This window comes from Monodelphis domestica, chromosome 7 (genome assembly GCF_027887165.1).
Source record: "Monodelphis domestica isolate mMonDom1 chromosome 7, mMonDom1.pri, whole genome shotgun sequence".
Classification (NCBI taxonomy): Eukaryota; Metazoa; Chordata; class Mammalia; order Didelphimorphia; family Didelphidae; genus Monodelphis; species Monodelphis domestica.
The window spans coordinates 84,778,633-84,850,721 of NC_077233.1; the positions used below are offsets into that span (position 1 = coordinate 84,778,633).

The 72,089-nt window shown below is 37.8% G+C and overlaps 1 protein-coding gene across 2 annotated transcripts; it reads right to left on the reverse strand.

The window, feature by feature from the left end:
• Positions 1-515: 515 nt before the first annotated feature.
• Positions 516-46,537, reverse strand: RAMP3 (receptor activity modifying protein 3). 2 transcript variants are annotated; one of them, XM_007500449.3, is made up of 3 exons: positions 45,902-46,537; positions 24,009-24,141; positions 516-2,226 (listed from the first exon to the last, which is right to left on the reverse strand). In XM_007500449.3, the coding sequence occupies exons 1-3, from the start codon at positions 45,951-45,953 to the stop codon at positions 1,971-1,973; spliced, it is 441 nt and encodes a 146-aa protein (XP_007500511.1). In that variant the 5' UTR covers positions 45,954-46,537; the 3' UTR covers positions 516-1,970. The 2 variants fall into 2 exon arrangements, with proteins under 2 accessions (XP_007500511.1, XP_056660856.1); XM_056804878.1 differs by lacking the exon at positions 45,902-46,537 and adding an exon at positions 39,894-39,987.
• Between the last annotated feature and the right edge of the window lie 25,552 nt (positions 46,538-72,089).

A 72,089-nucleotide genomic window follows, 5' to 3' on the forward strand; every position in this document is an offset into this window, starting at 1 on the left:
TCTACCTTAGTAGGTAATAGGTTCATTCCAATCACTAAATGTCTTTAGACAGAGGCTAAATAAGCACTTGCTGGGAATGTTGTAGAGTAAATTCCTATTCAATCAGTTCTAGATTATATGTGGAATCTTTTCCAACTCTGAGATTATGTGACCAAGTTTCCAACAAATGTTCAAAACCACATACAGTTACTATGGGCAGATTAATGAGCAATTCTTTAAGTTAATAGGAGTTTTATGAGAAAACAAAAACAATCCCTCCAATTGATTTTACAACGTTGCTTAGCAATCTGTGGCTTTTAAAATATTTCAGTGTAGAAGAATTCATTGGTGTTGTATAATCAAAACACTCAGAGAGAACTTCTCTTTGGTGTCGAAAGATCAAAATCACTGCTTTATCTGAAATCCAATTAACAGGAAGAAAGAACTAATCCTAGCTGAATGACTGACATAGGAAGGAAATCAATAGAAATACAATTATTAGAACAACAGTCAATAAAAAAAACATGGTCTACCTCTTTCAGAATTGGTAAAAGCATTTGCTGTTTACTGGATCCGTGTGAAAGAAGACAAAATAAAACAACAAATAGACACATTTACTTAAAGACTTTTTGAAAACAGAGGACCAGTGAATAGTTCAAACCTATAAACACTTCTTACATGTAGGTATTAGACAGACAGTTATTACAACACAAGTTTATGTTCCCTTACAAAGAAAAAAAACAATTGAAATCCAGGAAATATGCATTTGAAGGCTGAAAAGTTTTGGCTAAATAAGCCAAACTGGACTAGTCACTCCACATGGAATATTTAAAGAACAATTAGAAAGTGACAAGAAAAGGGCTCACAAAAGTATAGGGGGGGATGACTAGCCATCAAACATATAGGCATCCACATTTCTATGGTTAACATGTAGAAATAGTTTTCCCCCACTTAGCCAGAGAAGCTATCTTCTTCCCCATTCTATGTAACCCACAATTACTTCTACAAGCTTCATTGTAGCTTTTTTTTTCCATTTCTGATACCTATCCTTAATCCATCTATCTAAGAGGAAAGTCAGTTTCTGACAGTTAACATTTCAAAGGCATCTCTGCCACCTGGGTATTCTATTATTAACAGAACACTATGTACACACACACAAAATCCCATTGGGAGCAAAGGAAAGACATGGGAAGAAACAATCAGTATTCATATTTTCATAAACATGACAGCAATAATTAAAGAACAAATGAAGGAATTTGATGTATCTATAGCTCCTTCATTACTCCTTGATAAACTAAGGCAGCCCATTTGCTTTCATTATTTCCTCATTGTAAAAAAGAGATGTTTCCTTCTTGAAGCCAGTTCTTTGACCTCCTCAAGTCAAAAAGTTCATCCCTTCTTCTGGCATGGTCCTTTCTCCTTACAGGTATGATGTGGCCATTTAAATTGTTCTCAAAACAGCAGTTCCCATCTTTGGTTATAGTTTCTTCATTTGCTATGAAGAAAAGAATTGAGATAGCCTTCTGTGAAATCCATTAGAGAAGACCTTTGGTGCCATGATCACAACATAAACCATCTACTAACTCGGACACAAGTGTGACTTAAACTTTATCACAGCTATTTGTGCGATGAGTGCTAGATGAGAGCTAGAAGCAATGAACAAACTTAGTTCTCAGTGGCCCATATTGCCTTTCATCTTTCTGTATTCAGTAGCTTCCATAATTACTTAAAATTTTTCTTGACACTTCCATTTTTCCCCTGGTAGTTACAAATCTGATGAAATTCAGTGTCTTTGCGTCACTAAAAATGAGTACTTTTCATTACACAAATCAAATTCCGTATTGGCAGCTTTTCATCAAGACTTTTGAAACCCAGAAAGATTTCTTCTGTTTAGGAGCTATTTAGGCTCAAGCAGCCCAATGGTTCTTGACTCCTGCTGTTTTGCCAAAAAAAATGAAGAACAAAAAAGAGTCAAAAGAGGAAAATGCAGACTACACCAAAACATCGTTGCGTTTACTGCACCATACCACCAAACTTGCCATCCCCACTGTCAAAAGCACAGGGATCAGAATCAGAGGAATGAGAATTTCATCTGGTGGGTCTTCCCAGTGTACTTTATCCGATGTACAGTTTGAAAAGAATTGTCTGTGGACCCCTGTGATGAAGCCTTCTGTTAGGGGGTTGGGCCAAAAACACCCCACAATGTTGGTTTCAAGTTCTGTGCAAGAGGTGAAGTTGTCATAATACCTAAAGGAGAAAAAAGAAGAGGGAAAATTGGAATTAAGATATGGTAAATAAGAAAAGAACATTCCCCTGCTAGAAGTGGATGATAAGTGTAATTCTATATAATAAAAATATAACTCAAATAAAATATAGCCCGAGATGTGGTTTAATTTTAAAGGGATATAAATTTGAATTCTTGCATTTTTGGTGTACCCATCCAACTAGTCAAGTACAGTCTGAGATCTTTCACAAAAAAAGATTTAGAGATTTTATTTTATGATTTGGTACAGATTCACATAATTTCAGAGTTGGAAAAGACTTCAAAACTTATCTAGTTGGGACTTCAGGGTAAGCATAGCGGCAGTCTAGATGCAGGATACTTCCTCTCCCCAGCACACACCGATATAGACTACCTCAAAAGACCAAAAAAACCATTCTCATAAGAATGGAGGGACTCTACAGTAGGGCGCAGAATTGACGGTACATGGGATTTGGGCATTTCCACACTATAAGGGGGTGAAAAAGCTCCCAGCCAAATATGAGACAATCTAACCTCCCCCACCCCACCTACAGAGCCAGTCAGAGCCAGCGCACACCAGAATCAGCAAATGAGTGAGTAGCACCTCTAGAGCGACCAAGGGGCATCTCTATGTCCTTGGGAGTGGACTAAGATCACCAAAGACCTACCCCTGAGGGAAGCTACACCTGAAACCCCAGCAGGCAGGGGAGCATAGACCATGGGTGCTCCCAAGAAGGTAGCGCAGAGAAGAACCCCAAACAGTGGAGGCTGTGAACAGCAAAGGTTGCAGAGATTCCAGAGCTTGCCTTCAGCAAAATCCTTGCTCCTTAACTCCATACACAGAGAACCTTCCCAGCTCACTCAGATTTCTGACTAAAAAGGGAAAGTAAAACCTCCACCATGATGGCAAATTGTGCACAGGACCAACAAACCCTCTCCAAGAAAATTTTTAAAAAGGCAGTGAACCTCGAAAATTTTTATGGAGGAAAAGCCCAGGCCACAGAGGAAATACAGGAGGAAATTTAAACACAGACAACACCTTCTTAAAAAATGGAAATTGGATTTTAATTAAATTTAATTAAATTAAAAAATGGAAGAATTTAAATTGGAGCTTATCAAAAAGATGGAAGCCTTCTGGCAAGAGAAGTGGGAAATGGTTCAAAGAGAAAATCAAAAAATTATCACAGAAAATCAAAAAAATTAAAGCAGAAAACCAGGTCTTAAGGACCAGAATTGGGCATCTGGAAGACAATGATCTTGCAAAACAGCGAGAAATAATAAAGCAAAGTCAAAAGACTGACAAAAAAAGAAGACAGCATAAAATATCTCACTGACAAGGTGACAGATCAGGAAAACAGAGGAAGGAGAGGCAATCTGAGAATCATTGGTCTACATGAAAAGCCAGAAATAAACAGAAATCTTGACATCATTATACAAGAAATCATCCAAGAAAACTGCCCTGATGTTCTTGAACAAGGCGGCAAAATAGACATTGAAAGAGTTCACAGAACACCCTCTACACTAAATTCCCAAAAGACAATTCCCAGGAATGTAACTGCCAAATTCAAGAGCTTTCAAGCTAAGGAGAAAATTCTACAAGAAGCCAAAAAGAGACAATTCAGATACCAAGGAGCACCAATCAGGATCACACAAGACCTTGCAGCTTCCACATTAACGGACTACAAGGCCTGGAACATGATATTCAGAAAGGCAAGAGAACTGGGTCTTCAACCAAGAATCACTTATCCATCAAAACTGACTATATACTTCCAGGGGAAAGCATGGACATTCAACAAAATTGAAGGTTTCCAAGTATTTGTAAAGAAAAGACCAGAACTAAGTGGAAAGTTTGATATCCAAACACAAAGATCAAGACAAACATGAAAAGGCAAATAAGAAAGAGAGGGAAAAGGGGAAAAAATTTTTTTATTCAAACTCTCTTCTTTAAGGGCTATAATTTATATATATATATATATATATATATATATATATATATATATATATGGGCAAAATGTTATTTGTAACTCAAAAATTGTATTCATAATTGTATTCATAGTAATTAGAAGAACCACTCATAGGAAAAGATTGGGGCATTAAGGGCTATAAGATGATATGCAAAAAAAAAAAAAAACTTATCTAGTTCACTTTTACCTGGAAAGGAATTCCTCCTATTAATACCTGGACAAATGGTCCTGATAAAGGTGACACCTAAAGCTTAAAAGAAGAAACAGATTTCAAAAAGCACAAATGAATTTATTTGCTATTGGCCATTTTTGTTGTCTTTTCAAATCCAAAGGTAATTCTCATTGACATAGAAAAAAATAAGCAAAATAAGGATGATCATTTTTACCTTCTCTGTCATTCATTATCATTATCCCATATACTCTGAGCGGCAGTACTAGCTCTTTTCTCTGATCCCCTTCTATAAAAATAGTTTTTTTAAGTTATTGTTCTTAGCAATCTTCAGCACCCTAGTTCATTCTGGGCTTTATCACTCGTTTTTTATAAACCCCTACATTTCATCCTAGAATCAATATTAAGTATTTGGTTCCAAGGGAGAAGATCAGTAAGGGCTAGGCATTGGGGTTAAATGACTTGCCCGTGGTCACACAGCTTAGAAGTATCTGAGGTCAATTTTGAACCCAGGACCTCCCATCTCTAGGACTGGCTCTCCAGCCTCTATGTCACTTAGCTAACGTCTGGGCTTTATCACTTTTGACAACAGCCTTACGATAATTTTGCCATGCATTTGTATCCATCCTCTGTTATCTGTCCTTGTTTCTACATCCTATCCATAACTTTTTTTTATCTAAGTTGTTTGGTGAATTCTTTAAGCATTCCTATCCAGGTCTTCAGACAACTGCCATTTTCCTCATCTAAGTTATTTCTTTTCTGTGTTTTCAGAATTTATTTTGAATTTTAACACTTTTATTCTTTAAGAGCTTCCTGGACCAACTTCCTCAGAAGAATTTTAGTTCATGTGTTCTTGTCTAACCTTCCTCTGGACCCTTGGAAATTTGCTGTCCTCAGGATCTAAAGGGCATGTCAGACTATGCCCAGCTTTCCTTTCCTCTGTCACAAATTCTAAGAGTGGCCTCTCCTCTTCTGCAAGGTTCTCATAATTTTTGTGCCAATAACCAGTTCCTTCCTGTTAGTAAGAATTAGATTCAGAATAGAACTTCCCCTTGACATTTACAGATTTCGAAGGCTAACAGTATGAGTATGACAAATCTTATGGCCAAGAAATTATTAGTTTCTTTGCTAATGTCAGAGACAGAGCATGTGCTCCAGTAGATGTCTAAATAACTGGAGACTCTTTATGTCTTCTTTATGTCTTATCATACCTCTGTCCCAGATTTGTGATCTGGTTCATCAACTCCAAATCTCTCTCCTCTTTCTGTTTGGATGGTCTAAAATGTACTCTTAATGACAAAAATTATTTGTTTATCCCACAACTGATCTTCACACAAATGCTCTCTATCATGCCTCTCCTCTCCAGTTCCTGGATTTCTTCACATGAGTCTATCATCTTAATATAAAAGCTATCCTCATCATGCCCCCATTTCTTCTGAATAGGGCACATACCACTGGAATGATATTCTAGTCATGGACGTCATCCTACCAAATTTGTTTCCATACATCAGGAGTTCTAGCTTATCTTGCTTGTAGCTTATAATTTTTACATTCTGCTACTTCTTTCTTAAAATTAATCTGTTTATTACTATCCATCTTCTATACTGTTATTAGTATTTCATTTTGAAGGTAAACATAGATGGTTTTCTTTTTCTTCCTTCCTTTTTCAGTTTAAAGTTCTTTTTTATTAGAAAGTAAAGACACCAGAAAAATATATTCTTACCAGCCCTTGTGAGGTATGCTCTATCCCTGGCCAGTAGCCTGTTATCCCCATATTTAGAGTCATAATTCAGAAATCTAAATCTCATTCAGACACCATCATTTTAGAAATATTCAATTCCCTCAAACATTTTTCTCTTATTTATTACTTCCTTTCAATGGGCACCATGTAATAAAATGTGCCCTTTTGGTCTTCTGTTTCTTGCCCAAGATGTTGTAATCTTGGGCAATCCTTTTAATGTTCCATCTGGCAGTATCATCTGTGCTTGCATCAATCACCAAAATCAACAAATAATTATCTATTTTGACAAAGTCTTAGGAACTTCTCTGTTATATCTTGGATACATAGCCCAGGAAGCCAATAGTTGTCCAAGTTATTAACAAATAAAGAAATACTGCCTCAGTACAACTGATCAAGGAGTTACCAACTCAGCACTATTCTTCTTGTCTTCCCATGACCTATATTGTAGTTTCATTCACCTGGAAGTATCCATGGGTCCACTTTAACATCCCTTTGAAGGCAAGCAACTCACTTCTTTCCAGAGCATCCAAACTTCTCTTTTGGAAAAGTCTCAAATTTATTTTTAACTCCAAGAGTTCAATAGTTCTTTTCCACTTCCTCTTCTTTATGACCTTCTCCCAACTCTCCAAACCCACATTTCTCTTCTACTTCTTCAGTCAGAACATGCCTCTTGGGTCAAAAAAAAAGCTGACTCAATGACCTCTTCCTTGTCTTTTTATCCCTACAAGTACATGTGCCTGGGGTTTTATAGGAAAGGCTGCTCTAACAAAGTTATAAGAGCAAACAGATCAAGGTGAAAGGGAATCTTATCCTATGGCAGTGATGGTAAACCTTTTAGGGATCGAGTGCCCAAACTGCATCCTCATGCTATGGGTGAGCCTTCCCCTTACCCCAGACAGGAGAGGGAGGAAGCACTCCCATTGGGCTGCTGGGCAGAAAGGCAGGTGATGCAAAAAAATATCCTAAGGTACAGTGAAGAGGGGGAAGGGAGCAACCCCCTCCAGCACACATGCCATAGGTTTGCCAACACAGTCCTATGGAGATACTGTCTGCATACACAAAACTGCTTCAATTCAGTATGAGAAGAAGTGAGTCCCAAAGCCAGGAAGACTAAGGTTCAATTCCTACAACTGGCACATACTAGCTATGTGATCCCTGGAAGATCATTTAACTTTTCTATTCTCTAAGAAGCTCTCTGAGATACTAAGTATTTTTTTAAGTTCCAACCTGTATTGGTAGAGATAATTTCATCATCAAGACTCTCTATTCAAACAAAATCACAAGCCCAGTCCAAAACTAAAACGTACATTAAAGAATATTTGTAATGAATGTGTAAAGAGATCAGGGAAGCCACAAGGCTGCAAAAGTCAAAAACATTGTTGCCAGCAGGAAAACATAATAAAGACAATTATGAAGAATAATCTTTAGGTTTCACCTATCCCTTCTGCCCCTGTCCTCAGTTTCTTCAGCATGTTGACCAAGGAGTAGTACAGTAGCTAAAGACAGCTTCATCACCTCAGCTACCACACAGATTAAGGTGGAGACCCAAAATGGGTTTCAGAGTTACAGACTTGAAGGAATTTTATCAATCGAGTTCAGATAACTGACTAGAGCCAAGAACCTAGGCATCAGGAGAAAGTTAGACAATAGAACAGGCAACCTAAACCTGAAGCTTCTGTTGCCTTTTTCTGGCTATGATAGTTTATGGTCCTAGACTAGGTACTAAATGATTTCTTGCCATCCTTTGACTAACTTCCTGGGAGAATCTTATTAATCATTATACCACCAGCAAATGGTGGCAGAGAGTAGCAGATGGCCCAAAAGAAGTCAATTAAAATAGCTAAAGGCCAACAGCTGGTAAAGAAAAGCTCTATCCCCATTAAACTAGCTAGATAGAATCATGGAGAAAGGAATGAACTTAACATTAGAAAAACTCCAATTCAAATCCTACCTCAAATACTTGTGAGCTATGCAACTCTTAGTAAGTCACTTGATTTCACTCTGCCTCAGTTTCTTCATTTTAAAAAATGAATTTAACAATAACCACACAGTGTTTTTATGGGTATGAAAATAGATAATATATAAAGTGCTCTGCACTCTTACAAATTTTAAAGCACTATATAAATGTTAACAATTGCTATTTCTGTTTGTTGTTTTCACCAGTATAGACATCCAGTGGAGAATGGAAGTACAATGTGATGGGGAAAAATGATAAGCAGAAAGCAAGAACATGCCAGCAAGAAAGGATGTACAAGATGTCCAATAGAAACAACACAATTCCCAACTGACTACAGATGGGCAGTGTCCATTGAAGAATAGCAGGATTCCATAACTGGAGTTCATCAGGGGCTTTGTAGAATTAGAAACACAAATTGTACCAAGCATTTGTACATCCTGCCTATATATAACCCAACACAAGTGGTCTCCATTGAGTGCCTTGACTGGACAAGTTCCCCATGAAAGGGAAGAGAGTGGAGGAATGGCACAGATACTATAGATGGAATCACATTGCTCTCAGAGGACAAACCTCTCCTCATCATTTCTCTACAATATAAATGAGAGATGGCCCAATGCCTTGGACTCACTGCCTACTGCTGGCAGAACAAGGCTAGAAGATTTTTGTCTTCTTTGCTTATGGTGGCCAAAGAATCCTGAATGTTTCCCAAAATACAGCAATGAGCACAGCTCTGGTTCTTAGAGATGTTTACACTAGATTCTGCTAAAGGAAAAGAGGGATGAGACCAAAAGAGAAAGAGCTCCATTTTCTGTTAGGTGGAGTGCCTCCCTACTGCTCCCTTCCTCCTTACCATGGAACCCTGACTTCCAAGGAGGCACTGAGTATGGATAAAATAGGATTATAATGAGGTAAAGTGAAGCAGGCTTGGTCATCACTTGGACTCATTTCTTCCCTTCTATGTCTCAGCTAGAATGATTCAGTTTGGCTGTAGAAGGGAGAATTTCAATTCTTTCCTACTTTGAAATTTTCTTGTAGCTAAGAGGGAAGAAAGTGCCTTCAGGATCTGGAATCCATTGCTGTTTCCAGAGAAACAATCTAATCTCCATTATGATTTTCCCAATAGTCATGGGAAATTTTTTGGCTAGAAAACTAATCCTTCATGCAATTTCTTTGCTCTGTTAAAGATTTCAATTTATCACCCAAAAAAATATTGTTTTCCTAAGGATTATAACAAAAAATAGGATCAAGTGTATATCATTTCTTAAATTGTCTCTGAAATAGCTTTTGATACCCTTATTGTTTCATTCTAATCCCAGATGATGAATTGAATCTCTTGGACAAATGCATGACAATGCTTGAGACAGAGGAACAGAGGAGATTGAAAAAGAATTCTGATGTTACTTAATTTTGCTGAACTTACTTTTCCTCCTTTTTCTCCTTTATCATAAGAGATAAAGAAGTAGGTGGTACAGTTGATAGAGAGACAGCCTCAAAGCCAAGAAGACCTGGTTCAGGTTCTACCTCTGACACATACTGGCTATGTAATCTTTTTTTGTGATTGTCATGCAGTCATGTGTGACTCCTCATGATCCCATGGACAATAGCCATCCACGGGTTTTCTTAGCAAGGATACTGGTGTGGTTTGCCATTTCCTTCTCCAGTGGATACTAGACAAGTCATTTAAGCTTCATGTTGTTTAGCCAAATCTCTATGACTAAATTACAGAGAAGATGCTGACTTGCATCTATGTAAGGTGTCACCTCACCTAGGAGTTCCCTACAGCAATGAAATCACAGTTACAAATTCCTCCCCCTATTATAAGGCCTGGCTCTCTTTTTGTCTGCTTTGGGTAGGGTTTTCTTTCTCCTTAATTTCATATTGTCAACTTACATTTCTTAATGCTGACACCAAAATTATCTATAGCAGTGCTATCCCTTTTCCTAATTTTCTTCTTCCAATATGTTGTAGACTGGGAAACCGGTTAGCTAAATGTGTTAGAATTAAGTATAAAGATTGAGTCAAAAAACTTCAAGCAAGGCTGAACAATTCTATTTTGAGCAGAATATGTAAACACTGTGACATCAATTTTAGCTGTTCATAGACACACAGGTTGTCAAATTGCTGACCTGAAAAGAAAAATATTACTGTACAAATGTTTTAAACAAAAATTAAAGCAAAACATTTTCCTGGTCAACTTCCAATTAACCATAACATCCAACCCCACAACCATCAAGAGACAAAATAATATAGTAGAAAGAATTCCAGACATGGAGTCAACAGAGACCTAGGTTTGATTACCACCTCTGAAACCTCTGAAGCCACAGTTGCCTCACCTACCAAATGGGATTAGTAACAACTGCAGTATCTATCCCATGAGCTTATAGTGATGACCAAATGACATAATATACCTAAAATGTTTTATAAACATTAATGTGTAATAAATGTTGGCCATTACCTTTCCAGTTATTTTTGAAGCTATTTTTTAAAAAGTATGACTGATCATCATTCTGGAAAGAAAAATCTTTAAAGTGCTATTCACATGGATATTTAACGTCTCTTTAAAAATTAAAAACACATTTAATTTTGCCATGGTTATTGTTTAAAAAAAAACCTGGATACTACAACTTTGCAGACGTTTCTTGCCTTTCCATAGTAATCCAATAATCAGTATGCTTAACATTAAGTCAAATGACCTGAGTCTAAATCCTAGATCTTGCCCTAATTAACTCAATGACAATAGAAATTGGGAAATTGGGAGGGAAAAGGGCTGATTTGGTGGAAGTAAACAATGATTGTTTTATCAAGCTCTGAAACATTATAGGACTTCCTTGAAGAAATCCATGAATACTCTAGAGAGGTCAACCAAAAAAATACATATAAGAAAAATTAATAAAATATGTAGATTTATTAGAGGTGTTATAGAAATATAAACATACTAGTATACTGCTGATGAAACTATGAATTCATCCAATGATTCTGTAAAATAATTTGAAATTATTCTTTAAAAAATAACTAAAAGGCTCATAGTCTTTAATCTAGAAATCCCATTTCTAAGACATATAACCAAGGAGATCAAAGATTTTTTAGAAGTCCCATATAACCAAAATATTTACAATGGCATTTATTGCAGGAGCAAAGAACTGAAAACAAAATGATTTCCATTGGTAGTAGAAAGGGGAAAATTTGCAGTACTTGAATGTAATGAAACATTACTGAAATTACAGAGAAGCATGGGAAGATTTATATGTACTGATACAAAGTAAATAAACATATCCCAGAAAACAAAATATTCAACAACGATGTAAATGAGGGAAAAGACAAGAAAAACAATACAAACTAAATATTGTGAAATTATAATGGTCAAGCTTAGCCCTAAACAGGAGCTATGCATCTCCCTCTTCTGTAGAGGTGGTAGATTGTGGATGTGAAATAGTGCCTATAATATCAGATTTTGATGATGTTTTAACTTAATTGGTTTTTTCCTCTTTTTTTCCTCTGGTATAAGGAATATTTTCCGAGAGGAAGAAATAAAGAATAGAAAACATAAGGATGTGAAAACAAAAGATATCAATTTTTTAAATGCCAGTTGTTAAGATTATTATATGTAGTCAGAAGGCCAATCAACTGAGTTAATAGATAAATATATTTATTTGGGTCAGAAGAACAGTGAGTCTGATCCTAAATGGAAGCAGAGAAAGAAAGTAGAACTTATCTCATTTAGGAAAGTGTGATGTTTTGTTTTTTTTTAAAACCTTTACCTTCCATCTTGGAGTCAATGCTGTGTATTGGCTCCAAGGCAGAAGAGTGGTAAGGGCTAGGCAATGGGGGTCAAGTGACTTGCCCAGGGTCACACAGCTGGGAAGTGTCTGAGGTCAGATTTGAACCCAGGACCTCCCATCTCTAGGCCTGGCTCTCAATCCACTGAGCTACCCAGCTGCCCCCTGTGTGATGTTTTAAACAATATCAAGCTGCTCCCTGTTACAAAGGCCCATCTAAACATAAATGTTCTCCTGGCAAGACTGTATGTTTTCAAATCTTAAGACACCACAATCTCTGAGGAATCATATTTGAAAATATTCCAAAGATCAACAGAGACATGCATTGTAACCTGTAATGTATTTCCAGGGACCACCTTTGTGTAAGAGAAATGTGCAATCAGAAAAAGGAAGTGGGTAAATGTATCAATAGCAAGGGATAATAGAATACTCCACTGGTATAAACACAACATCAAAAAGACCCAGATAGAAGTCTGTAACACACTAGATTGATCCTCCATCAGGACCTTCATGGACAAAAATGTCATAGTTTGGCAAAGATTGTAATCAACCCTGATGGAGAGAATGCTTACTTCCATGAGATCGGGTATCCACTAAAGTAGTAAAGAGACAAGTGGAAATGACATGTACTGTCTTTGCCTTTATCATCTCTCAGATATGTGTTAGAAGATGGAACCCTCTAAAAGCAGTGTTCTACTTTATCAGCCTTCTGGAATCATGCCTGATCATTTTGTTAATCATTAATTAAATTATTATATTATATATTAATTAAAGTCTTAATTCATTTTGTAATTATTCATTTTTATAATATTGATCTCATAATACAAGTTCTTTTGCATTTATCCACTTCACTCTGCATCACTTCACACAAGTCCTCCCAAGTCTCTCTGAAATTGTCTTCTTCCTTATTTCTAACAGCAAAATAACATTCTATTACATTCATATACCACAATTCGTTCAACCATTCCCCAACTGATGAGCACTCAGTTTCCAGTTCTTTGCCACCACATAAAAAGGAGCTGCTCTAAAATATTTTGGTATATGTACTACCTTTCCCTCTTCCTTTGATCTCTTTGGCCTCACTGCTGTGGTTTCTTTTTGTCAAAGGATATGTACCATTTTTAGTAACTTTGGGGACCTAATTCTAAATTTAAAGCATATCCTTCTTCACCTTTATCTATTTCCTTCTTAGTTTTTCTTCTTGCAGAAACTTTAATGGAAATATTGCGAGGGTGACTCACTCGAGTAGTTATAAAATTAGCTAACTTTAGAGTCCCTTGGTGCCTTCCATCTAAAGTGCTGCTGGTCTGATTCACCCACCAATCCACTTATGTCTGTCATTAAGGTCAATATAACACAAGTGTAGGAAGGAGAAGCTCAGGCTAAATAAGCATAAACTCTTCAGTGACTCTTGAGATCTTTCACTGTGTTTAAAATTATGCTTAGGTCTCCTCCAGAATCTTCTAAGCTACCCCTATGCAATAAACTATCAGCACAAAGAAGTCCTTTTAAGGTTATTTCTTGTTTTGAAATGCACACAATTTGCTGGACTGCTTCAATGACACGCCATCAGCTAGAATTTTTAAAGATTTCCATGACTTCCTCAGATTTAGTGACATCCTCAGTTCTGTGAGGGGAACACTCCAACCCAATAAATTCTAGGTATGTTTGCAATATAATGGAATCTGTCACAGTAGGGAGAATTTGGATATGACATAAAAAGTAAGTTCTTTGGGCTAGAAAGATAGTCTCCATGTGATTTTGATGTAGCCATTTTTCCATATCAGAACATTTTTAGAGGACAAAATTTTATTCAAAATTAGGGATAAAGGCAAGATAAATTAAGAAAAAAAGAAGCATAAGGGGAAAAGAAAGAAAAGGTAGAAACATGAAGCTTCATGGTAGACTAAAGAAAAGAATACCACAAGACAGAAGATCTAGGTTCAAGGCTCTACTCCATCAAGTCAACATTTAAGCACCTATTGTATGCTAGGCACTAGATATGGGCAGTGAAGCACAGATAAATTACTTAATTTCTCTGAGCCTCAGTTGCCTCACCTATAAAATAAAATAATGAAACCTTTGCTATCTGCCTTAAAAGATTGTAGTGGGGTGGGGGCAGCTGGGTGGCTCAGTGGATGGAGAGCCAGGCCTAGAGATGGGAGGAGATCCTAGGTTGAAATCTGGCTTCAGACACTTCCCAGCTGTGTGACCCTGGGCAAGTCACTTAACCCCCATTACCACTCTTCTGCCTTGAAGCCAATACACAGTATTGACTCCAAGATGGAAGGTAAGGGTTTTTATGAAATTAAAAAAAAAAAGAAAAAGAGATTGTAGTGGCAATTAAGAGAAATGATGTCTTAAATATGATTTTTTAATTCAAAAATGATTTTCAAGTGTAAATTGAAAGCAGGAGTGGTCTTATCTTTGTATACTTCTCAATACCTAGCACTGTGCACATATATTTTGGTTTAGGGTTTATTTGTTTGTTTTTTCGGATCCTGTAATATCATTTGTGTAATAAGCTCCCTGTAAAGAGCTAACTCCTTCTATCAATTCAGGTTTAATACCTTCTCTGCTAATTAAAGTCTTAGAGAGGTGCCTCTGACACTGCGGTTTCAGAGGTTAGACTTGAGTCTAGGTCTTCCTAATTCCAAAGTCAACTTTGTAATCCTTAATCAAATGCTGCTACCTAGCTCTAATGCTCTACACAGGGTAGGTATATAGCAAATGTTTGTTAAACTGTGAATGAACAAAGCACTCCACCAGGGAAGTCAAGCAAAATAAACAGAGGCTAATGTACTCTAATTTAATGTAGTAATGTAAATGTTGCTTTATTGTTTCAAGAAAATTATTCCTTCCCAAGTAACTCCCCAGAGCATCTACCAGTTAACATTTCAAACACAAAATCACCCACCAGAAAGATATACAACTGGGTTGCATTTTCTAGCCATTTCCTCTACCCCTAAGGCAAAGATTGAAAAATAATCAAGTCAATAAGCATTTTATTAAATGCTAACTCTGTGCCAGTCATTAAACAATGGAAACAGAGAAATGTAAAAGACAGTCCCTGTTTTTTAGGAGTTCACAGTCTAATGAGAGAGACAACTTACAAAAACTATGTATAAACAATACAGGATAAATTGGAAATGAATAATAATAATGTTTTAACTAAATCTTATATGACATAATATATTATAATACAAACAAATATTGCAAATAATCAACAAAGAGAAGGCACAAGCATTAAGAGGGATCAAGAAAGGCTTCTTGAAGAAAGGGAGATTTTAGTTGAGAACTGAAAAATGTCAGGAGGCTAAGATGAGGAGGAACATTCCAAATATTGGAGATAAATAATGAAAATAAATTTAAAATGGGGGAGGATAGATAATCATTCAGATAAGGCAATAGAGAGAGAGGTGGAGAGCTTTGCATAAATTATAAACCTTGGATCCTGGGGCTTAATATTGGCCTCATCAGTTTTTGAGTTCTCATGAAAGTTTCTCAGGAATTTTAAGACAGGTTCTTTTTATTATTATTATTATTATTATTATTATTATTATTATTATTATCTTACTTTTTATTTAGTAAATAAGAAAATATAGACATATGAGTCATTTGGAAGATTTTCTCTCTTTGATGACACCTGAATGCAGGGCCTCTATTTTATCCATAATTTGAGTCATTGGCTTAAAAATAAAAAGGTCAGTATAGCCCAGGATGAACAGTCATGTCAAGACAGCTGCAAACCATCATGACATCAGTCATTTTTACATCATGGATTCAATTATTCACTCAACAAAGGCAAGGAGCAAGCAAAGTGTATCAGGAGATCCCAAGAGGATATTTGTTTCTGATTGGGGCTCAAAGGGATGACACTTCCATTGGACTTTGAAGGCCAGGATGGAATTCAACAAAAGGAGTGGGGAGGATACTGAAATTTCCTATAAAGTGAAGCACCCAGACTAGTTCCCTTCTAACTTAAAACCCTATGATCCTACAACTCGGAATTTTCTGATCTTGTACCAGCTTGGAGTGTAAGAGAGAACTACAAGCATCTTCCACTTTCCACCAATTTGTACTCTGCTGATCTGTTCCCCTGACAATACCATAACAAACCTTTATTTTGCTTCCTACCAGTTAACCCACTAATTAGACAGTTTCCACTACTTTGTGCCATCCCTACAAGCAAAAGTACTAAACTCAGCCCCTATTTTGCCTTAGCAAAGTAAGAGAGCAGTAAAGTGCAAGGATCAGGCACAATACCCCAGGTCTAACGAACACTGTCAGAAATGTTCAAATACTAGATTTATAGGGCTGTCTATGTCATCTAGTCTAATTCCTCACGAGGAGACTGAGACCAGGAAGGGATCTTATAAGTAAGTAGAACAGAGCTGAATTTGAACCCAGGTTCTCAGACTCCAAACACAGCATTCTTTCCATTGCATCATATTACCATTCCAACCAATAATATTGTGAAACCCTACCAAAATGCTCTCCAATCTGCCTAAGGAAATAACTGCCCCTCTTTTCAAGTTGTATTTTTACACAACCATTTCATAAATTGAGTGACAAATGCTTTCCATGCAGGGCAGGAAACAACCTCTTTTTCACTTGTCTTTTTCCTGATATAGAATCATAAAATGATGTCATTTTTAGCTAGAAAGGGTTGAAAGATGGTCTAGTCTACTCCTTTACTTTATAGATGAAAATCTAAGGCTCTAAGGAAGTGGGGCTAGTTAGTAGCACAAATGAGAGTCAAGAAATAGCCTGGACTTAAACTTTGAGTATAAAAGGTCTACTTGAGGCAAGTCACTTAACAACTCTGTGTCTCAGACTTCTCATTTATGAAATAAGTATACAAATATCTCTGCAATGTACCCCATGAGTGACTGTGAGTATAGCACTCAGCAAACTGCTGTACCAGTGGAAAAAATGCCAGACCTGAAGAGGACCTCATATATGTTTTTGTTTGCTCCTCACCAATGATCTGATCATGAATAACTGGGCATTACAATTACTCAGATATATATCTCAACTATCCACAGGACCCTAAGGTCCATGAGGGCAGATATTCATCTTATCTAAACTTTGTATTTCTCTCACCACTGAGTAATGTGCTCTATATATTCACTGGTGGTTAAATGAATGATTTGAGCCCAAGACCAAATAACCCACCTGATATGTGTGGCTTAATTAACTAGTTGTGTAGCCTTGGTCATGTCACTTAACTTGCTCTGGCTATTCACAAAGGGGAAGGAGTGGAGAAGGAATGAGTATCTTGATCTCCAAAGTATGATTATATGTAACTACAGCTATGTGACAGAGGCTGGTACTAAAGAAAAAGTGCCAGACTGAAGAGTGTGTGAAACTGATCTTATAATACAATAAACTTATAATACAGCTACCATCAGAGAAGAGACCATGTAGGAGGGGACAGCAAGAAGAGAGATAACTAAATAACTAGATAACAACTAGCATTTGTTGACCTGACAATCATAATGAAAATGTTTGCCATGTTCCCAGGGAACATATCCAGTGTGTGATAGAGAATCTCCTAAGATCAGCAGACCTGATGATTACTATCCACTGTCAGTAAGTCATATGGCCACATGATATCATCAGAGTTAATCAAGAGAAAATTTCTAGGGATTAAAAAGTCCTAAATGCATCACTGAAGACTATAAGGGTACATGTGGTGTTTTTGTCACTGCAGCCCATCAAAGACAAGGGATTCAGAATAGAAAGGCAAGTCTGGGAAATGAAAATCTGGGTAAGATAGTTCTCAGAATCAGATCCAGCTTTCTGAATCACAACTGAGAATATGGTCCAGATGTCACAAATGGGCCAGGAATAAAGGAAACCAAGCAACATCTAGTAAAAATGTAATTGTCTGGAGTCCTACAAATCCAGTCAAAAGGGCTCTCAACCAAAAAGGAAAAGGGAAGAAGCAAAAATGCCTCTCTATACCAAATGAATGAGATGCCACAGATGGTAGCTATAATGTAGGGGAAAGAATATCAAGAGGAGAGGCCAGAACTTCACAGGAGACAAGAAATCAAAGAAGGAATTGACAATGAAAACCATGGCCATAGATGTGTTCATCTATGTGAAACATGCAAAATATTGATAACAAGCAGAAGGAGGCAAATTCGTCCTAACAGGTTTCACACTGAGAAGTTAACAGGAAAGGAGACATAATGAGACTATAACTCTTGAAGGGTATAACTTTATTCAAAATGAAAAACAGAATCAGGAAAAGGTCAGAGGGGAGAGAATGTGCTCTGTATTAAGACTTAAGTGAGGAAATCCAGGAACCTGAGGAAAGGAAACATGGTGGAAAGCATTTGGGTAAAGATCAACAGAATCAGAAATGAAAATAATACTGTCATTGGGAAAACTACAGATCCCAAAGGGAAAAAAGGGAAATAAATGAGGTGTTTGAGAAACAAATCAGAAGCCAATTTATGAAGAGTTCTAAAAAGTCATTTGTATAAGTCTTGGCTGGGAACTCTGAACAAATTTTCCCTTAGCTGCTGGATTCCCATGCTGAACCACAAAAAGATTATTTAATCCACAATATAGTTTAAACTTTGTTCTTCAATAGCATCTCCAAACCCCGAACATAAACCCTAAGAACTCCAGACATCAACCTCCACACAAAATCCTTTTGTCTAAGAAACTTTAAATCCCAACTAGTCCTGGAACCATTATTTCTAAAGGAAGTAGAGTCAGACCCACTGTTATTAAGGAACTGCCTCAAGTTGCAACATCCTATGCACTCATGCACACACATACGCAAACACACACACAGCTACTGGCATTCTTAACTCATTTTGCCTCCTTAATCACATCTGCTTCTCCACATCTGCTTTACATTGTGCCACATGTTGATTAGGAGTTTGAATTTAGTCTGGAAGTTCATGATTGTTCTGACTAACCTAACTTCCTCCCTCTCTGCCTTGCTCTTCATGTCTCTCCCACGGTTGTGACCTCGCCATTTTCCCAACAGACTTCCTTCTGCTCTAATTTCATCTAACTATAATTATATACCCATTTTGTAGGAAGTGAGTGACACAATTTTCTGTCTTCCTCATTCTCTACTACCCTTTAGTAACACTCTTCCCATAGCTCATGGTACTCACTGGTGGCACTGATCATGAAGTTACTTATTACTAGCCTCAGACTCTTCTAAGAAGTCTCCAGTGATTCATAAGCATGAGATGAGGGGGTCCTGGATTAGGAGAAGATACAAGGACTTTGAGTGCCAGCTCTAACCATGGAAGAACATTTTGCTATTCTAGACTCATAGAATATCCAGTTATTCCCTTTAACACAAATGATATGCAGTATTGCTTTATTGACATCATTAACTAAAATGAAATGCCAAAGATAAAACCCTGAAGAAATAAGCCCAGATATTCTCTGGAAATATTGGGGCACTTAAAGGAATCATCTGGCCCATTACATTTTCCATTAGTGAAACTCAAACAGTTAAAATCACTTTATTTTTATTTTTTAAAATCTTTACCTTCCATCTTGGAATCAACACTGTGTATTGGTTCTGAGGCAGAAGAGTGGTAAGGGATAGGCAATGGGGGTTAAGTGAATTGGGTAGGGTCACTCAACTAGGAAGAATCCAAAGTCAAATTTGAACCCAGGACCTCCTGTCTCTAGGCCTGGCTCTCCATCCACTGAGCCTCCTAGCTACCCCCCAAGAATCACTTTAAATGAGTCTATTCTGAGACTCTCTGCTCTTAACAACACTCATTTTGGAATTGGAAATAACTGCAATACCACTGTAAAAATTAAAATTAATCTCAAATAATAAAATATTATATTTTAAGAGATTTATTAATGATCATTAGAAGTAAAGGAATGAAAAGGTAACAAAATAAAACACCACATGCTCATGGCTAATCAGCCTGTTCAAAATCCCCACTTACCACCACCATCGCTGACAGGAAGGAAAGAGCCTGACCAGGAATGCCCACTGAACTTTATCCCCTTTCTATAGGAAGTACAAAACAATAGGAAGTCGGTGGGCTCCTGGGAAATGTAGCTTTTAGGGTAACAGATTTTCAATTATACGTCATCAAACATGGTGTTGCATAAAAACATCATAATGACACCTTCATCAGCAAAGGAGAATGTGAGAAAGTATTTGAATACTCTCCCATTTACTTTATCATAATACATTAGAAAACAATTTAGTGAGTTGGGCAAAGTGATTTCATAAACACTTAAATAATTAATCCCAGGAAGACAGTACATTAAGTCTGAATTGGTATAAACAGTCCTGAAAGCCTAGGTTTTCAAACTTGGGCTTTGGCTAGCATCCCTGTGTAATCGTTTATCTGAAAGACGGGAAAGAAAAAGCACCGAAGGTTTGTTATCAAAGCACATTTCCCATCACGTTTGAGTACTATTATCTCTTCAGAGCATTAAGCCAGTATCTTCCCAAGAAGCAGCCTGGAATTTTTAATTCAGTGCTAGGCTTGGAGTGAGGAACTCTTACATTCAAATCCTGCCTCTGACACTGACACATTAAAACCTAACCTTTTTCTAACTATCCAGTCTTTTTACTCCCTTCAGGGCACTCCATGATCTATCCACATTAGCCTAATTTCTCTCCCATTTCTGTGCCTTGTCCTGACTCATCCCAATCCCGAGAATGCTCTCCCTTCTCATCTCTGACTCTTAAAATCCCTAGTTTCCTTCTAGACAACTCAAAACCCACCTTCTGGAGGCATTCTCTCTCCACTGAGCTGCTAGAGCCTTCCCCTCTGAAACTTTGTAAATATGTTGTATGCAGCTAATTCTTTTCAAACTTGTGCCCCCCATTAGAAGATGAGTTTCTTGAGGGCAGGGATTGTTTACCCTTTCCTTTATCCCCAGTTATTAACAATGCCAAGGCTCTGAATTGCCTTTCTTTGTATTCTCTTCACCAGTACCTGGCACATATTAATCACTCAATAAATGCTTTCTGAATGACTGACTGGCTCTGGGCAAGTGATTTAATCATTCTGAACTCCAGTCAACTCTCTAACTCTTATCTTCTCAGTTAGACATGATGTGATCACAGATCTTGACATACTGCTATATTCACCACATTTATTAGCTACTAAAACAAGTGCATATTAAACGGTCCAAGGACAAATAGAGTAGGACCTTGTTTTACTCGAATTCTGCATACATGAATTCAGGGATACACAACTGGCAATCAAAAATAAATAAAGGCAGAAAATGCGTAAAATAAAATACACAAAATTAAAATTCTGCACTAAATCTTGGCCATTTTTCCATGCAGCAAAAAGTCTCCTTCCCAGAAGTTCATCCAATCACACTCATTTCCACTCTGAGAAGTGTTAGTGTGAGCCATTATAATGTTTTGCACCAAAGCATTAGCTCCCCTATCAGTCTGTCTGCAGTTGTCACTTTTAACAAGTCGTGTCCACAGCAGAGCAGTGCTTCTCTATTTCATTAATGCTATTTAGTTATTAATAATGGCCCCAAAGTATAAGAGTAGTGATGCTCGTAGCTCTATAAGCCTAAGAAGAGTCTATAAGCCTGGGAAAGTCATAAAAGGCTTCAGTATATTCATATAAGAAAAACTTAATAAAAAATGGGGTTCACAAATATGCATCATTTTCAACTTAAGCAAAGGGTTTTGGAACATATTCGTTGCATAAAATGAAATCATCCTCTATTCAAATTCAATCCATTTTTTAAAACTCTGATTCAAGGGGCATGATCACATAGAACTAGAGGTTAGGAGACCCAAGTCCAAATCCTAACTCTTCCATCTAATAGCTATGTAGTCTTGAGCAAATCATGTTTATTTCTCTGAACTCCAGTTTCCTCATTTGTCAGATGGGAATATTAGCATGTAAAGTACCTATCTCACGGTGTTATGAGGATCAAACAATGCATTAAAGCACTTTGCAAATCAGAAAGTACTATCTAAGTGTGATCTATTATAATAGTAAATTAAAGAATGGAAAACTTCCTTTCCATACCAACCCCAAGGACCCTTTCTCCTCCCTCACCAATAGCAGCATCAAAAGGGAGTTATTCGCACCTCAATGGCTTCAGAGGTCACAGGGCTCTATTCTGAACAGCTGAGAGAGGAAATTTTGGCTGCACATACCTTATATGTAATAGAAACCTTCAAAGATGGAACAACTTTTCACTCAACTAGCATGGACCATGCCCTGGATAAAAAGAACATTCAAAGGAATAATAGAAACCCAACAAAAAATAGTGCTGAAATAAAAATTTAACCCTAGAATCAATAGTTTCCAGTCTGATCCAACAAGCATTTATGAAGCATCTACAGAGTTGAAGGCACCCAGTTGTCAGGAAAGGGGAGCATCAGCCCAGAGAAGAGGAGGTCTAAGAAGATCTGTCCTTCAGGACAATGTTTTCAGACCTGCTCCCCCAGGACATAGCAACTGGTGTGATGTGATTCTCTTGAAGAGGAATCATGGCAAGGTTCAGACTCCATGCAGATAACCTATTATCTATAGGCAGATAAGGAAGAAGTCATTCCTGGCTTCTCTGACTTCCTTCAGATCCCAACTAAAATCCTACCTTCTGTAAAAAGCCTTCTTAATCTCCCTTCATGCTAGTGCCTTCCACTCACTTATTATCTTCTATTTGTCCTGTGTATATCTTATTTGTACATGGTTGTTTGCATGCTGCCCTTCCATTAGACCTTGAAATCCTTGAAAGCAGGGGTTATTTTTGCCTTTCTTTGTATACCCAGCACTTAGTACAGTACCTGGAACATAGTAGGTACTCTTTTAAATCTGCTGACTTGACTTGTTGATTTACATATAACTATAGTCTTATTCTTTTGACAAAAAAATTATAGATTTGCTTAGCTACACAGTAGCTAAAAACAAGTCAGTGGTCTTGAAAAAAATAGCATCTAACATATTTTGTGAAAGTTCATTCTTGACCTGAACACATAACCTCAAATAATAAAATCCTAACAAAATGAAAAGATAATATCTGCATTATTTTTAACTTAGGATGCAAACTATGCATAATTCATGTTTCTATAACCACAGAAGAATCAGAAGGAAAACTTCTAGTTCTTGAAAAAGAGACATTCAATAAATCTATGATAGCAACCATCACTTTAGAAATATTTGAACTTGCAAGGTCATACAGTATATCTTGATTATGATTTCATGGTTCAAAGCCTAAGTTACCAAAGACTTTTTTAAATGGGTCAAAGAGGATGGTATAGTTTCCATTAAATTAAAATTTTTTAATTCATTAAACAAAATATAAATATTAGTTACTATATTTATAATAGTAATAGACAATTTGGCGAAGATTCTGTGTTACAGAGATACAAACTCCCAGAAACAATCAGATACCTTTCTCAGTAGTCCTTTATAATAAATTGCAACCTTTTTCTCTTTTCCCCCCAAAGTTTTAAAGAGAGAACCTTTAATTCTTTCTCTGACTTAATTATTTCAGTAAGTTCCCCTATAGCTTTTCTTGCTAGATCAATTAAAACTTGAAGTAGAGAATCATTTCCCTGCCTTCTCTCACTCACCTAGGGGTGGTTCATCATTCTCATTATCCAACTATCCAGCTAGTCCCTATCACTTGGAAGGAAAAATTACCATGTGACTTGAAATGGATCAGCAGAAAATAGGACAAGAAGGAGAAAATTCAGACCATGTACATTCCATATCTTCCATGTCCATCTTTTTGTGATCAGAGGGAGTTTTCCCTTTTCACCTCTTGAATAACTTGCTTCCAGTTTTTTGTCTTCCTTTCTTAATAAAAAACTTACATCTATATGTTTAGTTCCTTTTATCAAACAGTACCGGATTAGGCTATTCTAGATCAAATACATTCTTAAGTGTCCGAAATATATTTTCGTTCTTTAAAGAGAACATATTTTCCCTTTCTGGTCACAAACCTGTGCTATAGTAGAATATCACTTTTTAAACACTTTTCAACTGATCACAACTAAGTTATAAAATGTATATACAAGTCCACTAGGGTTTCCATGATTTCCAGTGGTGTTCAGAGATATTCCAGGAATAACTCAGTAAGACCTAGGTCTCAGGGACAGAATTCTAGGTGCTATGGCCCCAGAAGAACAATGATGAAGAGTTTCTAAACTGCAAATATAAAGCCGCCAGAAGAACTTACGTAATAAATTCGGTCAAGTTGCACCAATTCTTCACATCCACTTTCTTCATCATCTCTTCAAATGCTTTGCCACATGCTGGCAACCTTTCCAGCATGAGCGTTTCATTGCAACCACTTGTTCTTTGACAGGCACCTGGAAAAGAATGAATACCAATATAAATACCTATAATAGAATGTCAAAATATTAAACCACTCCATAAAACCCAGACAATAACAATGCTTTGACATGTCCAGAATCTAGAATTCTTTATTCTCTCTCTCTCTCTCTCTCTCTCTCTCTCTCTCTCTCTCTCTCTCTCTCTCTCTCTCTCTCTCACTCTCTCTCTCATAGACTCTCTCTCTCACACACACACTCTCTCTCTCTCTCTCTCTCTCTCTCTCTCTCTCACACACACACACACACACACACACACACACACACACACAGACCCCAACTTCTTTATGCTTTAAGAGAGAGTTTCACAAATTGCTGAGACTAGGGGGAAAATTGCCTCCTGATCAAGCTTTTGCCAATGAATCTCCCACATACTTAAGCCATCTTAAACTCAGGTAGCAGCCACACAGTTCATACTTGAAGCCCCTGTGACTTGGCAAGCACTTTGCCAAAACTTACACTCCAAAGTCATAGCTTCAGAAAAGCCACAGTTATCTCTTCACTACAACAAGACATCCAGAGAAGACTTGAGAAAAGTCAACAAGACTAAAACGACAGCAATAACAGATTTTACAAGGGGAATGGAAATTGCTTTTCAGTAATGATTCCTACAGGACAACTGTTTTCCCCTAATCACATCACAGTTTCAAGAGCATCAGAGGCACTAAGGTTGCAGACACTAAAACTCATTGTAGTTTGGGGGTAGAGGGGGGATAGATTTGGTTCAACCCTGAAATAAATTAGTACACCAGCCAGAACTCTGCCTGAGATACTATATTTGGAGAGAATATGCCTTTTCAGAACAAAAAAAGGAGTAAATGTTGACAAACTGGTGTTAATAATTTTTTTTTGGTGTTTTAAGGTTTGCAAAGTGCTTTACAAGTATTATCTTATTTGATCATCACAACAACCCCGAGAAGTATTATTAGACAATTCCTAGACCGTTCTACTAAAAAACTGCCACATGAATTAGTTATTAGAAAAGCAAGTCTAGTATAATCTCTAACCAGTTCATGTGATAAAAAAAAACAGATCCAAGTTTTATAGTTCTGATTCTAATAACAATAGGACCATAAGAAGTACATCAAATTAATCAAATAAGGAACAAATAATTCACCTGAAACTTCAGAAATTTCCAGTTTTTACTTATCAGTCTCTCATTCTAGATTCACTTGAACCCTGTACCTCATATGGTGTTAAGATTAAAATTTTAGTCTCTCTGCTAAAAGTATTATATTTTTATGAGATTTATTAAAGATTAAGAAATAAAGAAAATACAAAATAAGAAAGCACATGGCTAGGAGGGCCGAAAGGCCCATTCAATTTCACTTACACTACATCTTGAGAGACACGTGTCTTTGGAAGTGGAAGCAGGAAGAGAGAGAGCCCCAAAGTAGGCGGAGAGTCAGCCTAAATACAATCTCTGTTCTCAACCCAGGTGGGAATTCAGGTGAGGTTACAAGGCATTTCGGGAAGTGGCCAAGGACTTCTGGGAATTGAAGTCTGGGGTTCAAATCTCCGTTTTTACAATGGACAATACCATCATAAGGCTGAAGGAAGAGTCTACATCAGAAACTTCAAATTAGGAAAATTATTATTCAATGATCAGTGCTATTTTATATGTAAAATCCTTAATTCAGTTTTGAGAACTTATTACTAAAACACACTCAAGTCCTACATAGCCCATTAGAAACTAATGGAAACTAATCATGTATGTATATATGTAGGCACATATGTACATGTATATGTGTGTGTGTGTACGCATGTGTGTGTCCCCTCCTGTATCACTGCTTTGTGACAGAAGAGCTTGCTTAGCTCAATGAAACTATAAGCTATGCTATGCAGGGTTACCCAAGAGAAGTCCTACTAGAGAGTTCTGACAAAAGGTCAGAGAGAAGGAAATGGCAAAACACTGTTATCTTTGCCAAGAAAACTTTGCCAAAAAAAAAAGACAGAATTAAAATAATAAAAGTGATGACATCGGAAGATAAGCCCATCACATCAGAAGGTCCAATACGCTAATGGAAAGAGTGGAGGACAACTACAAGTAGCTCCAGTACTAATGAAGAGGCTGGGCCAAAATCAAAAAGAAGTTCAGTCACAGATGCATTTGGTGATGAAAGGAAAGTCCAATGCTGTAAAAACCAATATTGCATAGGAAGGCAAAAGGAAAGGGTAGGCAGAAGACAAAAGGGACAGTGTCATGGAAATAAAGAATATGAATTTGGACAGACTTCAAGAGTCATTCCCTCAACTTTTTCTAGGGACAGACATCCACTTATAGCAGTTCTCAGACCTCACTGCACAGAGCATTCCCCTTGGATTGTGAATTATTGGCTTAATACCATCAAGAAAATCATACCTAAAACCAAAACTTGGAACAATATCAAATTACAGTCCCAAGAAAATTGACCTTTAGTTCGTCTGTCACCAAATATTTAAAATGACAATCTTATATTTTTATCCCTCTATAATTATGAATGCAGACTTCCTACAAAAGGACTAATTATACCCTTCTAATGATCCTTCAAGGACAAAATTTCAGCATGTTATACTGAATTCAATGTGGCAACTATATTTCTATATTTTCTATATCATAAAGAATAATCAAATAAAGTTTCTCATATCCTTCTTATCTAAATAAGATCAAAGCCCTTCTTCAAATTTCCTTTTCCAAAACTCTGTGCAAACAGATTACAATTTGCTTAACTTCACTTGTCTTGTTTCTTTCATATTCCGATCCAACATTTCTCTTACTTCCTTCTACTTGCCTAAGTTCTCTAGTCTTTATTTCCTAATCATATCTCAGAATGTATATTCTGAGATTTCTATATATATAGATATAGATATCTATATCTAGATATAATTCTATAGAATTAATATATATTATATATAATATATATTATATATAATAATCTATAGAATTAATATATATTAATAATATTATTATTACATAATAATAATATTAATGTCTATAGAATAAATCTTCATTTCCACTGAATTTTTCCTTTTAACAAGTTAGCACAAGTTTACAGTTTCTAGTTCAACAATTAAGACAACACAAAACATTCTTCCAAATCAGATTTTACTTCTTTTTAAATTGCTCCCTGATTTTTTTTCTGGTCATTCCCAGTTGAACCAGGAGCTTCTCCTAATCTCAAAATATGAGAAATTTCTTCCAGGGAATTCCTTTCAGAATGATACCAGATGCCATTATTCCCTTAAATGCCTTCCTTTGTCTTGGTTCACTTAAGGGACTGCCCTACTAATGTGAAGGCTCCACCAATGTGGAGACCTACCTTAGTTCACAAAGTTGAGATCAAAGTTGGGGAGTCCGAACTCCAGGGCAGTCCTCCACAGAGAAGTCCCTTGGTGAGCTCTAGGGAATTCTTCTAAAAGGCTGTCTCAGGGGCCAGGGTCCCTCTCCTTATTTTCTGGTTGTCATTTGTCATGAGTGAAACTGATAGGCACCAACGCAATTAAATCTGAGCATATTGATTTATCATCAAGGCATGTAGTTGGATGACAAATTTGGAAATTATAAATATAAGAAATACCAAATATATGTATATTATTAAAGCATGACATGATATATAACTATATAATTATATAGCAATTATTTAATACTAACCACCTTCTGCAGATCAGAGTAGATATAAAGTTTAGGTAAATCATGAACTCTATCTTAATCAAGCTTACAGATTAAAAGAATATATACATATAAGTTCTCTTGCTCCCACTAACTCTTACTTTCCACCTATGTAGAAACCACTAGTTCAAGTCATGCCACCCTGCGACTCCTTCCCTGACCACAGCAGTTCACTAGAACTCTTCCTCGTTCACTAAGACCTTTTCCCCCTCCTCCTCCTCCTCCTCTCAGTTTCTATGCACTTACTGTATGTTTATAACATTTATTTCTCAATAGTGCACATGTTGCCTTATATTTTCACTTATGTTTATAATCGCCCAATTAATTTACAAGGCCTTTGAGGACAGAATATGAATTATTCTTATTTTCTTCCCCCACCTCACAAGTCCCAAGAAAGAGCTAAGCAGAGAGTAGAAATATTGAGAAAATGAAATGCAAGTTCAGTGTTCCTAGAGAAAATGCAAAGAAATTCAAAGGAAAATAATTTTAATTAAAAAATTAATCATTTTCAATAATGAGGTTTCTTAGAGAAGAGAAAGGAGAAAGTCAAAATTGTGCAACCATTGGTCTTAAGAACTAAGCTGGAATTTGGACAGAGAAATTTTCCCAGAGGAGTATGTCTGCCTAAAAACAGATAGCTTCAACACAATGAAAGTGCAGTGTGGAGAAGCAAACAACTGGTGCAGGGAGAATATTTTTAGCCTGTTGAAGAGACTTATCCCTGAGAACCCGCCAACTAGAAAGCTAGACTCTTTCCTGGGATGGTATTCTCCAAGCAGGAAATATCCCATTATTCGTAGGAATATGCAAATTGAAAGTGAATCCCAGAAAATGCAGAAACGAGACAAGTTCATTTCAATTGTCTTATCTTAAAGTTCTGGATTTATATAGTTTTCTTCCGTTTACAATAATTTCAATCATTAGAAACAGCTCTTTATAGTAGTAGTGTTGATTTGACTATGCTTTAATTTTTTTAAGAAATCTTTTTATTTTGCTACTTATAGCCTTAGTAATTACAATATTTGAAACACTTAAAATTTGAGTAGCACAAGACTGAAGAGTGTCAAACATTAAATGTAGATATTACTAAAGCCAAGTTCTGACTTCTCAAATTTTTCAAGTATAATATCTAAAAGCTCTTCATTTTGAATGCTTGCTCATCATTAACCTGTTGTTATTTGTGGAGCTTCAGAGCCAGAAAGACCCTCTGGCACAATCAAGTTCTTTAATTTTAAAGATTTTTAAATGAAAAGTCCAAAGAGAGGAAGTAATTTTCATGAAATCATACACTCAGGGGTCAACAGAGGAAGGACCTGTACTCAGATCTTCTGGCTCTCAAAATTTAATCAAGAGAATTCAACATAAATATAGACAAAATGGAAAACTTGGTTCTGAAAAAAAAATAGTGTAGGCTCATGTTTTCAGTATGCCTATGGTTGGACCCTATCTAATCATCAAATACAATGTGGTTGGGGGGGGGGGGGATGGCATCTACATGCAAAAAAAAAAATTTTTTTAATCCAGGTCCTAGGAGCAGCTAGGTTACTCAGTGGATTGAGGGCAAGGCCTAGAAACAGAAGGTACTGGGTTCAAATTTGACCTCAGACTCTTCTTAGATGTATGACCCTGGGAAAGTTACTTGACTCATGGAAATAAAGGAAAAGCTTGAACATGGTCTTGTTACCTGTGATGGTAAAGTGGACAACAAGACCAACAATAAAAGCTATATGTAAAATAATGCAACTCATAGAGTCATAGGATCATACTTGAAACTAGGACCAAAGCTGCAAAGGTCCTTAGAGGCCTTGCAGTTTAACTCCATCATTTTACAGGTGAGAAAACTATGACCAACTTACCCAAAGTCCAATACCTAGCAAGTGTCTGAGGCAGGATGTGAACTCCATTCTTCCTTAAATATATTATGCCAGGTTCTGTCCTTACTTATGCCCTGTTCAACATTTTTAGCACTAACTTAGATGAGAACAAAAGAAAGAGTACCAGGGTTTGAATCAGGAAATCTCAGATCTTAGCTCTAATACTTATGAACTATATATAGGGAAATAACATAACCTCCCTGAGTCTATATCCTCATCTAAAAAATAGGAACAAAAATATCTGTCCTATATACCACATAGGGTTATAACAGAATGTGCTTTTTCAAATATTGAAAACCCTGTTATAACTGTCAGTTAGTTTGGTCAAATGTATGATTCTAACCATTTCTCTACATTTATTACTTCTAAAAAACCAATATAATAGAGGCAGGGAGGTGTCTCAGTGGATAGTTTCAGGCCTGAAGGTCCTGGTTCCAAATGTGACCTCAATACTTTCTGTGTGACCCTGGGCAAATCACTTAATCCCAAATGCCTAACCCTTACCACTCTTCTACCTTAGAACCAATACTTAGTATCAGTTCTAAGACAGAAGGTAAGGGTTTAAAAAAAAGAAAAGAAAATCTATAGGATATTAAAGCTGTGTTAAAAGACCATTAATCTTTCTAATTCTCTTATAATCAGAGAAATGCAAATCCAAACAACTCTGAGGTATCACCTCACACCTAGCAGATTGGCTAACATGACAGCTATGGAAAGTGATGAATGCTGGAGGGGATGTGGCAAAGTAGGGACACTAATTCATTGCTGATGGAGTTGTGAATTGATCCAACCATTCTGGAGGGCAATTTGGAACTATGCCCAAAGGGCGATAAAAGACTATCTGCCCTTTGATCCAGCCATAGCACTGCTGGGTCTGTACCCCAAAGAGATAATAAGGAAAAAGACTTGTACAAGAATATTCATAGCTGTGCTCTTTGTGATGGCAAAAAATTAGAAAATGAGAGGATGCCCTTAAATTGAGGAATGGCTGAACAAATTATGGTATCTGTTGGTGGTGGAATATTATTGTACTCAAAGGAATAATAAATTGAAGGAATTCCATGTGAACTGGAACAACCTCCAGGAAGTGATGCAGAGTGAAAGGAGCAGAACCAGGAGAACATTGTACACAGAGACTGATACACTGTGGTACATTCAAATGTAATGGACTTCTCCATTAGTGGCAGTGCAGTGATCCTGAACAACTGGGAGGGATCTATGAGAAAGAACACTATCCACATTCAGAGGAAGAACTGTGAGAGTAGAACCACAGAAGAAAAATAACTGCTTGATCACATGGGTCAATGGGGAAATGACTGGGGACGTAGACTCTAAATTATCACCCTAGTGCAAACATTAATAATATGGAAATAGGTCTTGATGAATGACACATGTTAAACCCAGTGGAATTGCATATCAGGTACAGGAGGGGATAGAGGAGGGGAGGGAAAGAACATGAGTCTTGTAACCAAGGAAAAATATTCTAAATCATCTCATTAAATAAAATTTTCAAAAAAAAAAAGACCATCAATCTATATTTCCTGAACATATTCAGGGTATCAGTTCAAAAGACCTGAAAAAAAGACCTTAAAAAGTATTCCTACTTAGTTTGAATTACACTGATTTAAACAAGTTTAGGTAAAAATATTTATATAAGGTTAGCTAAAAGACAAAGTCTCAGAGTTTGGGGGGATATTCTATAATATATTATTCCAAGTAAGATTTCAAATAGAGCATTATCCAAAAGAGAAAGGAAAGGTATATGATGCCATACTATGTCATATTAAACAGAAAAAAACAATATAAAAATGTCCACGCAAAAAAATAATAATGGTCACACCAAAAGTGAAGCATAACTGATGGCTCATGGCCTCTACTGGAATCTGGGAGACATCAAGGCCCTTTGCATACATGGGGGCAGGCCCTCAGGGCAAACTTTTAGGAGGATGTGGATAGGTTGCAAAGAACAGAAAGGCAAGGGTGGGTTGCAATATACATCACTACAGGGAATGCTAACATCAGTGATATCAAAGATCCAGTGCTGTTGTAGAGGGCCACACTGGTCTCAGGACATCAACAAAGGCTAAGTCAAAACAGCCAGGACAAACTCCAGGAAGTTTACCCGCACCATTAATGTTCACTATAATCCAACCACAACTTGAATTTACTGCTCTACTCACCTTCTTGCCTTCTGCAGAGGATTTTTGACCCTCATGAAAAATGTGTTGTCAAACAAAGTAGCTACCACCATTCAAAATGTCAGACAAAAGAAGAAAAACTAGTTTATATCTTTCTATTTGGCTTTCCTCTATTCTATGGAAAATTCTATTAGTGATGACCCATGAAGCCAGAGACTTTTAATCACCCCAATATCACATCTTTCCAGGCAAAATACACACTTTAGTGCCACAAGGAAAGTAACAAGAGGAGATCCTTCATCAGCTGTCAAGCTCACAACTATCTTCCAAGTGCTGGAAAGAGATGATTGCACATGGAAAAGAAATCTCAAAAGCATAATGTGACAAGCACAAAGAGAAAGACAATAATGTAGAAACAGCATTGTTGACATCTATATGTCAACAATTTCAGAAATTAGTTTTCTAAACTAATAAACTAAACTTTCTAAAAAAAAGAAAGTTTCAGAAATTAGGTTAGAGCAACGTAAGTACATTGGACATTAACACAAAGAGTTTCTGCATATTTTTTTTTGTCTCCACTACTCACAGTCCTACAAGCTGACTTCTCACTCTTTAAATGACAGACAAATCAACTCCAGTATGAACATTCTACTCTTCCCTGCTCCAATATTAGGAGTTAATCCACTGAAAAATGAAAGGGCTAAACTTAAAAGCTTTCTGATTCTTTCTATAAGGGCAAATAAATAAATTATTGAGATTAATTTCAGTTAAATTGGGTACCAAAAAGTTACTTCATCTTCTCTAGATCTTCTACTACCATTTCCAAAAGGTAAAGAGTAGATTGATGTGCAAGAGAAAGAACATTGAGCTTGGTAATAGAAGATGTGGGTTCAAATCCTAACTCCAACTGTGTAATCATAGGTAAGTCTCTCTGGACCGCAAGTGTAATGCAAAAAATTTAATTCTCAATTATCTTGAAGGCAATCCCTTCTAGACTGTCTCTTACATTCTGCAATTCTATAAATATCTAAAGGAATTTACTTTCAATGTTTTCTCCAAAAAGAAAAATATTTTATTTCACTAATAGGAGTATTCCAGGTCATTATCCTCATGTCCTAAGAGCCTACTTTGTGAGTCTTTGTAGCTTAAGAAAAAAAAATTCATTCCATGACCCATGTGATAAACCTTTCCACATTTAGCAAGACTGGTTTTTGGATGATAAACACATACACACATTGTGTGTTTATTTATATAATAATATAATATTATAATATATTATTTATAATTTTTATTTTATATATATTTATATTTTTATATATTATATATTATAATATAATAATATAAACATATTGTCTGGTCAAAACTCAATCCTTCTCCAGCTTGGCAGCAAAGTTCACATACCACTGGCATATGCTTTGAAAACTGTCACTTCCCCATCAAGGCAGAGCACCAGAGAAGACCCTTATTGGAGGGGACATCGCTCTAATTACTAACATGTGATAAAACCACCTAATATCTACACTATTCTAATAGCCTCTGGTCTTCTGCCCTCAAGTCTTTCCCTCTTCAAGTCCCTTTTCCATTCAGCTACCAAAGGGATTTTCTTAAGGAGCATGAGTAACCATGCTCTCCCAGTGAAGCTCCACCATTAAATTCTAGAGTACTGGGTCTGAAGTCACAAAGATTCATTTTCTACATTCAAATCTGGCCTCAGACATGTAATGGCTGGGTGGCCCTGGGCAAGTCACTTAAACCTGCCTGTCTCAGTTTCTCATGTGCAATATAAGCTGGAGAAGAAAATGGTAAACCAGTTCAGTATCTTTGCCAAGCAAACCCCAAATGGAGTCATGAAGTCATGGACAAACTTCCATGTTTAGTTAAGAATTCTCCCTCTTACTAGAGTTATACAAGGTACCTGCCTCCCTTCTCCTCTATGTAATTTATGGCATGACATTAATATTTAGGTCATGTATTCATTTTTAGTTTATTGTAGTATATAGTTCAAGATATCGGTCTACTACCAACTTCTCAGTTTTCCCAGCAAGACTTATCAAATAGTATTTGGTCAATCATTGGAGTCTGTGAATATAATGAACACTAGGGTATGTATTTGTCTATTCTAATTACATTGATCTGCTTTTCTGTTTTTGAAACTAATATTAAATAGTTTTGTTGATTATGCTTTCATATTATAGACTGAGATTTGGTAATGCTGGACCCCCTTCATGCCTATATTTTTTTTCATTTTTCTTGATCTTTTGTTCTTCCAAGTGAATTTTGTTGTTATTTTTCTAATTTGAGGGTCTGTGAATGTGCTTTTTTAACATTTTGATGATTGTATTTCAATATGGTTGGTTCCCTTTGTAGTCCTGGTTTATTTTATCCATTTAAAAGCTTGATCCTGAGAAGAGGTCCAGAGGTTTCACTACTCTACTAAAGGGGTTGATGACACAAGAAAAGGAACAGAGCCCCAGACTAGTTGTAGGAGATGACACCCTGTGGTAGTTTGGTATGTCACGAACTCCATAAATTAATCTCAGTAGTAGTATACTTTGCAATATGACATATTCTTTCTCCCTCGAAATGACCAAAACTACTTCTTTCAATATCAACAACTCAGCACTTCATTTTGTGATCTGTAAATGGCTTTATGTACAGCAATCTTGTGTGCAGAATCTTGTGTGCAGAATTTTTCTTCCATTTACAATAAAGAAACAGAATCTGAGACATCAAGTGTCTTGTGCAAAATCATATAACTAATCATTTTGAAAGCCACAATTTGAATGCCAATCTCCTGTATCCAAATCTTGTATTTTTTTCCTCATCATTAGGTAGTTGTATTAAAGTTGTATTTAAAGCAAATGTGGGGAATGGCTCTCTAAAACCAGATGCTTTAATTTATCTGAAAAAATATGTATTATATAGGATACATAATCACATTCACATTCACACACATATACAAATATTATTGGCAGTAATTTAATAAACAATTCAACAAACCTTTTTTAAAAACCATATCTTCCATCTCAGACTCAATAGAGTATATTGGTTCCAAGGCAGAAGGTGGTAAGGGCTAGGCAAGGAGGGTTAAGTGACTTGCCCAGGGTAACACAGCTGGGAAGCATCTGAGGCCACATTCGATTGCAGGACCTCCCATCCTTTGGTCTGACTCTCACTCCATTAAGCCACTTGCCTGCCCCCTCGATAAATATTTCTTAAATGTAACAAATAATAGTTTTAAAGAACCAATAACTTTTATTCATAACATTTGTTAGAACAGCCAGAATTCTATTTCCATTTCAACATGACCCATGAGAGATCCTAGAAACCATGTCATTTTTTCTGCCCTTCTGTTCATATAGAAATGTTCCTGACTTTCTGCTACTTTGTGTACAAAACAAGTGAAGAAAATTCAGTGTTCCTGAAAAGTGTGGTTACTACTATCAGAAATCAATTTTAATTTTGACCCAAAGGAAAAAATATATAAACAAACAATGCACTAGTACTAAATACTCATGCATCCTCTTCCAAGTCTCAAATATGCCCAACTCTACAGCCCCAACCCTAATGTCCACCCAACCTCCACACCTCCTGATTAATGAGTGTCTCACATGGACTTCAATGCATGTGCCCGCTCTGTTCAATCTTTTTTCCTCCCAATTTGTTTTTTAAATTAAATTTATCTATTTATTTATTTGTTTGTTACATTAAAGTTGCCAGTTATCTTCTTCCCTCTCCTCCCTGCACTAGAGAGGGCATATTCGACAAAAAGATACATGTATATATAAAACTATGTCTTAATTCTGTCTATTCACCAGTTCTTTCTCTGGACATGGTCAACCTTGTTTTTCCTAAAGGCACTCTTCTCACCAGCTGCCTCAACACCAGCACTCGCACCAGCATCCATCCAAACCTTTCTCTAAAAATAAGGTCAAGAAGTATTATGTGTCTCCTAATTAATTATGTTTTGAGCATTTTACTAGGTCCTAATCAGGAATGCAATAGCAGCATAAGAATCTCTTTTGCAAAGAAGCTTAAAATCCAGTTGGGGAATAGAACATTAGCACACATGAACCTTGTCTTGACATGGGACTTGCTTTTCTCAGTATATAACTTGTCCCTAACACCACAAAGGCAGAAGGGAGGGGTGAGATGCTTTTATTTTGGCTTTTTATTCCTATCATCTAGGATGGCATATTGCAGAGCAGTTGCTCAATAAATGTTTTTTGTCCTTGTTCCTCCTTTCTACTTACTATCTCTGTATCAATCCTTGTTTCAACTTTTCCTCCCATCTCAGAGGCATGTTCTATTTTTCCCCAGGCTCATTTTTCTCCCTGAGTTCTTTTACCTGGTCCTCATGCCCCCATCCCACAAGAACTTTACTACATCAATTATTCCTCTTTCTGAGTCTTAATTGGTCACCTTGCCCAAGTCTAACCTTCTCAAGTTCATCCTACGCCCAGCTGACAAAGTGATTTTCCTGAGGTACAGATCTTAACTCGTCACTTACACCCACTCAATAAATTCCTGTGGCTCCCTGATGCCCTTAATATCACATACAGCTTAAAGTTCTTTTGAATCAAGCCCAGTCTACCTTTTCAAGCTTATCATACATTACTCACCTTCTCACACTCTACTATCCAGTCTAACCAGGCCTCTGGCTCTTCTTCACATATGATATTCTATTTTCATTCTCCATATCTTTGCACTGGCCATCCCCTATGCCTATAATTCAATCTCAGCTCATCTTCACGTCGGAGAGTCCCTTGTTTCCTTCAAAACTCTCCTCAAGTTCACTTTCTTTAGGAAAAGCTTTTCATTTTCCTTCCTGCCTCCCTTCCAGGGGCTAAAGCTCTCTCCTTCCCCCAACCAAAAAAAATAATTTGTTCAAGGGTCACTAGATAGCACAGTTGATAGAGTGCCATGTCTGGAGTCAGGAGGACTTGGATTCAAATCTGACCTCAGACACTTTCTGGTTGTGTGACTCTGTTTAAACTCTGTTTGCCTCAGGTTTCTTATCCATAAAATGAAGGAAACGGCAAACCAATCCAATATCTTTGCCGAGAAAACCCAAATGGGCTAATGAAAAGTTGGACAAGGTTGAAACAATGAGACAATACCAAAATATTTAGGTTAAGAGAAGAATGACTATCTGCTTTGTTGTTTGGATCAAATTGATCATTAAGTCAATTTCATTTTCTACAGCACTTTTGAGGCAAATTCCATAGTATTTATAATACACAAGACTAATACTTCCCATTCCATGAAAAATTATACACATTTATTTCTCATATATGGGCTTGCACTTTGGGCAAAAACAATGGAAGCATGCCATTTCCCTAAACAAACTGATGATTAGGAAGCAGTTATAGCTTTGAAGAGCTTTGGATAAATTGGCCGTTTATTCACACATCCCTAGAAGGAAGATTGAGAACTGGAACCCTCAATCTGGAGGATCCAGAGACCAACCAAGTTTCAGTATGCCATGAGTATCAGAGAGAAACTCTAGGTTCAAAACAACTTGTACTTCAGTTTCCAACAGATTACTGAGTTTCACTAAAGTGGATGAGGAAAAGAAGGGAGGATCAGTACAAAATAAAAGAAAAGGAGAGGAGAAGAGAGGACAGAAGAGGACAGGAGAGGAGAGAAGAAGAGAGGAGAGAACAGGAGAGGAAAGGCTGTAAACATTTGGTCCCAGAAAAATGCTATTCATTTCTGTGTCCTTTCACTTGGATGGCACACAGCCAGAAGTCTTAAGGTGAAACTGAAAATTGTTAAGATTTTACAAAACCAGAGAAAATGTAGTTTTCTGCCAGCAAAGCAATTTTCTCCTTCATGCAGTTCTAATTAAGGAACTTTTAATACAGAAGTATGCTTGCAATAGTTCAAAACTAAGCTAATCTCTAAAGTGATTTTCTGAGGTGTAAACAACTATGATTACCCAAACCTTAGAAATAATAGCATATTTAATCACCTCTCATGCTGCTCTATCCTTTAGCCCATTATGAAGAGAAAATGGCAAAAAAAAAATTTCCCAGATAATGTCATAAATGTATCCTAGTTTGCCTGCTTTGAAAGAACAACCATTGGTGGCAAAAAGGAGTAGTCCACATGCTATCCCTGTAAGGAAAGAAAAAGCATTAAATTATGGTCATCACTATCTCCTAGGCATTAGTTAGTAAAAAGGGAGAGTGAGCTACAACTCCATTCTACTCTGCCTAGCAGCCTCTCATCACCCCCATCACCTGATCTGGCCTAAGGACTTAAAGAGCACTAATCTTGGGCAATATGGAATTATGCTAATACAAGAAAAGCTTCTGAAAATGCACAGTCAGAAGAAAAGAGCAGGAAGTAGCATAGAGCTGTGAAAAGAGCACTCAGGAGTCAGAGTATCTGCATTCAGATTGGACTTCTGTCATTTATTACCCAAGTGATTCGGAGTAGGTCACTTAGTTTCCCTAGGTCTTTATCCATAAGAATGAGGTGGTTGGACCAGATGACCTCAAAGATGCCTTCTCACTCTAAGTCCATGATCTCTGATGTCCATCGGAGATTCTAATGACTCAAAATGACTACTTTGAGGGTGGGGGAGAGAGGGTTGTATTAGACTATGTATAGTGTTGCAGATAGCAATCTGATTATGTGTCCTCTGAAATTACTTTCAACTCTAATATTCTATATTTCCCAGCACTTTCATTGTATTTTTTATATATTTATAACAGAGTTCTGAGCCTGAAGTCAGGAAGACTTATCTTCCTGGGTTCAAACCTGGCCTCAAACACTTAATGGCTGTGTGACCTGAGCAAGACACCTAACCCTCTTTGCCTCAGTGTTCTCATCTATAAAATGGACTAGAGAAAAAGGTGGAAAACCATTCCAATATCTTTGCCAAGAAAACCCAAATGGGGTGATGAAAAGTTGGACAGAGGGTGCAGCTGGGTGGCACAGTGGATTGGGAGCCAGGCCTAGAGATGGGAGGTCCTAGGGTCAAATCTGGCCTCAGACACTTCCCAGCTGTGTGACCCCAGACAAGTCACTTGACCCCCCTTGCCTAGCCCTTACCACTCCTTTGCCTTAGAACCAATACACAGTAGTGATTCTAAGACAGAAGGTAAGGGTTTAAAAAAAAGAGTTGGACAAAACTGAACAATATCAAATATTACATCATATCTGTGTATATGTGTTATCTCCTCTACTAGACTACAAGTTCCTTAAAGTCAGGGACTGCATATTATTGAGCATAGTATCAATAATAATGATCATTAAGTAGAAATAAAAGAAGAGAGGGAAGAAACAAGAGAAGATGGAAAGGATAAAAAGAATATTGATTTGGGTCTTAGATGTCCATAAAAGTTCCTGTCTTTTTCATTTTTGAGTGAAAAGAGTCAAGAAGGGAAAAAAATGTTTCAAGTCAAGTCTACATACATGAAGCATTTATTATGTAAATATACAAATAAGATATATATTGGATAAATTTGAGTTATTCTCGGAAGGAAGACACTAGATTTAAGAGAGACAGGGAAAAGCTTCTGGCAGAAGGTGGGATTTTAGAGGATACCTGAAAGAAACCAGGAGGAAGAGATAAAAAGGGAAAGAATTCCAAGCACGGATGAGAACCAATGAAAATGCACAGTTGGGAGATGGAGTGTCTTGTTCAAGGAAAAGCAAGGAAGTCAATGTCACCGAAGACTGGAATATGTGGACAGGGATAAAGTCTAAAAATATTGAAAAGATAGGAAGGAGCCAGGTAACAAAGGGCTTTAAAAGCCAAGCAGAAGATTTTGTATTTGATCCTATATTTAATAGGAAGCCACTGGAATTAAATGAATGTGGGAGAGAAAACATGATGGTCAGAATAGCATTTTTGGAAGATCATTTTGATAGCTAAATGGAGAATAGACAGGATTAGGGAAAGATTTGAGGCTTGGAGACCAACCAGAAATCTATTGCAATGGTTCAAGTGTCAAATGATAGAAGCTTACAAAAGGCCAGGGCAGTGGCAATGGCAGAGAAGAGAAAGGTGGTATGTACAAAGAATGTCATAAAGGTAGAATTAACAAGACTTGGTACCTGTTTGAATATGAAGGATGAAAGACAGTGAAGAGTGGGAAATCCACATTATTAACCTGGATGACTGGGAAGATGGTAGTGCTCTGCACAGTTACCTGGAAATTGGAAGAAGGAATGGATTAGAGGAAAAGATGATGAGTTCAGTTTTGGACATGTTGAGCTCATGATGTCTAAAAAGCGTCCAATCTGAGACCAGGGGAGTGTCTAGGTTTTGATTTAAGACTTGAGAATCATCAGCATAGAGATAATAATTGAATCCATGGGAACTGATGGGATCACCAAGAGAAATAATATTGTGGTCAAAGAGGAACCAAAGCAGAGCCTAGAAAGAAACCCAGAGATAGTGGGCATGACCTAGATAAAAATACAGTAAAGGAGGCTGAGAAAGATTAGTCAGACAGGCAATGAAAATCAGTAGTGTCACATAATGGTGTCACATAAACCTAGAGAGAAGAAAGTGTCAAAAGAGGGTGACTGAGAGTGTCAAAGACAGCAGGGAGGTTAAGAAGAATGAGGATTGAGAAAGAGGCATTAGATTTGTCAATTAAGAGATCACTAGTGATTTTGGAGAGCGGCTTCAATTGAATGAGAAAGTCAAGTCAGATTGCATAAGCTTTAGAATCAAGGAAGTAGAGGGGAGGCCCCAATTATAGACTGCTTTCTCAAGGAATTTAGCTGAGAAAAGGAAGAAAGATGTTTCACAAAGGCTAGCAAGGATGGCACGATCAAATGAAGGATTTTTTTAAGATGGGGAACACCAGGGTAGATTTATAGGTAGCTGAGAAGCAACTAGGAGGAAGGGAGACATTGGAAATGATCGGAGACAGTCCACTGAAAACAGGACAGAACAGTATCACTTATGAATGTAGGGGAGCTTGATTTGGAAAGGAGAAAGGGTCATATGACAGAGATGAAGAAGAAGATAGTGGTGGAAGGCATTCGAGTGGTGTGAGATGAAGAGGAGAGGAAAAGAGGGAGCTCTTGGGGAATGACCTCTTTTTTTCCCAGTGAAAGGAGTTAAGTAAGAACTAGTTAAATTAAGTGAAGATGTCTGAACTTGGAAAAGACTTCAGAAATATACAATAACTGCCTCCAAATATTTATAGGGCTCTCAATTGGAAAAAACTCATGCTTAAATACAGCACCAAAAAACAAAACTGAGGTTCCAAGAGGCTATAGGTTCCACTCTATCTCTTCTTTCCAAGAAAAGGCAAACAAAAATTGAGCAGCTAAGATATACTGTCCAAAAGACAGTATCTTGTGTCTCTCTGTCTCTCTCCCTTCCCTACTGAAGTAACAAACTGCCTCTCTTCCAAAGAAGAGTTTGCTTGAAGAGTTAAGGCATGTACTTAGAATATCTTCTGCTGCCACCACCTGGAAAGTCCTGTGCAATTCATGAAATTCCCATCTTTTTAGTTCATGAGATCCCCATTCTGTGTTAGCTATGCAGAATGATATTGATTTTCAAAACTAAAATAGATATGAGCAACAAATCAGGGGCCAGACTTCTTCACTTTAACACCAAAGGTCAATTCTACCAATGCAGCCAGAAAGTTTATGTCGAAGCTGTTAATCAAGTCCTTTTGTCTATAAAGGGTTTTTTCTGTTTCTCTGAAGAATGAGCTGTTTGGGAAGTAGGGGGCTCCCATCCTTGGAGATGTACCAACAGGGGCTGGACTTCTACTTTTTAGGAATGACACAGAGGGGATTCCTTTTGAAGTACATATAGATTGAACTAGATGACTTTAGATTGGGCGATCTAGATTACGGTCCAGGAGCTTACAAATCCAGCATATAGCTTTAATAGTAAAGATAGCAGAGCAGATCAAATAAAAAGCTCTTGCTTGCAGAAAGATACCTTTTGTGTCAAGGAAGAAATGAAGAGGGGCCTAATGGATTTGTATTCCCTTACCCTTCCCAGTTTTCCCCTGATCCACTCCCTCAAAGCCAGAATAGTAGACTGGAATCCCTTAAAGGTTTTGGTTAGCTTTGTTCTTTTCAAATTATACTGAATAATGACACTCGTGACTCCATAATAGATCTATAATGAACCTAAACAAATAAACATTCAGCAAATGACTAAATACCTTTCTAGAAAGAAAACTCACTTCAGCCAGGTGGTGAATACATGGAATCAGTTTTCACAAATTGGTGCCTTTCACTCACACTACCTGTTACATTATTAAATGGATGAGATTACAACATAAAAATAGTAATGTTCTTTGCTGCTTAAAGCTAGAAAAGAACATACAGACCCTAAAAATAACTAGTGTGTGTTGCATTTGCTTCTTTTGTTTTAAACAATGACTTTCCAGACTACAGAGACAGGGGAGCAGTAAATGGCAAAAAAACAGATGCAAAGTGAGTTGCGCAGAAATAAAAATAAATAAGCTAAGATCTCCACGGTAGAAGGAAGTAGGGTGGATATCATTAACAAAGCATGAACCAGGAACCAACAGGCCAGCTCCACTATCAGTTCTGCCAAAAATTAGCTATATGATCTTGGGCAAGTCACTCTCCTGATCCAATTAGCTCATCTGTAAAATAAGGGAGTTGGACTAAATCATGTCTCAAGTCCCTTCCAGACCTAAAGACCCCATGATCACAACCCATTCCACACAAAATAGCACTTATTAAAATAATGTCAAAGGCACAATATTAAGTGTTAGACACAGAAAATCAATAAAGAAAAATAATCCCTGAACTCAAGGGACTTACATTCTACTGAAATAATCCTACTAAGATTCTTGAAGAACAAGTGAATTCTATCTGCAATATTATAAGTTAACCTAAATAAATTATGCTCAAAAACCATAGAATATCCCCACAAAGTTGCTCCAATCAAGTCATTTCACATTAACATTGTAACCAAACTGGAAAAATGCATTAAAATGTCATTCAGCCAGTTATCCACCTATTTATACAACCTTGGTCCTATAGCTTTGTCCCATAACATCCATTTTACGTAGGGATATTAAACAAAATACCCAATCCTCAATTGCCACAGTTCCACAGCATGAAATAGCACAGTTTGTTGTTGCTGAGTCATTTCAGTTGTGTCCAACTTTTTGTGACCCCATTTGGGATTTTCTTGGCAAAGATACTGGAGTGGTTTGTCATTTCCTTCTCCAGCTCATTTTACATTGGAGGAACTGAGGCAAACTGGGTTAATGATTTGCCTAGGGTCACCCAAATAGAAAGTATCTGAAGCCAGATTTGAACTCAGAAAGATGAATCTTCCTGACTTCAGGCTTGGCACTCTATCCCCTGTGCCAACTAGCTGCCAATAACAGACTGTTAATCTCTAGAAATTGTCCAAGAAAAATAATAAAAGGGCGGGAAGAATAACAAACATATTAAAACCAAAGCAGTTTCAATTTTTAAAACCAAAAGCATTCCTTAAATTAGTGCATCCTATGGGAGGATGGAGGGGGGGGTCATTTAATAAATTACACTCAAGAGAATAAGAACCTCCTACTATAAGTATATATGCTCCAGCTTTAGCTGTCCTGCGCTACAGTGAAAAATCTGGCCTAGGCAAATATTACATTTAAGGATGAAATCTACAAACACGTCTATACATTTGAAGGGTGGTATAACATACTTTTTTATTAATAATAACATGGAACCCCAGATGAATGAAGGTAATAATTAATTTCAAGGATCTTCAAAAATAATATTTTTTAATCCAAAGAGGTTTCATGGTTTTTTGCTATCTCCTTTAAATAGTCATGAAGAATTTGGGAATTTTAAGAATTAAATCACAAAATGGAGTTCTTCTAATGAGCTATTCCTATAAAACTGGGGGTGGGGGGATCCTTTCCTTCACTTTCCATCTAGCCCTCAAGCCAGAGAGGCAGGTACACACACAATTCACAAATCCATACACATTCAAAACCAACTTTAAAACAAGCCTATACAAACTGTCCTTATCACACCACCTCACCACTTTTAACCCTCAAAGTCCAGAACATCATAAAGACCAAAAACATTTCCACCATCCTTTTATTAAAGGATACATAAAACCAAAAATATAATATAACTCCTTTGGGGTAGTCATGGCAGAAACTTTGTTGGGTTAAAAAAAAATGGCATCAATTTGCAGCCAAGTTAGTACAAACTAAATGAAGTCATGACCTTTCCTTACCAAGAAAGCTTTAAGTAAAAGGAGAAATTGGATTTGGGGAGGTTAGGGTGGAGTGAGTGACCACTATTTGAGACAATGTTCTCTTCTTTCCATATCACATAGAAATGCATTTTGTTTCTCATAGATTTCTGGACTTTAATATCACTCTCAATTATTCCTCATTAAAGTGAGGGTCCCTCTTCAAGTTCACACCACCACCAGCTCCTCCACCTCCGCCAAAAAATAGTCCTTACTCACACACGACAAATAGGCTTTAGTTCTTACACAATCTATTCAGTTATGAGAAATGGATCTTAATTAAACCCTTGCCCCAACTCGTATTTTCCCATCTCATTTTTCCTCCATGCCTTTCATTCTCAATCCAGGGAATCTAATACAATTCAATTCAACAAATATTTATTAAGGCCTTTGTGTGCAGAGCACTGTACTAGTAAACAGTGGGTGGCAAGAGGGTTGGCTTGAGATCCGATGTTTAAACAAGGCAATCCTTGCCATAAAAACTCCAGCATTGGTATGAGATGTCACTCCTTGGGGGAAAGAAGGGAGGAGAGAATGTGTCCAAGCCACAGCCTCTGAGCTGTTCCAAAACCCCAGCGAAGGTGAAGAGGGAAGTTTCTTCCTCCAAGGACCCTTAGAACAGGTGCCTTTCATCCCTCTGATCTCCCATTTACTGAAAAGTCATGGAGGGATGCAAAGAACAGTCAGCCTCAAAGGACAAACGAGGGAGGGGGAAAAGTCTAGCCTGCTCAAAACTACCAGTCTTCTTTTTCCCCTTGACACTGTAGCCACTGCCGCCACCACCACTAAGGTAAAAGAGGAAAATATATAAAATCCAAAAAATAGGAGCTCTCTCTGGTTTTGCTAACAGGAACACTCTTGGCTCTGAAATGGGCCTCAGAGACTATCCCATACAATCTGGTCTTTTTCAGAGATAAGGAGAGGTGTATTTAAGGAAGGGAAATGACTTGCCCACTGTCACATACGTAGCCAATAACAAAGTCGGGCTTGTAACCCAAGGCCACTGACTTGATTGTAGCCCATCTCTATCCATAGGAATTTTATCAGACGCGTTCTCTGGACATATCTCTTCACTCTCCTCTCCAACTGGCCTCTTCCCCCCTCACCTCCCATCCTCAAAAGAAAAGAATCAAATGAAAAAGAAAAACGTTGCACCTCAGCTCTGCATTCTAAATCACAGATCCCTCTCCCTGACCATAGTCCAGCCTCCTTCCAGGTATATTATGCCTCTGGTCAGAGAATCCCCAGACCACCTCCGCCTGGCCCCAAGTCCACTTCCCCTTTCCAGCCTGGGACTAGGAGACCCCGCCTCCAGCCCTGAGCCAGCTCGTCTACTCCTCCGTCCCCCTAAGCTTGGGGCTTTTAGAGAAAGGAGGAGGCAGAAGAGATAGAGGCTCTCGGCCGCATGCCCCACCCCCAGGCGCCTACAAACCCCCCCACAACCCCCTTCACATCCACGCGGGCCAGCCTCACCACGCGCCCAAGTTCTGAGAGTGGGCAGCAGGGACAGCTCCTTCATCCTTCACCGAGGTTTAACCCTCGCCCCCTCCAACTCGATCCCACCTCCCCGCACACGGGTGGAGCAGGGCAGGGCAGGGCTGGGCAGGGCAAGGCAGAAGGAGGGAAGGCGAGGTTTTCCAGGTAAACAGTTCCTGGCGAGCAGACAAGACTTTGTAGGAGAAAGTTGGAGGATCCAGGAGGCAGGCGACCGCTCCCCTCCTTTCAGAAAGAGGTCTCCCAGCACCAAGAAACCTTGCCCTGACCCAAAGCGAGAAAGCCCCTCGGGCCCAGTCGGCTCCCAGCCCCTTTGTCCAGCTCAGACGCCCAGGGGCCCCCAGCTTACCCCAGAGCAGCACCAGGAAAAGTTGCAGCCCCCGACGCGCTCGCCGCTCCATCGCGCTCGCTCCAGAGAAGCCTCGGTGGAAGGTTCCCAGAAGAGGGGAGCCAGGGGCCGGCTCGGACTCCAGGGGGCGGGGAGAGGAGGGACAGTGAAGGGAGAATCGGAGGAGGAGCCGGGGATAAAGGGGAGTGCGAGACAGCCCGAGGTAGGTGAGCAGCTTCTGCAGCGCCCACTAGCCTGGTTCAGCCTGGCCGCGCCTAAGGACCCTCCACCTTCTCCTCTATGCCGCGTGCCTCCCAGGCTCAGTGCGTCTGCTCTCCCAACCCAAGCACAGAAGCGGGAGGAAAGCCAACCGACTTCTCTCCCGCCTCCTAAGCAGAGACAGACTGCCCCTCCGCGCCCAGGACCTGGAACTCTCCTTTTTTCTTTTTCTTTTAGGTTTATGGTTTGTTCCCTCCCCCAAAGGCAGGTCCCTTTGGATGGGTTGAAGGATGAAGAGGATGTAGTGGCTATTCTGGGATCTTCCAGGGAAGTTAGGGGCCGGAACTACCAATAAGAAGGACTGTGGGAGGAATGAGGGACAAAGGGAGACGTGTGTGTGTGTGTGTGTGTGTGTGTGTGTGTGTGTGCGTCCCCATTACTTTGTGCATCAGCCGCCCGTGTGCATACGTATATAGTTGGGTCTTCGTGCCTTTTCTCTTGCAAGGATCAATAAACATTCGTTCACAGGGCTTAGTGCGCGCGCACACAAGATAGACACACAAGAAGAGAAGATATCAAGGTAAGAACTGTCCAAAATTAGATGCCAATTCCCAAACCAATAAACTTTTTTTTTTTTTAAACCCTTACCTTCTGTCTTGGAGTCAATACTGTGTATTGGCTCCAAGGCAGAAGAGTGGTAAGGGCTAGGCAATGGGGGTCAAGTGACTTGCCCAGGGTCACACAGCTGGGAAGTGTCTGAGGTCGGATTTGAACCTAGGACCTCCCATCTCTAGGCCTGACTCTCAATCCACTGAGCTACCCAGCTGCCCCCCACCAATAAACTTCTTATTCTTGTAGTTGTGATAAAAATAATAATAGGTGGCATTTATAACACGTTGCTACAAGTGCTAGTACTAATACTACAGATGAGGCTCTGAGAGATTAATTGCTCATGGTCTCTGGTTAGTAAGTGAGGGAAAATTTGAACCCAAGTTTTCTGGCTCCAACTTGGACACTCTTCCTGATAAGTCAGGCTACTACCCTAATATACAAAAGTAACACAATCATTTTCTTCAGAACCACAAAGATTCTGTCTTTCAGGAGATTGTTTTCTGTGAATTGTAATGTGGCTAGCACTTGATAAAGGTTACTGATATTGTTGATAGCTTTATGTGGCTATCTAATACTGTAGAATATACCCTTGCTTTTTTTTTCTATTTTTAAACCTTTTTTTCATTTTCTTCCTTCTGAGATGAGAGAAGATTGATCTTATTTGTACCTTTTAACTCAAATAAATTCTAAAATCATTTCAAAGAATTGTTCACCTCATCCTTCCAAAAGAAATTAGCAGATGACCTCTCTCTTTCTATCTAAGGAAATTCATGTGGCACAAAGGAGGGTGGTTCTGGAGGTCAATAGCAAATCTCTTGTGAAATGTATTATATCATTATGAAGCCATTTTAAAACGGAGAGATATTAAAGGTAGTCACCACTTCTACAATATGTAATGTTGATTTGGCAAATAAAATGAGCAAAGGCAAATTGAGATATATGACTATCAGCAAAATCAGTTTATTAACAGTCATACATATATCTGCTAACAAAGTAGGTCAAATTGACAACCTCAATAAATCCAGCAACCCCAATGAGGAGAGGACCCTCTCTTGGCATACAACAAAGAAGGTGTCTTAGTAATCATGAAACACTAGGATTGGCTCTATTAAAGAAAAGGGGGCTGGCATTCAGGTGAGGCTAATCACACCCCTCTGACAATTAAGGAAAGTTTATTTTACAGGGCAGCTAAGTGGTTCAGTGAATAGAGTGCCAGAGCTAGTCAGGAAGACTCATCTTCCTGAGTTAAACTCTGGATGGTTGCAGACACTTTCCAACTAGATGACCAGCTGGGCAAGTTACTTAATTATCTTTGCCTCAGTTTCCTCATATGTAAAGTGAGCTCAAGAAAGAAATGGCAAATCATTCCAGTATCTTTGTCAAAAAAACCTCTAAATGGGGTCATGAAGAGTTGGGCCAACTGAAACAACAACACAATTGTTTTAGGGGACCCATCTGCATCTTGTAATATTTGTCATGGAATCAAAACTACCAAATTTGCTGTCTCCTTGGAAGAGATAAAAAACTCCTATTATTGTACAAGGATAGGCAAGGACAGACAACATATTTTGGTGGAACAGTACCAAGTTAACTTCTAGGACTTAAAGATAACAAACAGAAGTCCCAGAAATATCTGAGGGGCCATGAGTATGAAATATATCAACTTTTCTTTTAATTATAATTTTAAAGTAACTCAGAGGAAGAGCTGAATTCCTGAACTTAAAGGGCATAGAAAAGTGGTTTTAGGCAGATGCAGACTCAGTTATAAAAATCAATACAGTGTAAAATCATTTACATTGTAGAATCAATATAGTAGGAACTTGAGGTAATATTATTTGAATCATCTCACTGAGTTATGCTAAATCAGTGATGGCAACCATTTTAGAGACTGAGTGCCCCACATCAGCACCTGTCCCCCCCTTTACCCTAGACATGGGATAGAGAGTAGAAGTACTCCCGTTAGGGCTGCTGACCAGAGGTGAGTCATGTCAGAAATGTCCTCCACTGAGGTGGAAACGGGAATGATCCCTCTCAAACCTAGCTCATCTCCAACCCCACCAAGAGATTCACCTTCACCACAGACTCAACAGGCTGCTGGCCCCACTGCAACCTCACTCTGAAAGGGAAGGAGGAAGGGCTCCCATTGGACTGCTGGGCAGAGGGACAGGTCATGTGAAAAATGTCCTCAGGCTCATGGAGAAGGGGAGGGGAGCAGCTAGACTCCAGTCCCTCTGGCTTTCTAGTAATGAACTCTGGTGTGTGATGGCACATGTGCCCACAGAGAGGGTTCTCCATGCCCTCTCTGTCACATGTGCCATCAATTTGCCACTGGAGTGCTAAATCACAACAAATTTACCAAATACTAAATTCAGGCATCATCCTCAGCACTCTACCGTTTCATGGTTTATGTTCTCTTCTGCTATACAATAAATAAATACTCTTCTAAGTGAAAGCAGCACACGACAAGATAACAAAGTCAGAACCATACCCATAATAAAACAGCTGGGAGGTCCATTAACTAGAAATCACTAAGTGATTTTTAAACTCTTCAGTCAACTCACCCAAGTTTCAATTTCCAGTGAACTAGAATAAAATGACCAAGCCCAAAAAATGACCAAAAAAGATGTTTCCCCCTGTATAACATATACAATAGTTTATGAATACAAATACCTTAGAGTGAATACATTGACAATATGATGGAACTACAGTTATTTCAGAGATTGTTAAGGGTAAAAATTAGGGTTGTTGACTGAATATATTATTTTAGTGATCACCAGGGATTTAAATTCAATCTCAATAAAATACTCAAGTCAGTTTGGGATTTTTATGGTGGTTTAATTACAATAGTAGGAAGGAATTAAGAAGAAGAGAGAGAGGAAAGGGTGTAAGATTTCTCCGGCCTAGCCTAAGACAAGGGAAGTTCAGAGGCCTCAGTGAAGAGGCCTCCTCAGAAGATTAAATCTAGCTTGGCTTCCAGCCACAAGGTCTACTCTAAGATGAAGAGCCTCCTAAGAGGATTGTGCTTTAGGAGGTAAAGGAAAGGAGGAATCAGCAGCTACTCACCAAGGTTACTTAGGGAAGATGCCTCACCTAACCCATACTACAGAGCAAAAACATGCAAGCACGCCAAGAATGCCACCACGAGCTTCCAACACTGAACTGTGAGAGCCCAACGTCCCCAAGAGACTGGAAAGTGGAAGTGACACGAAATATATAGACAATTCTTTACATCACTTCCTGTATCTCACATGTGCCAATGATAGTTTAAGCTTGGCTTAGGACAGCCCAAGGGGTCTGTCAATTGTTTCTGATTTGTCACTTGTTAGCACATATTGGTCATAGGCCATCCTCCTCATGGTTAATCCTTAAGTGGGGGTGTATACATTCCTGATTGCTAGAATTCTAAAGACTAAGCAGGTCGGAGTAAATCTAAAATTCACAATACTCATACTTCCTATTACTACTCTCTCATCCAAGGAAAGCATCCACAGTCCTCTTGGCTTCTGTAAGTTGCCCAATTAGGTCAAAGCTCAGTGTACAAAGTGTGAGAGTGGGGGAGGAAGGAGGGGCAAGGAAGTAGGAAGAGAAATAAAGGGGTTTGCTTTTTCACAATGTTTATACAGCAACATCAAATATCACAAACCCATGAATCTATCCACATGAGCGCTCATTCAACAGAAGTAGATTGGGGGGTGGGGGGGAGCATGGCGCAGCTTGGTGGAGAGTCAAGCCTAGAGACAGGAGGTCCTGGGTTCAAATATGATCCCAGACACTTCCTAGCTGGGTGACCCTGGGCAAGTCACTTAACCCCTATTGTCTAGCCCTTACTGCTCTTCTGCCTTAGAACCAACATACAATATTGATTCTAAGATGGAAAGTAAAGGTTTAAAAAAAAAAGTAGATAAGAACCATCTAACTTAGTCTTAGAAAATTGTTATATGCTTCAGCTCAAGATCATACATTAATTTGTGTCAGAGGTGAAATGTGAACTCAGGTCCTACTGGCTAACCACTACAATGCTGCATCTCACAGTTCACCTAGTAGGTGCTAAATAAATATTGGTGGATTTGGATGGTTTATTTCAAACAATATGATAAGGGCAGCAGGTCTACAGAAGAGAGACTATGAGGCAAGGAAAAATTTTCAGCCAGTAAATCACAACCATAAGTGATGGCCTTCTATGCCAATTAATGGGGTGGGGAAGTAGAGAGGGAAAGGGAAGAACTTTCTCTGATTTATTTCTTTCAAGCCAAGTGCCTTTGTAGAGATGGGGGACGGGGGAGCAGATGGTGTCAGGAGAGGGTAGGGGGAGTTAGAAAGAGGAGGCAGATTGCTGCTTAGTTTAAACCAAATGGGAAGTCACACTAAAACTCTTCTCCTGTCATGTGTTCAAAAGGAAAGAAAGACATATAAAAACACTTCTCAAAATCCAGTTTTGGAAAGCCAGAGACCAGCCACCATCATCCTATCTCCCAAGACACACTAAAAGTAACTTCCATGTGTTGTTCAGTGATTTCAGTTGTGTCCTACTCTTTGTGGTCTCATTTGGGGTTTTATAGAATAATATGGTAATAATAACTTAAATTTATTCCTGAATGCTTGGGTTTTAGATGAAGCCTTCTCCAATTCTCTCTTCAAAGTAAGCAAAAGATTGGAAGTACAGTCAGGTCCAACAGCTCTTTGTGGTTTGTCCACAGGTTTTCACATCCCAGATTGCATAGTAGTTATCTGTATTCCTTACTAACCTACTACAAGGTCAACGCAGATGGGCAAGGTAGAAGCTTTCATCATCTTTGTGTTCCCACGATGTCTGGCAGTGCCTTCTATATAGTAGACACCAGATAAATATTTATTGAGTTAGAAACAACACCTCCACTTTACAAATATCACATTTTCTCCTCACAGCAAGCATGAGAGGTAGATGTTCTTATCATCCCCATTTTATAGATGAGGTTGAGTGATTTGCCCAAGGTCACCCATGTAATAAGTTTCTGAGATTTGATTTGAACTTGTCTTCCTACTGGTACTCTGGCCAATGTGCCATGTAGCTGTCTGAGGCCACTTTCCTGCCCCATTCCTCCATAGAAGGCCATTAACAAGCACCTTTGCCAAAACCAGGTGGCTAGACCTTCAGTTCTTGTGTTCTTTCACAGTTCAGTTCTTTCACAGCTCTGGTCAAGTATTCTTGAGCCTGTGGCAAGACTGTATTCCTAAACCTTTTCACCCTTCTCTAGTTCTAGTAACATTAATAGCTTTAAGCCATAATACCCAATGCTCTGCCCCCCAACCAAAGAAATAGAGGTATCTTGGGCTCTCCCCTGTTTCCAGTCTGATTATGTTGAAACATAACTGTGGGGCAGAGACAAAAGCATTGGAAATGTAGTCAACAGACATGTATAGATTCCAAGTCTGCTTCTTACAGACTGTTGTAAGTGTTGGCTTGGGCAATAATCACAATGGGTGTAGGCTTTAAGGTCTGCAAAGTGTTTTCCTCATGACTACCCTGTGAAATATTAATGCATGTTTCCTGATCCCTCTTTTACACATGAGGAAATTCACTGTATTTCCCTAAGCTTCAGTTTCACCTGAAAAATGAGGGGATTGGGCTAGATTTCTCAGAGACTTGTGGTAGAGACTTGAAGAGAGAGAGGTTTTGCAGGACAAGCCAAGATGCAAGAAACAAGGCTGGGGACCTGTCTGTCAGTCAAGGAGAAGGTTCCAAATGGAATGTTCCCAGGAGGAGAGGCAGTTGAGCTGGCCAGGAGAAACTGAGAAACTTGTGTCTCTGGCTCTCTGTCTCTGAGAGTTGAAGCTGGCCAGGAGGAAGAAGCTGAACTGATATTATTCAGTTTCTGTCCCAGGCTGAAGGACCCTTGAGGGGGGCTACTGAAATTGGTGGCTTTGTGAAGAAGGAAAAAGATTTTAACTGCTGTCCTCCATCTCTGACTGTCCCTCTGTCACAGTTGTGATGTCCCAAGCCCACATAATCTTCATTTTAGATTAGGGACATCCTCATCCCTCTTACCTCAGTTTCCCATCCTGTTTCCCAATAAACCCCCTGACTTGAAAAGGAAAAGAGTAACTTTATAGTTCATTCAGGGGGTGGGGGGGTGGGAGGGAAGAAGCCAAAGGCTTCAAGAAGAACTGGGAGGTGAGGGAGACAGGGAGCAGAGGGTGAAGGGGGGAGGGAAAGAGGGTAGGAGGAGATTAGGAGAAATATTGATTCACTAGTCATCAGTAGGGATCAGTAGGCAAACCCCAAAGCATTCCCCTGCCTCAGTATCTCTCAGTGTCTCTCCAAGTTCTTCTATCTCCATTGCAAATAGGCAAGTGTGTCCCCACACTTAGTCGCAGCTTTCTCTAGTCTCAAGCCAAAGTACATCAGTCACTGCAGCAACAAGAAATAGTGTCACACAGATTAACATTTCTATTTCAGACTTTACTAGGTCTAAATCCTATGATCCATGTCATTTTTCTGGTCAAAAACTTTCTATGGTTCCCCATTGTTTCCAGAAGACTAATTCCTTGGTCTACTATGAAATGTCCTTGTCATTTTGGCCCCAACTTTATTTATTTCCCACTATTCTCCATTTATGTCTCAAACATTCAGGGGTTATTGTGGAATCTGCTCTTACAAGCTCCCAAAACTATTAAATTTTCAGTGTGAGCCTTCCAACTCTGAAATAAGCAAACCTAACAAATTGTGGTTTGATTTATCATTTTGTAGCCTGTCTAGATTTAAGAAATTAATAGAGAAAGTGTTCACAATGCAGATTAAGCTTAAAAGTGTTTTTTCCAAGTCAGTTGGTAAACAATTCCCAGTACACCCCACATTCCAATTAAAATAAAACTACTTCCTGTTCCCTGAATATATCTCACAACTTCTTGCCTCTGAGCCTCTGTTCCTATTTTTGCCTTTGCCTGGAATACCCCCTGGCCCTAGTTCCACTTGCTTATTTCCTATTCGTCCTTTAGACCTCATTTAAATGCCATCTCTTCTTTGAAGCCTTCAACAATCACTTTCTCAAAGTAATCAAAAGATTACTTTCTGTGAGGTCCAACAGCATTTTGTTTATAGTTCTTCCACAGGCTTTACCCATTCCAGCTTGCACTATAGTTGTCTGTATATCTTACTAATCTACTGCAAGGTTAACAAACATGGCAGGGAAAATGCTTTCTTCATCTTTGTATTCCCACAATGCTTGGCAGTGCCTTCTATATGGTCAACACTGAATAAATATTTGTTGAATTGGAGACATCTCCATCTGCTTCATCCTCCCCAGAGCCCTACATTCTTTCATTTCCTTGGAAGCCCTGATTCCAATCTTCCCCTGACATCCATCAGAAGGCCAAAACATAAAATAACACTCTCTATGCTATGGCATTTTTCTTCCAGTTCTAACAATAACAAAAGAAAAGCAGAATTATCACAGTCTGAGTATTTGGTTAGCCTATAGTCACACTTTGGCTAGAAATTCATGAGATGAATTTCATCCACCAGACTTTTAGATGTTCTACCTCTTTGTTCATAGGCAAGTTTGGACTTTCAAAGCAACTCATTTCCAATTTCAACTCATATTAGATGACACAACTCATTAATCCTTCAGTTCCTACTTAAAGCATTTCAGTTTGTATCTTCATTGCTTTGGGAAATTGGAACAAAGATCACCTGCAGAGAGCTGCAAATGTTTCCTTCCAAAAGAGCTTATGCTATGTCTCTGAAGGCTATTTGCATAATTTCACAGAAATGTTTTCCAGAAATGTCATAGTCTACAAAAAGAAGTCTACAACCAATTAGCCCAAATCAGATTGGGATGTTGGACTGATATAGCCAAATTTTGGGTTTCCTTTAATCCACAATCAGATTTAACTACTTATATTTATTCTACTAATAACATTGAAAAAATAAAGCAAAAGAACAGAAGGAAAGCTAGAAGAACTCAGAGATAAGTAGAACAGCTTCAAAAGTTTATATGTTGAATGTGTTATATGCTTAACAAAAAGAAAAACAAGGTCTATGTAACTGTTATGATTTTTAAAAAATTTTTAACCCTTATCTTCCATCTTGGAATCAATATGTGTATTGGTTCCAAGGTAGAAGAGTGGTAAGGACTAGGCAATAAGGCTTAAGTGATTTTCCTAGTGTCACCCAGCTAAGAAGTGTCTGAGACCACATTTGAACCCAGGACCTCCCATCTCTGGGCCTGATTCTCAATCTACTGAGCCACTTAGTTGTCCCCAAGAGTTATATTTCAGGAACCATGCTCCTGTGTTCTATGTACATATGGAAATGTTGAGTATATTTGAATTATTAAAAAGAAAATGAAAAAAAATGTATAAGAAAAATAAAATATAGGATTTAGATATGGGAGAGATATTGGAAATGATCTAAACCCCTCATTTTATAAAGTAGGAAACTGAACCACAGAGATGAGGCAAGACTGCCCAACATCACACAGGTAATCAATGACACAGATCAGTTCTTCTGATTCTGAAGCCAGAGCTCTTTCCACTATCCCACTACCTTTCTATGATGGAACAAAATTGGACTATTTTCAGTTTCTAGAAGTAAAAATAAGTAAATACTCCTAGTATTGAAAAATATATAGGAATTTTAATAATAAATTGAAAGAGAGTAAAGAAAAAAAAAAGGTTCTTCAGTCAAGTAAGCAGAACAAAAGAGCCAGAGACTCACACCTGTAGCACTTAACCAAAAGCTCAAGCTTCAAAAAAGAGAGAGAGGGAGAGAGAGGAGAGAGAGAAAGAAAGAGAGACAGAGACAGAGAGACACAAACAGAGAGAGAGGGAGGAGAGAGAGGAGAGAGAGAGAGAGAGAGAGAGAGAGAGAGAGAGAGAGAGAGAGAGAGAGAGAGAGAGAGAGAGAGAGAGAGAGAGAGAGAGAGATCTGCAGTATGGGTCTCAGCCAAATTTATCTCCCAAGCATCTTTACATAAAATGGGGATGTAACTTAAAAGGATGCTGGGAATGTAGTTCAGGTGTGGCAAATTTTCCACCTGAACATTCTCCCCTGTGATCCTTGGGTAGACCAGTCTCCCCAATGGATCATTTTAAACATAATTAACTAAAATATATACAATTTTACACAGGGAAAATACAACAACTTGGGGATAAGGAAACAAAAGGGAATCAAGAACAAAATCAATTAGGGGCAGTCCCCTTTGGTACAACAAAGTACATATAAACAAATGTATTCAACCCCCCAAAGTACAGTTCTGCACATTCAGTTTTGCTCAGAAACTCCTGTAGCAGCGTGTGGTCTCCTCAGGCATCTCCATGGCATCTTCCACAGGGAAATTAATCTCTGGATTCCAAGAGGCATCAAATTTCTTATCTTTAAAAAAAATTTTGTCTCAAAAGAAACTTAAAACTTTTCATTACAAAATAAAACACATTCCCCCCCTGAGGAGGATACAGGGATACACATAGGAATCACACAGAGATACATGGTCAAGTCATAAGGCATGTGGATCAATTATCAAAAAACATCAAAGAATTCAAATAAATTTAAAAATAACCTCTGAGTGAAATATAGAATATCAAAAACATGAAAAAGTTTAAGAAAAAGGAGGAAAATTCACAAATCACAATAGGTTCTTATAGTGATCCATGTCCCATAAGCCTACAACAACAATCACTCACTAACCCAATTTAGTATTCTAGACTACAGTAAGTTGTCACATCATGAAAGAAAATAGAGAGAGAAAAAAAATTAGGTCTTGAAACAAATGGGAGATGACATTCCCTGGTTTGACCCTTTTTCTGCTGTCAAGGATTATGGAGTCAGACCCAAAACAATTGTTATTATATACTTGATAAAGGGTGTGGTACAAGGAAGTCCTGCATTTAACACATGTTAAACAGCCGCAACCTCAAGTCTCATACATGATCAAGTCCCTGTGCTCTTTGCGCAGAATGTCATCAATCCCCAAAGGATTGATTTGGTTTTTTACCTTTTGTGCTTATGTGGCACTTTGCAGTTCAACTTCTGTGTTCCTTTGTGGTCCATTTTTTCCTTGATTCAGATATAGTCATTAAGCAAAAGTCTGATATAAGTTAGTGGCAGGTTAAAAGTCCTAAGCTTTTTTGGGTATGCATCTATATGCTAGGCAAATGAACATCTTAGTTTATTCTATTGCAAAAAGTAAAGCAGTTAAAAAAACTTTTTTTCAATATTGGTGACATGTGCTTTAAATATAAAAAAATAAGAGAAAAAACTCAAATACTGTATTGCACATTCAGGAAGAAAAATAATAATAATAAATATAAAAATTGTGTATATTTCACAATTATAGAGGTAAAATATAGAGGCTACTTTTTGATGAAAAATAAAATCCATTTCTTCCTTAACTTGCCATAATTCACAGTGTGAGTGTAAATGAGATAGATAAAGTAATGGAGGTATAATAGCAATAATACATTTAAAATTTTACAGAAGGCACAAAATGTTATGAAGGGCACATCAGGTCAATATAGATTACTAATATGAGTTTTTTTGAGGTAATATATGTATTGTTGCAAAAGGGCAATTTGTTCAAATAGAAAGATTAAATACAGTGCAACAAAATAATACAGATCCAGCAATAGGGAAGTCTTATTTTGATCAATAGTCAAATAAAATCGATACAGTCAATTATTCATTATCAACAGAAGGTTTTACATGGCTACAATGAATCCATGAGTCCCTCTCCCTAATTTTAATAACTGTTGGTGTAGTCAAAAGGACATGGAATGGTCCATTATAAACAGGTTCAGTCGGCCTAGTACGTTTGAAATTCTTTAGGTAGACGCTATCACCTGGGTTTAAATCATGAAGCGAGAAGTCTATGGGACCTGCTTGGACAGCAGCTCCAGAGTCATGGAGTTCTCACAATTTAGTTTGTAATTGTCTGATATATGTGACAATGGTTGTATCCCCTCCTAACAATGACATATAGGCAGGGATAAATGGTGGTGCCTGAATAGGTGGATGTCCAAGTACTGTCTCAAATGGTGAGATATGTAAATCACCTCTGGGTCTGCTTCTGAGTTAAAATAGGGCCAGAGGTAGAATTTCGGGCCATTTTAAATGTGTCTCTGTACACAATTTTCCAATCATAGTTTTAAGTTCTTTATACATTTGCTCAACTTGGCCAGAGCTCTGGGGATGGTATGGGGCATGAAATTTAGGAGTTATTCCTAAACATGAGTGAATGTGTGATAAGACTGAATCAATAAAATGAGTTCCTCTATCTGAATCAATTTGTGCTGGGAGGCCAAAACAGGGAATAATTTCTTTCAAAAGAATTTTGGAAACAAAAACAGATGTGGCCTGATCACTTAGGAAATGCTTCTGGCCACCTGGTCAGCTGATCTACTATGACTAAACAAAATTTATACTGTCCAGATTTTGGCATAGAGATAAAAATCAATTTGTAAGTGTTCAAATGGTGTGTAAGTGAGAAGGTGTCCACCAAAGGCTTTTCCTCAAAAGGCATGTTGATTAAAGGCCTGGCAGGTAGGACAAGCTATGCATGCTTTAGAGGCAATTGTAGTTATTCCAGGTGCTATCAAACTTTTTTTTAACAGAGTCTACAATGCCTTGAGTGCCAAAATGACCATATTTATGGATGGATTGACAAATTTGGTTATAGAAATTTCTAGGGAGCATGGGTTTGCCTTCTGATGATACCCATATTCCATTAATTTGTTTGACTTAAAAAATTTTTCCCACTTTTCCACTTCCTTGTCATTGTAGGAAAGGGATGGATTGAAATCATTAGTAACTGTTGGGGTCAAAATTAACTCAGGCCCTTCTAAGGTCTCTAGCTTCACTGCTACATCTGCTCATTCATTTTCCCTGGAGACAGGGTCAGTACCATGTGTGCAGGCAGAGCAGTGAACAACAGCTATGGCTTCAGGGAGCTAGAAGGCAGAAAGAAGGTGAGTAATAAGGTCTGCATTGGCATTACAGTTAGTGCCTGAAGTATAAAGATAAAGATGATGGTGTTCAAGGAAGATGTCAGTCTGTCCTCCCTAGTGTAACCAAGTTTTTCACTACAAAACCCAGAATCCACAATTGGATTTCAGACCTTTTCTTCCATGGAGAATATCTGAACATTTTTTTATACACTAGGAAGAATAAAACAGGGGAAATAATTCCTGCTTGGAAAATCTTAACTTGGGGTCAAATACCCTAGACACTCTTCCAAATCTTTAAAACATTCCTTAACCCCTTTTCCCCATTGCCCCTCATTCTCCCAATTCAGCAAACTCACTGATGATACAAATAAAAAAACAAACATCATCTGAAGTAAATGTTCCATCCTTCCCATTTCAATATGTCTTCATCCACCCATATGATGTTAATAATGTGAACTAGATTTGGTCAAAGAATCTGGGTTTGAATCCCAACTTAGTTGCTTATGAATTAAAGCAAGTTATTATACTTCTCTAACCCTCAGTTTACTCCACTGTAAAATAAGGGAAATGTATAGCAGAGGTTCTTAACCATGAGTCTATGATCTTCTAAAAAACTATCTTAATAACTGAATTTTGGTATACATAATTGTCATCCCTTTCAAACCTCTGAATTTTATTTTATATATTTAAAAACATTATTCTAAGAAGGGGTCCATAGGCTTTACTTCACTGCCAAAGGAGTCCATGAAACAAAAATCTTTAAGGTCCTCTAGACTAAATGATCTCTAAATCGTTCATAAAGTCCAGAAAGAGTGAGGATAGTCCTACTGTGCACTGCCCTAGTCAGAATATGATTAAAGCAGTTGTTCCCATTTAGTGGTTTGTAAATCAACAAAGAATTTATGAAAATCGCCCAAAGGATTCATGCTAAAAATTATTTAATAACTCCTTAAGCAATGGTAAAGAATGTTATTAATAGTCAATTAAATTACTCTGGGGGTTTGCAACATAGTGGTTAATGTTGGTGATAGCAAAGATGTCAGGCCTCTTCACAGAGCTACTTGCCTGCCACATAATAAGTAATTCCTTCTTGTTGAATTATTGATTCATCAATTGATCTTGCATACATTTTCTCAGGGTTTTTGCCTGGAAGCAATGAGCCAAGAGACTAAGAAAATCCCCCAACTGGATTTAGATCATTCATTTTTTCATCAAGCACTTATTAAAGGCCATCCATGTGCCAGGAATTATACAAGATATTGGAGATATGAAGACAAAAGCTAAATGGTTCCTGCTTTCAAGGAAGCCATATTCTATTGGGAGGAAATAACGTGTACACAGACATGTAAAAACAAAATACATAACATGTAAATACAAAACAAATGAAGAGGTCATTAGCAACTGTGTGAGGAAGAGAGGAATCAGAATATACTTCATGTAGGAGGTGGTAATTGAGCTAAGTCTAGAAGGAAAGTAATAAAATTACAAGAGGTAAAAATGAGCATTCCAAGAATGGGCTACAGCTTATGCTAAGATACCAAATCTACACTTAAGTGTCTTTATAAGAGATGCTTACTTAGTTTTACTGTGATGCTTTAAAATAGTAGAAATCAAAATGGAACAGAGCAGACATCAGATTGGAAAGATGCTAGGTATACCAGGCTTGACTCCAGTTATTTCTCAACATAATAACCAAACTGGAAATGGGAAGTGGTCATCCTGCAAAAGTGGACAGAAGACTTAAATGCCATCTCCAGTGATTAGATCATCATAACCTAGAAAGGGCTCAAGCTTTCAATATTATTTCTTTAGAAGTTTTTTCTGCATTTTCTTTATCAGTTGTAGTCGGCTTTTATCTTGTTAGTATTATATGTAAAGCATCCTCTTAACATATCTGAAGTGAATAAAAATCAAATAAATGAACATAAATGTGATGGGGAAAACTGATCAACAAGGGAGGAGAATTACCCTGGTCAATTTTTCTTCTGCCCTAGTGAATTTCTCTACAGGTTCTCTTCCACCATTGTAGAGGAGAGCCTCAGATTTGACGTTACACATGGCAAGTTCAAATCTACCACTTACTGGCTGCATGACCAGTGTAGCTCTCTCAGAGGGGAGAGAAGCCACAAGGTAAGAAGATAGAGACAGGATAGAAGTTTTTGATACCACGAGGGGAGTGACGGAGTCCTATTAGAGATATGAGGTGGTCAGAATGAGTCTTTATTAATTATCAATGAGCCACAGCTAAGCTCTGATCAAAGGACCATTGCGTAGGCTTTTCCAGTCCTGAGATCCATACCACACAGGTCAGAGAGGTGAATAGAGAAAGATTAAAGATGGAACTTGGCCAGAGGCCAAGCTCCTGCAAGAACAGCCATCAGGTAGCCTGAAAGAGAAGAGAGAGCGAGAAGGCGGAGCTTGCTGGGCTAAATAGTTTTTGATATGCAAATATACACAGTACATAGGGATGATTCTCATTGGTTAATGACAAGGCATAGGTGTGGTTTCTCTTAACCCGGGGAGAACAAAGAAACCTGTTTTCCCCGCCTAACCTGGGAGAAGCTGGGGTCAAGGGTCAGAGGCCTTCCCAGCCATGAGCAGTACTAAGCTTGTTCAAGACTGACTGTTTTCCCCTTGCCCATAGCTAGGGGGCGGACTGCTACAACCATGGATGAATCTTTGAGGCTTTTTGGGTGTCAGTTTCCTCCTCCAAAACTGGAATTTGGGCTAGACCAGTAGTTCTCAAACTTTGGGGGCTCAGGACCCGTCTATACTTTTGAAAATTACTGAGGATTTCCTCCCAAAGAGCTTTTGTTGATGTGCATCTTATCTATCAATATTTCCCACATTGGAAATCAGAACAGCTTAATATTATTATGAAAATAACTTTAGTCTTAAGGACTCCTTGAAAGACCTTAAGGTCCCTCAAGGTCCCCAGGCCAGGCTTTCAGAATCATTAGACTAGATAATTCCTAAGGTCCTTTTTATGTTCTAAATTAAACAGTTTTTAACATGGTGCCCATGAAATTGTTTCTTTAATATTTTGAAGGGGTCCATAGGCTTTACTTCACTGCCAAAGGAGTCCATGAAACAAAAAGCTTTAAGGTCCCCTAGACTAAATGATCTCTAAATCATTCATGTACTTAATTTCTATTGTAAGCCTAAGTATTTTATTTTATGCATTTAGAACATGTTACTGAGACAGGGCTCATAGATTTCCATGTCACAAAATAGTATTAACAATTCCTGCTCTGCACTTATGATCTAAGCCATAAGGTGAGGGGAAGAATTATTATATATTCCCTTTAATTTTTAGGGGAGGGAGAAGGATATTCAAAAGTTCTAACCCCAAGTCAGATAGTTTTTTGGGACAAAAGAACTCAAAACCAGACAACTTTATCATAGGGACACTCTACCTAGATTTTTTCCCTTAAGTGGGTATGATGCCCCATGGCCTTAGTTATATCTAAAGATCTCAGCCAATGCACCTTAGCAAAAAGGAGCTAAGATGACAAATGTCTGGGCACAGTCTGGGTTTATATTATTGGAGCACCAGGACAATGAGAACCACAATGTGCTAGCCAAAAGAACTCTTATTAATGGTAACTTATACTTCTAGTAATGGAGAAGCCCCAGCAAAGATAAAACATTTGAAAATGGCCTGTGGAAAACTTCCAGTATCATTGGCTCTATCAAAAAGGAAGCATGATGAATCAATGAAATCAGAATTTTCTTTAGAATTCTCTAGGCATAAAACCTAGAGTATCACATAGGTCTCTAAACAGTTGATACAAGTCAGAGTTCTGCTAGTCCCAAGGACTAGTACATGAGTAGTTCTGTTGATTGTATTCAAACCTTAGTCACCATTATATCTGAAGCCAAGAAAGATCCTTTGTTTACCTGTTTTGCCACCTAACATCTTTCACATACATCTGTTCTCCAGTGGCATAGGCACCCTGAAGAGATCAGGCTTAATTAAGAGTTTGAAGTAGAAAGAAGTTCAGAAGATCAGAAGAAAAGGTGACTGAGAGCAGTGCCCATCAGTGACCATGAGCCTAACAGAGCACTACTTGGCAGAGAATACACTATAAACTCCTACACACCGAATACATTCATTGGACCAGCAAGGAATGGGCCCAATGGGAGCAGCATGATAGCATCACTAGAAGACAAAGTGGCCCTATAGCGTCAGATATATAAGTAGCCGTTTCACACATTTGCCCTAGGTCTCCCTATTTCCTAATTTTATGCCCTTCCTTAACATGTTTCCCAAGATCTGTCCCTCTTCCCACTGCTGATGTACATGGAAGAGTGTGCCCTGGCTATGAGGAAAATGCTCTGTTATTACTTTTCTTACAATGCTACTTTATTAAATACACTTGCTTTGACTAATTATTTCAGGAACTTGCATACAGGAAAGTATACAAATCAATGAAGGTTCATAATTTCTTGTTTTAAGCAGATAAAAACCAACTTAACTTGAGTTGCCTGAGCCCACACGTAAGAGGGGGTGCTCTGCTTGGACAGGGTATGCTTCATCACTAAGCGTCAATGCTATCTTCCATGGAGAACTACAGAAGCAATATCTAACAGAGTCTGAGTGCTATGATTTAAGGGGAAAGCTCTGGCTCACCAAAGCTCTCCAAGAAATGAAATCAAAAGCAAGGATTCCGTGGATAAAATAGAAAACGAAAGATAAGTTCATTTGCCTGAAGACAGTTATCAGAGAAAATATCTCTGGAATGATGCATGGAATCAGTCAGCATTCTTCTGTTTATAAAGGGAATAGGAAGAGAGTAAAATATGTGAATCACAATGGTTCTGAGTTCAAACCACAAAGCAACAGATTCAGAGTTCAACGAGACTTCATAGACTTTCTAGTCCAATTCATACCTGACCAAGAATCCCCATGAGAACAGCCCAGAAAGCAGTTATCTAAAAATTGCTTTAATTTTGCAACAGTATGAGGAAGCCCAGTACTTCCCAAAGCAACCCAAACTACTTTTGGATAGTAGGTCTAATTGTTAGGAAGTTTTTTTTTCAAAATGAGAGCCTAAATATGTCTCTCAACTACTTCCACATTGAGCTCTGCTTGCTGGGACCAAAATGAATTAGTCTAATAATAACAGCCATACAAATACTTGAAAAGAGTTCCTCATGTGAAATGCTATCTTAAGCTATAAACTAATCATGACGAGTTCCTTGAATACATTCTCAAATGGAAGGCTCTTCTGTGTAGCAGAAATAACACTGAATTTTGAGGCAGTGGACTTGGGTTTGAATCCTAACTGACATTTAACTATATGTGTCTTTGGATAAGTTATTTAAATCTCTCTGGGGTTCAGTTTCCAACATCTGCCTTCATGGAAACTGCAGTCTAATAGGGAAATAAGAGAGAAACCTAAGTGGATATATAAAAGAATATTAGAAAGACTCCTAACACTCTATTATACAAGGTCTGAGGGGAGAAGTCATTAGCACCTTGGGTCCAGGGAAGACTTCCTTAAAAAGGTGACAATTTAATTAAGCTTTAAAGGATGACTAGTAAATTAATGAGGCAGTTAGATGGTAATGATAGAATGCCAATTCTGGACTCGGGAAGATTAATCTTCTTGAGTTCAAATCTTACTAGCTGTATGACCCTCAAGAGTCACTTGACCCTGTTTATATCAGTTTCCTCATCTGTAAAATTAGCTGAAGAAGAAAATGACAAACCACTCCAGTATCTTTGACAAGAAAACCTCAGATGAGTTCAAAAGAGTCTAAAAGAACTGAATAATAAGAAGAAAATTAACAACTGAAGATGTAGAAGGAAAATATTCCAGACATAGAGCATAGCATGGGTAAGTTCACAGAGGTAGGAATTTTGGATGAGTGCTCTGGAAGTAGAGAATAGGACAATCTGAGAGGAACATCAAGTGAATGAAGAGGAATAATATAAAATATAAGAACTAGTGGAAGGAAATAGCTTTATTTAGCCTAGAGAGGAGAAGACTGGGATACAGAGAGTAGGGGAGTGGGGAGGACAAGACAGATATATTCAAGTATTTGCAGGGCTAGCATGTGAAAGAAGGATTAGACTTGTTCTGTTTGGTCCTAGAAAATAGATCTAGAAACAATGAGTGGAAGTAGCAAAGAGGCAAATTTAGATTTGATGTCAGAAAAAACTTCCTAACAATTAAAGCTATTGAAAAGTGGAATAGAGCTACCTTGAAAGATGGCCCCACCCTCCACCCTTGTAGGTTTCCAAGTAGAGATTGGATAACCATTTATTGTATGTTCTATAATGTGTATTAGGGGATTATTTTAAGTGGGAGATGATAATTTCAAGATCAGATCTGTCAATCTCCTCCCTCTTTCCTCCCTTCATCCCTCCCTGTCCTACCTCCCTTTTCCCTCCCCCCCCCCCTTTAGTTGATTCTTCTGTTGGTAGCACTGAAGTCAGCTCAAAGTGAGTATCTTGGTATACCAAACAAAGCACTCTCTCTTTTCTAAATTTAAGTAAAGAGGGGTTATTTGGGAGAAGGGGAAAGGTAAGAAGTTGAAGGGAGAGAGGGTTTGGGGTTTTCCTTATACTAAAACAATTCCTAAATTGGAGGATGGTGGAATAGAGTTCAGATTTGGGGAAAATTTCTGGATTGAAGACTCAGTCACTGGAGTATAGTAGAGAGAATCTGGAGAGCAAGACTTTTCTGTCCTTCCTCCTTTCTGTCTCAAGAGCAAAGAGACCAAGTTTTTCAGCTTGTCTGTTCCTTTTTAATGGTCCTTCCTGGTCACCACTCCAATTAGAATGTTCTCCTTGATTGACCTTTTAGCAGTCCTGTTTTCTCCAGCTCTGCTGCAGACTTTTCCCATTTTCTCTCCTCCACAACATTACAAATGTGAATTCATTTTATGTACAGATTGGATTAAATTGCCACTGAAATCTCTTTCAATTCCAAGTCTTAGATTCAAATAATCTTGAAACTTGGATTAGTTTCCTCACCCAGTGAGCAGAGTCCAATGATAACATAAAATTCAAAGACAAGAAATAAGCTGGGAAAAAATGAGGCAATAACAACCCAAAAATAAATAAATAAATGTACCTGATCATAAAAAATTGCTACAGTGACAAAGAAGATTAAGAGACAAACTCAGAAGAAGACAAAGGTGTGAAAACAGCTACAAGCAAAGCCTCAAAGGAAAAGCCCAGAAAGGATTCCTGGAAGAGCTAAAGAAAGTGATTTTTTAAAAGGAACCAAAAAAAATGTTTTTTAAGTGATAGAGGAAAATGGGGGAGGGGAGGGAGTGAGAGTGATGTAAGAAAATTATGAAAAGAGAATTAACACCTTGGCAAAAGAGATACCAAAAAATGCTGAATAAAATAACATCTTAAAAAACAGAATTGACTAAATGGTAAAAGATTTACAAACCCTCACTGAAAAAAGAACTCCTTAAAAAGCATAATTGATCAAATAGAAAAAGGTACAAAAACTCACTGAAGAAAATAATTTTCTAAAAATTAAAATTGAGTAAGTGGAAACTAGACTGCTTAAGATATCAAGAAACTATAAAACAAAATCCAAAGAATGAAAAAATAGAAGAAAATTTGAAACATCTCAGAAAAAAAACTGACTTGGAAAATAGATTAAGAAAAGATAATTTAAGAATTATTGTACTTCCTGAAAGCCATGATCAAAAAAAAAAAAAAAACCTAGACATATTTCAAGAAATTATCAAGGAAAATTGCCCCATATATTAGAATCAAAGGTCAAGATGGAAATTGAATTAATCCACCAGTAATCTCCTGAGGAAATCCCAAAATGAGGATATTATAGCCAAATTCCTGTGCTCTCAGGTCAAAGAGAAAATACTGCAAGCAGTCAGAAAGAGATCACTCAAATACTGTGGAGTTACAGTCAGGATGACACAAGATTTAGAAGCTTCCACAATAAAGAAGTGAAGGGTTGGAATGTGATATTCCTGAAGGCAAAGGAACTAGGAATATAACTAAAAATAACCTACCTGGACAAACCTACTATAATTCTTCAAGGGAAATGTATATTTAATGAAATAGAGGATTTTTTAAGCATTCCTAATGAAAAGACCAGAGATGAATAGAATATTTGACATGAAACTCAAGGCTCAAGAGAAGCATAGAAAGGTAAATATGAAAAAGAAATCACAAAGGACTTAATAAGATTAATCAGTTCACATTCCTATATGAAAAGATGATACATGTAATTCCTTAGAATTTTATCATTATTAGAGCAGTTATAACTACATAGACAGAGGGTACATGTGAATCAATTATGTTGAAATGATTTAGAAAAACATAAATTAAAAGGTGAGAAAGAGAAACGCCCTGAGAGACAAGGGAAAGAAGAGGAAGAATTGTAGAAATTATCTCACATAAAAGAGGTATGCAAGAAAGAGTTTTTACATTGGAGAAGAAAATTGGGAGGGGATCAGACAGCACTTCATCCCCACTCTCATCTGAACTTGTTCAAAGAGGAAAGAATACATATATGCATACATACACACACACACACTCACTCAGTAGATAGAAATCTCTCACCCAAGATGGAAGTAGAAGGGGATGGAGATTTTGTTTAAGGGAGAGAATGCTAAAAGAGAGGAAAGAGTACGGGAGGTAGTAATCAGAAGCAAAACTGATTTTTCAGGAAGAACAGGAGAAGGGAAATATAGAAGAAAATAGGATACACAGAAATCATTACTATGAAAATTAATGGGATGAACTCATCTAAAAAACATTTAAAGATGAACATTTCCTCCTAAGTACTGCTTTAAATGCTTATGGAGGTGGGTGGGAGCTGAGGGGAATCAAAACAATGAATTTGATATGTAACAAAAAAACTAGAAAAGGAATAAATTAAAAATCTCAAATTAAAAACCAAAAAAAATAAAATAAAATAGAAATCCAGATAATTAAAAGAGGGTAATAAAACTGAAATTTTTAAATCATTACAATAAATAAAACTAAAATTTGGTTTTATGAAAAACCAATAAAATAGATAAACCATTGGATAATTTGATTTTTAAAAAATAAGAAAACCAAATTACTGGTATCAAAAATGAACAAGGTGAATGTACTATCAACAATTAAAACAATTATTAGAAGCTAATTTATCCAATTATATGCCACTAAAACTAATAATCTAAGTGGGGGAAAATTATATAGACTGTCCTAACCAAGTACAACCTATTAGTAAACTCAAAGTCAAGCAATGGGTTTTAGGAGAATAATTTCTGAGAGTAAGAGAAGGTTCCTGGGATTAGAATCAAACCTTTTGTCCCCCTCAGTTCCCTCCCCTTCTCATTCAACTTCTATTTGTTTTTATTCTATATGGCAGAGCCATTATAGGAATGAAAATTGTTGGTTTCATGTCCATGCTCCCATCTCCCTCAAGTGAAGAGATGCATTTTCAGAGTACTGTACTTTTCTTTCAAACTCTGATGGACTCTCAAAAAAATTGTCATAAAATTTCTCTCCTACTGTTTTAAAGCCTGAAAAAGAGTTTATTTTTAAAATTCAAGTTGAATTTTCTCTCAGAACTCAGAAGAGTTGCCCTTTATGAGAAGGAATGCTTTTAACTCTTAGGAATGGATTTCAATATCTGGAGGTGCCTTCTTTTGTATTTAATCAAATGAGATAATGTGCAGGACTTTGCAACCAGAAGGTGCTATATAAATTCCATTTATCAGTATTATTGTTGTTGTTGGAGTAAAAGTGTGGCTACTAAAAGGTAATAACAAGCCTTACAAAAATTCAGAAGCTGTTCGCTTGCTTTCTGTGGACTAAAGCTACTGGCAATGAGGAGTGAAATTATTTGATCTATTGATTTTTTGTATTTAAATATTAGGTAGAGAAAGAAAGAGGGGTTGAGGAAAGATGAGCTTTAATGTCAGCATAAAAAATGCATAGTCCATGTAGACTGGACCACTTACTAGCTTGCCAAACAGATCTTCAGCATCAAATGTTACAACTCAGGAAACAATTAACAATTACAGGCAGTAGCTGCAAGAAGTACCTTTTACCTTCCACGTGCAGCTGTCTGCCTTTCAATTCAGACATCCTCAGAGTCTAAATAAAGGTTGCTATGTGAAGGAGATATTAGATTTATTCCTTTTATTCCAGAAGACATGACTAAGAGTAATGAGAGGAAGCCAAAAAGAGGAAAAGTTTCTGACCAATCAGATCTAAACAAACATAGCATGAGCTATTTCAAGAGGCAGCAGATTCCGTCTCATTGGAAGCCTCCAAGCAAAACTGAATGGCCAATTGTTGGTAGTATTGGACAGGGAGGGAGGTCTTCTTCAGGCATGGTTGGAGTTCCCTTCTACCTCTGACATTTCATGTTCTAAAACTAGAACCAAGGTCTTCGGGCTGCATTCTCAGCACTTTCCGTTATGTCATTCTATGGCACTGAGTAACTCTAGAAGACTTTGGCTTTCTAGAAGCACCGCCAACATAAATAATTAATAAGCAGAGATGGGTTTTAATTATGCTACCCTTCTAGAGCCAATGATGAGCAAGAAACATATAGGAATCAGGACAAGAATGAGAATTCTGAATAGTTCCTGAAACTAAATTATTATGCTATGAGGAACTCACAGAGAATGCTAATCCATTCCTATTCAGGGAACATGTTTTTCATTTATTCCCTGAAAGGAACAGGGAATATTTGTAGAATCCAATTATGGGTTACCTAAACTTTTCCTGTCTTCTTGTTTGTGATTAATACTTTCATTCCAAAAAGAAAAGAAACGGAATTCCTAATGCAGTTTTCTTCTTAGTCAGTGAATGATTTTATCTATGAAGTCCATCAAATTACATCATTTTCCTTTATCTTGGCTGAAGCTCTCTGTTGAAACTATGAAGGGCCAGATAAGAAGCAGAGGCTAGTCATGGATTTGGCAGGCCCCAAATTAAGGAATTCATCTGGAACATTTGCAGAGACAAAGAGATTCAAATAAAGAAAAGAAAAATAGAAAGCAGTCTGAGTACTCAAAAAAAAAGTGGCTCTGAAGAGAAAAAAGATTTTGATAGTGACAATTTTTAATGTATCATGTTTTCTTAGGTGAATGTTTATGGTAAGCAGTTAACCTGAGCTATTTTATACTTGTGAGCAATGAACTCTCTTTGCTTTTAGTTACATTATGTTGGAATACATCTTTAGGATAATGTCGTAAGTAAATAAGATAAATTAGCAGTGGTTACACATTATGATTTACTCAAAATGAAATTTTGGAACTAGATTCTTGCCCAAAAACTTATATTCAAAAATTTGAGCCATTAATTGACCCAGGTCTCCAAATTCCTCCTCTAAAGTCCTCTCCAACATCTCACTGTGCTGTAGAAATGATGCTAGGTCCTAGTAGACTATACCAAGTTGTGCCAAGATAGAAAGGCCACAAATGGGGGCCCAGAAAAAAAGCTGTGGAAGCATATACCTTATTTACAAGGAATGATTCATTACAAGGAAAGATGTTCATAGACTAGCAAATGGCTGAACAAGTTGTGCTATATGATTGTGGGGAAATACAACTGCACTGTAAGAAATGATGAGCCAGTTAATTAAAATGTAGAAAAACCTACACAAAATAATGAAGAGTAAAATGAGTAAAACCAAGAGAACATTATATATAGCTAAGGAATTAATATTTGAAGAATAACTTGTGAATGTCCACCTCCAAAAAAGAACTGATAAAAGGAAACACAAAAAGCATCATTTATATATATATATATATGTATACATATACATATATATCATTTTTATTGGGTAATGTTTTCTATGGTACAGTGATAGTAGGGAGAGTAGGGATGGGGTGTAATACCTGGGAATTTTACTATAACCTAAAATAAATTAACTTTTTAAAAATAAAATATTCATTAAGGAAAATTAGGACCCAAAGAGGAAAAGCATACAAGAGAGCTTTTGTGTAGAAATCTATAGTGGCAGAAATAGGAGCAATATTGTCATTATAAGTATACTATAGACCACCTGAACAGAAAGAGGAAGCAGATGAGAAGCTTGGATGGTGGGGGATGGAAAACTATACCAAATTCCTGTGACTACCATCCACCAGGACAGAGCTCACCTAGCTCACTACTAACAATATAATCAGCTCTACAATATTAGAGCCCACTTGGGAAAACCCATCCAGAGATCCTAGATCTTCCTGCTTTTATCTACTGTTTAAAGGAATCCTCAGAATAGGATGATGCCCTAATTAAGACTTTATTCACAGCTAATTCTCTGCCTCTATAGTTCAACTTCCTAGCTGAGTCCTTGAATTTGGCAGACAGCTTAAAAATATGACAGTATTTTTTATACTAGTTAACAGTTTCCAAATTGCTTGAGCACATATCTCATTTGATCCTCACAAGAACTCCATAAGATATTCAGGGAAGTTATTCTCCCCATTTTACAGATAGGGAAACTGAACTTCTTAGTAGTAAAGTGACTTGTTTAAGGTCACATATCTGATAAATGGAAAAGTCAGACCTGGAGCCTATTTTTTTCCCATTTTAGTGTTCTTTCCATTATACTACTAATACCTTGGACAGAGACATGAAGACATACAGAGCACAGAAGCACAAGAGAGTAAATGATGAATTCAGACTAAACAGATGTACATGTGAAAAAAACACAGAAAGAGATATGTGGTCTGTCTGATGGAGCAAATTGGCAATGGGATTGTCTAGCCAATGAGTAACAAATTACCATCATCTCTAACCATAGTCCTCATAAGCAGGTACAACACAAATCAAACTAATGAGAGTATGCTTTTGGTACAGTCCAGTGATGGCCAACCTTTTAAAGGCCTCATGCCATGCCTTGCCCCCCAGAGACTACGTGCTGCACCCCCTCACCCTCCCATTCCCCCAATCCCTGCCGCCTTATCCCAGACAGGGGAGGGAGGAAGTGCTCCCATTGGGCTGCTGGGCAGAAGGGAAGATGAAGTGAGAAATATCCTCAGGCATGGTGAAGAGGGTGAAGGACGTAGCTCTACATTTCTAGTAATGCACTCTGGCAGGCAACGGCCACAGAGAGGGTTCTGCATACTATCTGTAGTATGTAGGGCATAGTTTTGCCACCACAGATATAGCCCGTACCCAGTCACTCCTTAAGAATTGCATTTTTTTCATGTTTTTTACAAACTTGAAAATTTCGACAAATGGGCAATTCAATATTTAAACAGGAAAAGAGGGTTCTATATGAAACTGAATTTCTGTTTTGCATAACTTATGTAGAGTTAAGTTTCAATTAGCGCAAATGAAGAATCCTTTAAATGGTTGGTTTATTCTCATTCATGCAGCCACTTCACTAATTGGGATCTATATTTTAAATACACTATGATGAGAACAAAACTGTCCTGCTTGTCTGTCTCCTCTTTCAAACTTCCTTCTGGGGAGTAGCTACGTGGCTCAGTGGATTAATAGCCAGGCTTGAAG

Excerpts from the sequence above, each read along its gene's own strand:
- RAMP3 (XM_007500449.3), bottom strand. The coding sequence starts at position 45,953 with ATGGAGCGGCGAGCGCGTCGGGGGCTGCAACTTTTCCTGGTGCTGCTC. Across the intron at positions 24,142-45,901 it reads TTTCCTGGTGCTGCTCTGGG|GTGCCTGTCAAAGAACAAGT; the intron begins GTAAGCTGGGGG and ends ATTCTTTTCCAG. Across the intron at positions 2,227-24,008 it reads AACTTGACCGAATTTATTAC|GTATTATGACAACTTCACCT; the intron begins GTAAGTTCTTCT and ends TTTCTCCTTTAG.